Raw genomic sequence first — 72,089 nt, 5'->3', positions numbered from 1 at the left:
CAGTCGAGAAACGGTTGCAAAGCGTTCCATGCAGCTGGTCCCACAAGGTCTCGGAATTATTTGGGACCTCCAATACCTTGCATGAGCCTGGTTCTTCAGGCAATAAAGGAGAGACCAAAAAGGTCTTGTCCTATTTACCTCGTCTATGGAGGTTAATAAGGAAATGCCGTTTTTGTTTTTGCTAGTTACGCAACTTTGATTGAAGTCTCAAGGTGTAATGTTTTTGTGGTTGGCTTCCTGTCTGGCCCACTGAGCATAACACTTTTGGAAGCATCCGGAACGCTCTTCCTGGCTGCCTTGGTAGCTAGCTGCTTCCGTGGGGCTTTGCCACCAGACGAATTTCTGCGTAATGTGTAAAAAATAGACTCAAAGTGTAGTAAATTTCCCCAATGTGGGATCAAAAAAGTCTACTTGATTCAATTCTAGAATTAGCAGAGGGAATCATCCCAGAAACGTAGGGATGCTTCTTTCCTTTGAATCTTTGCTTCGAGTCTAATTTTCATGTCCAAAGCGCGGCCCCTTCGCTGTCAGTGAAAGCGCTCCCGCCCACTATAACGGCAGCTAATTGATGCTTACATGAAAGGCCGGGTCGGACTGAAGTGTTTTTCTTTGAAAGAAAGTCAGGAATCAAAAAAATCTTCTGGGGTTGCTGTTGCCAAGCAAGTTCATGTCACGTCGAGGGGATGGTTAGGACCCAAAATGCAGATTACCCAGACGACATGAGGCAGGAGTTGATATAAAGAAATAAAATCAAAAGAAAGAAAATAAAAGTCATTTTATTTACAGGAAGAACAAATAATAAATCCAAAGGAAGCAAGTAAAAAAAATCCAAAAATCCAAAAACAGGAGAACAAAAGCTCACTTAGAGCACAAAGCCTGGTGACTAGAACACAAGCTCACTTGGAGCACAAAGACCTGGAGAACGAGACACAAAGCTCACACGGAGCACCAAAACAACGCTGACCAACAACAATGGACCGACACAACACAGAGACAAGACGGGGCTTATATAGACTGGGAGGATGAGAGGGAGATGAATTGCAGGTGCGTGGGGAGAGACCAGGTGAACACAATTACTTAATCAGGGAGGAACTCACTTGACCCAAGAAAAAACCTAATACAAAAAGAGCAGTAAACATAACTACTAATCAACGGGAGGGGGAGAAAAATTATAACACTGGTGGGAAACACATACTAAATCATGAAAGGCTGTAACTAGAGGAAAATGACCTAAGAGAAAAACCCAAAAAAGCAGAGGGGCATGAACCATAACTAATTCTAAGAGGAAGCTGAAAACTAAAGGAAAACACTACAGAAAGAAAACTACAGGGGCGTGAGTAGGGGTGGGGGGTGGGGGGGCAAATGGGAAACACCAGGAGAACATGAGGAAGACGCATGAGGGTGCTAGAAGACACAAAAGGAGAACCTAAAGACGAATGGAGAACACAAGGAGACACATGAGGGAAGACGCAGACCATGACAGTTGAAGGCAATAAAAACACAAGACAAAGGCTGGAAATGTGGCCAAAAGACTCCCAGTTTCATCTGAAGCATTGTTTTCTTCTCTCAGGGTGCCAACCATTCTCCTCCAATCACATTTGCTTCTGTTATCACATCCTCATTCATCACAGAAAAATCTAATTATGTAGTAACTCATCGTACTACATACATTCTGAAACCTTCAGGTTTTAGGAGCCATTTTCTCACACAGTAGTCTGGCGATGGTATTTCCTTTTCAGTTTATTTTGTATTTTAAAATTTTTTATGTTATTCAAATCTGAATCACTCATTTGTATCAAGTTTTTTGAATTGATGAAACTTGGTTTGCCAGATGACTTGTAGGACACTGATTGGTTCAATAATCTGACTTATCTATTCTACAGTGAAGATACCAGTCGGTGCTGGACATGAACTTCAGAGTCTCCACACTAACAAGGAGGCAGGCTGCTTTACAGTTTTTTTTTAATGGGGAACCATAAACTCGCCTAGGGCGCCAGAAGGTTTAGTGCTGAAAAATGAAAAAGTAATGGACATGACCGCAATTTGAACAACAGAACTACTCCTTTACTATAAAAGTACTTGTCAGGGGGGCCAACGTGACAAGATAAACAGTCGGTGGCGTTCCTGCATGGCTGCTCCGTGTCTTCTCATTTGTCATCTCAAGCAGAAAGCGAGGTTCAATAGATGCTTCTAGGTAAAGATTGAGATAAAAGACTCTTCTCTCAACCTCATACTCTCTGTTCAAATCAGGGATTCAGCCGAAGATTCCCGGTTCTGCATCCGAAGATGGGAATAAACGAGGAAGATGATGCCAAAAGAATTTACAGGATTTAGTCTCACAGTGGCTCTTTGGTTTGTTCCCTCAAAAAATAAACCTAATTCAAATCTTCATGTCTGATCATTTGTAAAATAAATAAGAACTTAACAGTTGTTGATGAAGATGAAAATCACAATGATGGTTTTCATTGTGATGCTGATGACGATGATGATGTACTGCCAAAGTCACAATGATGACAAAGCACTGCTAAATGAAGAAAACGGGGGTGGGGTCCTGGAGGGTACGTGGGAGTTGGCCCATGTTACAACCCCGAAACGTGTTGTTAAAATGTGAAGGAAGGGGTAACATAAAAATATGACAGCGGATTTAAAATGGGTTTAATTGCCATAAAAGGTTTTAAAAACAAGCAAGCAAACAGATGGAGAGCATTTTTTTAAAATAATGACTAACAAAAATTCTCTAAAAGGTTAACGATTAAAACACAATTTAACAATGAAAACACATGGTTAAAACTTTGTTAAAAGTTTTACCAAAACTGAAGGTGTTTTAAAACACAATGAAGTTGATAAAAGTTTTAAAACCAAAACAGAGTTAACCTAGTTGACATTAACCAAAGATCCATATGGATCACTCATCAACTCACAGTTAAAACCATTAAAGTTTACTAAATAATTATGAAAATGTAAATTAAATCAATGATCATGATCGCACTGGAATTTAGAACAGGAATATGTGTGTCTGGCAAATGGTAATTATATATAAATTCATTATTTCTACTGGAAAAGGGGGCAGAAATTATAAGATGTTTTTCTTGATTCTGCTCCTTTTCATTCATATTTGATTTTTTGTTATGTATTCTCATTGTTTTATTTGTTTTTTATTTTGAATTAAATAAAGGAAGAAAAAAATTCAGTTAAAACTCATGAAAACGAAAGGGTTGAAACCTAAATCTGAGGCCTGGAGGACAGCAGGACCCCTGCACTGCTGCCTCCTAGACTTCGTTTTCAGTTGTAAGGCAGACTAAACACCTATCCGGCATGTATTGCTGCCACTGCAACCTACGGTTTACCCAACGGCATTCACACCCTCGCATACACACCAACCTGACACAAGAAAGCCATCAGCGCACCCACACACCGCCCATCCTCCGCCCTCAACAAGGTTCGCAAACTAAAAACCTCCACCCCCACAGAACCCAAAAACCCAAACAGGGCCCTCCTCTTGACAGAGTAATCGGGACATTCCAGCAAAACATGTTTTACTGTCTCCAGCACCCCACAGTGGCACAAAACATCAGCCCCCCCCCCCAAAAAAGACAGCTATGGCCCAACCTCAGCCTCGTCAACACCACAGAGTCTCTCCTCCCGCTAGGAGGGCCAACCCCAGAAACCCCCCACCCGACGTTGCAGTTCATAAAAAGTCCTCCCAGTATCCCCAACAACCCAAGTGGTCTGCCACAGGTCAAACGCCATCGGACCCACCGCCGAGCGACACTCACATGCACCCAACCCCACCTCCACATCCACCTCACACCTCGACAGCGCTCCCTTAGCCACAGTATCATCCCTCTCATTACCCTACACCCCCACATAAGCAGGAACCCACGCAAAACAAACGTCACACCCCAAAGCAACTACTTCGTGCAACATCAACCTGATCCTAACCAGTAAGTCAGGCCTAGACCTGGTCTGTTATGCGACAACCTAAACCAAATCCTAAAAGAGGGACACACAATCCCACTGCCACTCTACCACTCTCAGGATCCTTGGAGCCGTCAGTATAGAGGTGCAAGAACAAACCCCACTCCACCCTAATAAAATCCATAAAAGCCCCCACCCCCCTGCCGCCCAGTAGTCGAGACATAAAAGAAAGGTCAACTCCAGGGGCCGGCAGTAACCAGGGCGAAACGTCAGGCCACACCAAATGGGAGCGAACCGACCAGTCAAGGAAGCCCCGCCCCACCGCCTGATTCCTCAGCTGTTCAGGAAGGCAACCCCCCCCCCCCCCCCCCTTCTAACTCCCAGTGGCCGACCAACAGCTCCGAACATGGGCTATCCGCACCCATACCCTTAACCTTCATCAGATAGCGTAGCCCCAGTTTAATGCAACGGAACTCCAATGGCATTTCACCCACCTCTACAAGGAGGGCAGCCACAGGGGTAGACTGAAACGCCCCACTACACACCCGCAAGGCAGCTGCCTGCAGAACATCAAGCAGCTTCAGGGTAGTAGGCGCCGCAGATCCATACATTAGACAGCCATAGTCCAAAGACGATCTAATCATGCCCCTATAAACCTGCAGCAAGGTGTCCCTGGAAGCCCCCCAATCAGTGCCGGCCAGACAACGCAAGAAAATCAGCACACGACCACATGTGGCTACCAAAAAGCACACGTTTCCCCACGTGTGCTTGTCATCCAACCACTGACCTAAGTACCTATAGCAGGACACCCGCTCCAGCATTTCTCCGCCTAACATCAAACCCTCACAACGCACAGCCCTCTTAAAACCAAAAATCACAAATTTGGTCTTGGATGAGGACAACCGAAAGCCCCATCTCCGAGCCCAGGCTACCACTCCATCCAACCCCTCCTGGACCTTGTGAAAAACAAAACGAAGGTTCCGACCACGCTTCCAGAAAGCACCATAATCGGTAAACAGAGACTTACCAAATACATCACCCAAGGAGACGAACATCCCATTAACCAAGACATTAAACAGGACAGGGCTGATGACACTGCCTTGTGGCACCCCATTGTTCACCTCAACCGACTCCGAAAGAGTGGAACCCACCCTCACCTGGATCGTCCTACCCCTTAAAAAACCTCCTATCCAGCGCGACATCCTTCCTCATTCCCCCACTTTGTAAAGGGACATCAGGAGCCCATCCGCCCACAACATATCATATGCCTTCTCAATGTCTACAAACACTGCCAACACCACCTCCCTGTTCGCCAACACCCTCCGAACATCCAAATCCAGCGGGGCAACGGCATCTATCGTGGACCTCCCCTGACATAACTTGCTCTGACTCAGGGCAAGAACACCTGAGTTCTCCAAAAATAGACCAGTCGTGTGGAGACCATATGTTGCATTATCTTACAGACCACAGAAGTTAGAGCAATCTTATCTGATGGCACCATCTAGTGGCTGACAAGCATATCACACAAAAAGTCTATTCCTCTGTTTGTTTAAGATCGCAACTTCACATTTCTGTTTATAAATGTGCTTCTTAGCCAACAAACGGAGCTAAAACACGCTGTTTTACCAGTAATATTCTCATGTCATGTTGTGTTTTCATACATTTATATTTTAGAGACTTCACAAAATGTCGCCATTCTGCAGGTAACCGTCCAGACCCCCAAACTGCATTAAACAAGGACAAGAACTCTTCGAGGAAGAGATGTCCCTCATGTGAATAGCCCAGACCATCCCTCACCGGACTAGTGTCTTGTCCAAAACGGATCGCAGCTCATCCATTGAGAAAAAAAAGATTCAAGTCTTTCTGGCCATCCACATCTCCCCACAAATCACCTATAAAAACCACTCAGCAATCCCTGTCTAAGAACAAGGTCCTCATCCAGGATATTTGCCAAACTATGAACCCTCTGGAAATGTGCAACCAGCACATCAGCCTTCGCGTTATCCCCCACCACCGACCTGCCCCCCACATCTAGCAGTGGAAGTCCACGTTGTACCCCTGCCCCAGACATCCTGCGGACCATGCCTGCCTCCCATACTGCTGAAGGCACAGCCTTTTAATCCCAGGTGTTGGTTGTCAGAGAGATTCAGCCCAGCTCTGCTCCTCAGCAGCCTGGAGGAGAGGAGAAGGAGGGGCTGAGTGATCCTGGCTCCTACACCTGAAGAAGCCAGGCTGGTGGTCATAACAGCCCAACCAACCTACATGTGTTTTGTTGGTTTAGAGAAGATGTTTGACCACGTCCTTCAGGAGGCCCTGTGGGGGGTACTCCAGGAGTATGGGGTACCAGGTCCTCTGATATGGGCTGTTTTGTCCCTGCATGCCCGGTGTCAGAGCTTGGTCCGCATTACCGGCAGTAAGTTGGGCTTGTTTCCAGTGAGAGTTGGACTCCGCCAAAGCTGCCCTTTGTCACAGATTCTGTTCATAACTTTTATGGACTGTCATGACTCCCAATCCTTCACCCTCCTCAGCCTTCATGCAGCACACCTGGTCTCATCATTAAGCCCCAGCCAAGCCCTGTTTCCCTGACTACCACAATCAGCTTCATCCACTTCACCAGCTCCTGACTCCTCAGCTAATCTCACACACCTGCTTCCCCTACTATATATTCACCTGTAAACCACCAGTTCCCTGCCAGATTATTTACAGCCCTGCCAGTAAATTCTCCAGCGATTCACTCTGCCTGATTTCTGCCACCTGACCTTGTTTTTTCTCCTGACCCCTGCCTTGCATGCTGCCTGCCATTTCAACCTTCGCCTGTCCCCGACTCTGTCTCCAGCCTCGCCCTCCTGGTAACTCTGCTGCAAATAAAGACTTTTTTATATCTATTTTTACTGTGTTTGGCGTCTTCACGGGTCTTCCTAGTTCAGCTCATGACATGGACAGGATTTCTACGTGCAGCCAAGGTGTTGAGGGGATCCATTTTGGTGGCCTGAGGATCAGGCCTCTGCTTTTTTCAGATGATGTGGTCCTGTTGGCTTCATCGGAACATGATCTCTGGCTCTCACTGGAGCGGTTCGCAGGAGAAAGAGATCGACATGCAGATTGGTGCTGCGGGTGTTGTACCAATCTGTCGTGGTGAAGAGAGAGCTCAGCCGGAAGGCAAAGCTCTAGATTTACCGGTCGATCTACGTTCCCACCCTCACTTATCGTCACTAGCTTTGGGTAGTGACCAAAAAAATTAGATCGCGGGTACAAGCGGCCAAAATGAGTTTGCTCCACAGGGCGTCTGGGGTTTCCCTTAGAGATAGGATGAGAAGCTCGGTCATCCGAGAGGGGCTCGGAGTAGACCCCGCTGCTCGAGAAGAGCCAGTTGAGGTGGCTTGGGTATCTAGTTAGTATGCCTCCTGGATGCCTCCCTGGTGAGATTTTCTGGGCACGTCCACATCCCACTTATGCTGATTATGCACATCTCCTGACGACACACGGCCAATGGATGCACTTTTTAACTGCATTTTAGACATCAAATCCTGGTTGGCAGAAACCTTTCTCCAGCTCAACCAGGACAAAACTGAAGTTTATATGTCCTGAGGCTCAGAGAGAGAAACTTTTACCAAAATTAAATGGTAAAAAAATTATAGTCACTGTCTTTTAATCCTTCTCAACAAGTGAAGAACCTGGGTGTGATTTTTGACTCTGAGCTATGCTGGTGAAGGCTCTCAGTCATCCAGGTCATGGCAATCCAAAGGTAACACCACAGATTTCTTCACAACACATTAGCAGAGCACGCTCACATCTGCGTTCCTTAGAACGAGGTGCAAACAGAACATGGCCGCACGGGGGCGGGCTCTCCCCACCCGGCCCAGGTTGAGCTGATTAAAGTGTAAACAACACAAATGAGGTTTATGTTTATCAGCATTTCATTTTCCATCAAGTCAATACCAACTATCCTCAAACAGCAAAGCACACGTGTGTTCAGGTCTTACGCCAATTCTTCCCCTTCTAGACCTGCTGAATGGTAATGGCTAAAGCTGCTTGTTGCTGATGAAGAGGAGGATATCTGTGAGTACATGTAAATGATGTAATGGGAATATGATGACCCAATTAATGACTGCAGTGACATGAGATTGAAAGGCTGGCGAGCAGCACCGGCGGTGATAATGAAGCCAAACACAGGAGGGGAAGGAAGCAGTTTTACGCTAATCTGGGACATTTTGTGAGCAAGTAAGACAAGTGGGAAGTAACTTGTCTCCCTTTCAGAGCAACAGCCCTAAAGGTCTGTTAGCCCATCGTGAAACAAATGCAACAGAACAGAAAATCTGCCGTTTATCTCAATATAATATCACTCAATGCACAAAGGGTCCAAGTGAAGCTTCAGCCTTCCATTTTTCATTTCTGTTGAATTATCTCGCAAAACGCCCTCCCATATTTGTCTCATCTTGAATGATTCATGTGGGTTTGGGGAGCTGGTCTTATTCCTGATGGATACGTATCTCCAAGAAAACAGATGCTCCGTCGCTTCCCCCACTTGAAAATCCCCCCACGGATGAGCTGATTTCCCCAAGCAAGGCAAAACGACGCTCCTGTGTGGCAGACGTGGATATATTTCCTCCTAATGATAGAAAAATAAACAGCTATAGGCTAATCTGCAGTGGTCAGATCCTGTCTCATTTGGCGAGAATGTGTTTACGCGTGTCTAAGAGGGCGCCCTTATAACACTTACAAGCAACTGCCGTAATTAGGTTGCAATCAAAGGAAAACCAGTCCTTGTTAGGCGTTCCATGAAATAAAGTCTCCTGGGTGTTAATAAATGGGTGAAATGCCAGCAAAAAAGCAAAGAAACTCAAGTCACATTGAGGGAGCTTCATCTAAAGCATCTCACGCCACTGGTTGTGGATTCTCGATTGTCCTTTGGTGGTAATTATTTTAGCAAAGCTGCACCGAGAGCTGCTGACCACAACCTCACCCAGGGACGCGCTGCCAGAAGAATATTAATAAAGCACAAGAGGAAAACTGAGGCCAGTCCCTTCAGCTGTGGGTCTCATTGAGTCAGGCAGCAGAATTTGTTTGTGTCAGTCTGTGAAAGCTAAATTAAATCTAAGTAGATGAGAACCGAGGCCCCTTCGGTCCTCTGAGGACTCTGTTTCTTTGTGGAAGAAAAGGAGGTTTGTACGGCTGAAACTGGCATTGGTGTTGATTATTTTAATTTTATTTTGTGTAATCAGGGATTTTAAAAAAAGGAAGCCAGGCCAAACCAAACCAGTGGAACCAGCTCTGGGGAATAAGTTGAAGGATTAAGCAAAAAGAAGGGAAAAGAGGAAAAAGAAATGGAAGAGAGGATTAAAAAAAGACAGAGAGGTGGATGAGAGGGAAATAAAGACAAAGCGAGGCAGAGAGAGAAAAGAGAGATCCGTCTAGGAAGTGGTTGGACAGAAGATGAACGTTTGAGGCTATTGGATTTTTAAAAAAAAACTTCAATAAAACCAGTTGGCTCCTGGCTGTGGTGGAAAATGGAAAAACGAGGGGTGAGCCCAGAGGCCCAGAGGCCAGTGGAGCGAGACAGGGCCCCGGTGAGCCTCTCTTCGTGACCAAGACCCTCATTACAGTGGGTTAGGGGAAGAGAGCCCTGCTAAAGCCCCCAAAACCATAAAAAAGAACCTTTTCTCAACTTTTCCCAACCCTCAGACTTTGTTCATTATGTTCCAGTGACTCATCCTTACATTGCATGTCTAATACGTACGGCACAAAACTTAGTGTGGAAAACTGTGGGATGAGGCGGTAAAGGAAATTAGCCTGTTAGACCCAAGAAGCAGAAAACACAAATCCGTTCTGGACGGGGTGCAGTAATGACCGACGAACCCTGCTGCTTCCTCCCTGCTTCGTCTCCTTCCCCTTCAGCCTCAAGCTGCTTTTCCTGTTAAGGTAAAGACAGGAAACACATCCAGTCCCTTTTTTCAGATGTGATCAGAAGAAACAAAAACCTTAAAGGGATGGCTCACATCCTTTGATTTTTGCTATTTAACAGGTGCAAATAATTAGCCGAACAACCTCAATGTGGAGAAACAGAGATCCGTTTTTATCTGAACAGATATGCCTCTTTTTCATCCACAGGGTTCGGCACAGAGCGAGGTGGGTTATTGTGCACCAGCGTGTCCCGGTATGGGCCTGCAATTCCAGGAGAGCATTTCTATCGCAGCTTTAGCTCTCAAGTCAGCAGGCGGGGTTAAAAGAACCATTATGCGCAATTTTATAAATAAGTTGTGCAACTATTCAGTATTTCTGTGCTACAATAAGTGGTGTGCAGTGCTAAAGGCAAAAACAAAATGCTTACCACGGGCTTCACATGTGGTCACTGAGTCCAGTTCTGCCTTGCTGCCTCGGTCTGTGCCTATAAATAGCATCCAGCGCGTCGTAGCACCTCCGTGTATTTCTCCCATTTCCAATTCAAAAATAAAAAATCCAGCTCTTTCTGTCCATAACCCTTCTATATTGGGCTTTCTTTTCTTCAGCTTGACCCGACACCGTTCCGACGTCCGCTTGGATCCTTCAGCTGCCATCACCTGAGAGAGAAACGTCTGTTCCGATCCGTCTAGCTCCTCCTGAGTGTGAGGAATGCATGGAGCTCTGAAGATGACCAAACCTTGCTGCTACTTGCCGGCGTTTCTTCACATCCATGCAACTAATGAAAATACAAACAACGGAACTCTGTTTTGCTTGTTGCATGTGGTGACATATTTTTGTCCTCCAATCAGCAGACTGTATTGCTGCTCTGCCCTAATCATACTGCTCCAGAAGGTCCTGGACCTACACCAGAAGGAGGCCAAAGAAGCCCCGTGATTGGCTCGGGGAGGTTGTCTGGACCGGTTTTACAATGGGAACAGAAAAATTAGCGTTTGGATCCAAAACGGTCGATGGAAATGAGGCTGCAGGCTAATCTGACTTGTTCTGGTTTTGTGTCTTCTTTAAAAACTTTATTAAACCTTGTTTGAGTTTAACCTTTTAAAGCCCGATACAAGAAATAACAATAGGAAAGTATTCTTTAAAAGACTGAGCCGTTTGGGAGCGAATGCCAATAAAATCATTATCTAATTATCAAAAACTGTTTATTAGGTAAATATTTGGCAATTGAAAATGAACAACAAAATATAATTGGTGCTCACGTCCTGCAGTACGTAAATGTTCCACAAGATGGGAGAAGAATGTGCAGAATTCCCACAAAGAGAAAGGAAAGACATTCATGGTTGTTGTTTTTGAACTGGTGTCCAGTGTTCCCACTTTGTCCAGTTGGTAACACCCAAACAGAAGTAATCCAAAAAGTAAGTGAGGAATTCGTCATTTGTAATTTGGCCATGCCACAATGCATGTCACCACTCTGAAGCTTTAAATCATGAAACAAAAGTTCTTTATCTGCATTTATCACCAGAATATCCTTACGGATATAAAACGTGCTTCATGCAAGAACCTCTAACTCCCAAAAACTCATGGAACAGAAAACCGGATAAATGAGTGCAGCTTTGTGAAATTGTCATGCAACAGGTGTTTACTTGTCCTAACTGGCGAGATCTTCCAGATGTTGAGGCGGATTACACACAAGAGATATCTAATCAGGTGTTGTTTGCTTTTCGACATTTTCTTCTCCAGACTTTGTTTTTATTTGCTAACACCACTTGCCTCGCATTAAAACACCGACCAGTACATATTAGTGACCTCCCTCTTCTGGCTGCACAGATACAATGATTTATTCAGCACATTTAGCCACGAGACAAGGTCGCTTCATCACTTTGCATTTGCAGGCTTTGCACCAAAATGCTTGTGCCCAAAAAAAAAAAAAGAAAGAAGAAGAAACAGATTGGGAGACTGTGCTCCGTGACCCTTTGTGGTAGCTCCAAGAATATTTTGTAGTGTTGCCCAAAGGCGGTGCAGGCTGAAAAAGTAGTGTTCTTTTCTTTTAATTAGCTGGATTTGTGGTAAAGAGATGTTTTTGTTTATAGTTAATTTCTCCTCTTAGTTGTGCCAACATCCCTCCATCATTACTGGCTTCACAAAACATTTAAAATCTAGATTAAAAAACCCTATATAGATGTTTTCTTCTTGTGCCGGTAAACATGGATGTGTCAAAATAACGTTCTGTAAAGCAGTTCTGTTCTGTTTTTGATTTTTAGATCTGTCAGATCACTGGTTCGGTTCCGGAAGCACCCCCCGGCTACCTTTTGGGATTAGGAAAATCGCTTTCTGTCACAAATGTGTCAGGTACCTGCTCTTATAGTGCTTTCTCGAGATTAGAAGCAACCCTCCTAGGAGACCGAAGTCTTTATTTAAAATGCATGAACAAACACATGTGAGGAAAAACACATTTAGCAGTCGGCTACGTTTGTTTTCTGCTGTACTTATTGGACTTTTCTGTGACTTTTAGTCCCCCGGGAACAGAGGCAGGATATATTTCTCCACCATGGCTGTCCAAATATTTCTTCCACGGTTTTGTCACCTTGGCACCAGGACCAACGCGCTCTGAGTCTAAAATATAAAGCAGAGCAGAGCTCATCAGAAAACTGCCACGGCTGCCAGTGAAGTGCAGACAAGAGTGAAAAGGAGCTCCGACCACAGGGGCGGCGTTGTGGCTTGGTGGGCTTGGCTGGAATTAAGAGTGCTGTCTACAGAGAGACTGGGTTCACTTTACCATTACCCATAAATCCCAGCTTCTCATTATGAAGTGAGTCCCTTGTGTCAGATGCCAGGGCGTGGCTGAAGTTAGACTCCTGGTTACCTCCTATCTTTATTGAGCGGCCTTTGTTCTCCGTCAGATGAAGGAGATGTCCTTCCCAAGCTAGCCGGATGTCGTCCCTCATTGACATCTTTACAACTTCATCCTCTAATGACAACCTGCATGCTTATAACATCCTCTGACATTGTGCTGAGTCACCATTAGTTGTTGATAATGGATCTGTTATGATAAATCACATTTGTTTACTTTGGCATTTTGTGGCAGGCAATAACGTTTTTGTGTGTTTCTGTGTGTACACGCTTGTGTTTGTTAGCAAAACGTGTCTCAGACCACTGGGTTGATTGGATTTTGATAGACTCTCAAAGTAATCACCTAAGTTATGGCAGATAGTTTGATTAGAGAGGGTGTGACTGGTTGTAGGTCTCTTTTGTATCTACGTGTCTCTGTGATGGACTGGTGACATGTCCAGGGCGTCTCTCGTGTCCCACACGGTGACTGCTGGAGTTAGAGACAAATTCTTCACAACCCTCCGGGGTTAGCAGGTCAGAAGGTGAATGGATAAATTAGTTAGGTTTAGGAATACACTGGTTAGGGTTTGGGTTCGGCATGAATGCTGTTACTAGAATGAATGGAAGTCAATAAAAAGGCCTAATATGGATGGAAAAACAAGTGTGTGTGTGTGTGTGTGTGTGTGTGTGTGTGTGTGTGTGTGTGTGCGGATATGGTGTGCAAGCCCAATTTTTCAGATTACTCACCAGCATTATGAAACCAATATGTTTATGAGACCATTTTTGATGGTCTCATAAACCTTGAGTTTTAAAGTCTTGCTATTTTCTATGAAAGTAAAATCTAAATGTTGTTATTAGATAATACCGACCTTCTAACTTCTACTACCATAATATTTATTTATTTCAGCAACTTAACCTCTATTTTCGTTTTTATAACCTAAACTAATATTGGTTTCCTAAACCATGTCGTGTGTGTGGTTTACAACAAAAATGCCCCTAGTGGTAGAAAACCTGTTTTACAGGGTTGATACAACCCTGCGAAAATCAAGTGGTGCTCGCTGCAGAACCACAAAGGCGGAGCTGCACCAGAAGGTGGGGCTGCATCAGAGTCAGCCCCGCCCATTCCAGAGTCGGCCCAATTCCTTCCAGTTGTCAGACTTGATAGCATTCTGGAACCAAAGAGGGTGTTATAGCTAATATCATCCAAAATGCAAGATTGAGGACGGAGTTGAGAGGTTAACTGAGCAGTTTTTGTAAAGGTTTAATCTAATAAAAAATCTAACTTTTGGAACTTTTTACCATGTTATATTGTCATTTCCTCATAAGAAATACCCCAAAGCCATTTTTGGCCTCATTCGCGCATTTTCCTCCCATCTCAGCTTCAATTTGGTCTCCTTCCCCGAAGCGGGTCTGGACTTGGTTCTCAAATCTGGATATTCTGTGATTTTTCTGACAAGTTATTTCTAAAATGACTTCTACTGAGACACCACCGGAAAAACCGTACATCCCCATCTACAAAGACACACGAGATGGGACAATTACAAGTAACACCACTTGTTTGTAGACAGATGTAGTAGTGAAGTGGTTATGAAGTCAACTTGATATGTAGTTTTGCGCAGGTTCGCCTCCCGGTAGTGGCGCAAACTTTTTTCTTCTTTTCTAGCTACACTTGCCAGTACTATGTTTTTAACCATTTATCGGTATACCGTTTAAAATATAAAGACTAGTGTGTTTGTTTGTTTTTTATTTATTCGTTTATTTAGCCAGTGTGAGTCAATTTCTGAGCAGAGTTTCAACTAAAATGCTGTTTAAGAACGACCAAATTCAAAGAACTTATAGAGACATAAATATTTTGCAGAAAATAAACATTACAACTAAAATATAAACAAATTAAATTTTTCAGCAGGCTAAATAGATTGTTGCCGACCCCACCGAGAGTCGAACCAGCATCAGCTGAGGGGAAAGCAAAACTTAATTAAAAACTGACACACTTGCCACTGGACTACCAGAATACAGTAAAATGTGTCCTTAAATGCTTTTCTAGCCCGGTTCTGTTGGAGCGGCTATGGACAGATGTTCGCTAAAAGAAACCTTTACATTTCGGGATATATTCAGGATTTGTCAGGTAGCAAGTTATATTTATCTTGCTTAATTGGAGCATAGAACATAGCATTAACATTTGTAAACTAGTAACAGCTGTAATTCATGTGGATCAGGTTAGTTTGCGATAAAATAAAAAAACAGAAGAAGTCAGTGGGCTAGGCTGTTTGCGTGAATGGGCGGGGCTGACTCTGGTGCAGCTCCACCTTCTGGTGCAGCTCCACCTTTGTGGTTCTGCAGCGAGCACCCTCTCGCGAAAATCGATACAATTTCGCGCCTCCTGACACAAGCAGGCAGAAGTTCATCATCCAGCCTTTCTTTGAGTTCCAGCGTCCAGGGAGGAGGAAGGACGGAAAGACCTACAATTCAGAGGTAAGAATCTTTATTTAAAATGTGCTGATGTAGTTGTTATAAAACTGTATTCCTGGCAAAGAACCCAAAACATTAGGAAAAATAATGCTTTACATTTTGTCTGTTTATCAAAATGTATCTGAACACCGGTCCATTTGGCTAAATTCCTCAGCTACCTGATTCATATGGTGATCTGGTCCGAATCAAGACGCGGTTGATACCGTACAGACAGCAGTAATTAAAACTGGAACCTCCGCTCCTCCCTCCCACTCTGCTGGAGTTTCCCCGCCGTTGCTAGTTCTGGAGCTAGAAAGGTAACATATTTCAGTCTGGTTTGCTAGTGCTAGCATCGGCGCTACACTCCCGCCTTGCTAGTGCTAGCATCGGCGCTACACTCCCGCTCCACCATCCTCTCGGCTGGAAATTCTCGTCTGATTCCTGTTCTGTCAAGTTCGGGTGTAGAAGCAGCGGCGATTAGAACCGCATCCTCCTGCCCGGTCATCGGAAAATCTCCTTTTCCTGCTTGGCCCTGGTCCCAGAGGTAAGTTAATCATGGAGAATGGTTAGTTTGTATTTCATTAACTAGATGAATGCTTTTAAAGGTGTGGAAAACTGAAAAACAATTTCTAATGATTATTTCTGCTTTGGCCGATGGTTTATCCCTCTGGTTGTTCACTGCTCTCTCTGAGGCGTGCAGCAACTCATAACTATGGTTTTGATCCATCAGAAGTAGAATAATAAACATTTAAAGTTTCCTCTGTGTCAGAGCTGCATTAGTGTCCATATGTTTCTCTGGATTAAGCTAACAGGACTCCCTCAGCTGACTCCACTTGGTTTGGCAAAAAACAAAAACAAAAAAAGGTTTTCACAAAAATGACTCTAAAAGCCTAAATAATATATGTTCGTTTAAAAAAATGTTTAAATTAGTTTATATTATGTCTCTATAAACATGGGAGTCTCTATCCTGCAATTTGCTCTTTAAACTTGCAGACAGTGAGCTGCACAATTGTGGAGCAAGTGTGCAGTTTTATCACTGTGCACAAGTTTAGGCTCAATCCACCTAAAATAATAAGGGGGTTAGGAATATTTTAGAAGATCCGAAACCCTCTTAAAATGGACCTAACAACATGGTGGGCTTAATGTGAAAGTGAGAATGTTGTTGAAAAAAATTTAAACTGGGCATAAACATCCGCTCATGAGACAGAAAAGAGGATAATTCTGTGAACTGAAAAATAGATTTTACTGCAGCTCTGATTTTTAATGCATGAACTTTCACCTCTATCATCTATTTGTCTGTCTGTGTGTCAGTTCTTAACTGTCTTGTCTATTAATCTATCTGTCTGTCTGTCTCAGGATTATGGCAAGCTGGTCGGATCACTAATCACCCACTTTTGAACATGTTCAAGTATTTAACAGTGTCTAAATTGCCGTTCTTAAACTTAAAACGCAGAAAACAGCGGCGAAAATCCCTTCTGAACGCTGTATTTAATGCTGTCTTCATGGTGTTGTAAAAAATGTTTTTTTCTGGTCATTGAACGCCGCACTGAGGCACTTCTAACGCATCCTCAGAACCGTGCAACCGGCTGGCCGGTTGGTTTTGAAGTTAATGTCCACCCCTGGCGTGCCATACCGGATTAGATAATTCTACATTAGTAACAACAGAATCCATAAATACCAGGTGGTGATTTGTGAAACATTTAGTTAATGAGTGGAAGTTCAAAGATTACCACTTTTATAATTTTTATTGTGAGTTGGCATTACCATACTACTAACAATGGGTTACTAACAGTGCAATTATTTCTATAGTTCTGATTGGTCACCCATAAAATAAACATTTGTTATGGCAGATTAAAGATACTGGGAGTGGAAATGTGGAAATGAGTTGGAACTGATTTTTCTGATTTGCAAACTAAAGGCAAGGACCTTTAGTTTTGTGTAAAATATGCAACAATAAAAATAACTAAAATACATTTGAAAAAGTTAGCAATCAATGAGAAGAATCACATTTGAAATTTGTATTTCAAATAAGTTCAAGGTAATTCTAATGACATCAGGATAATGTACACTGGTAATATGTGTGTGAGAGACAATTTTACTGATCTTTAGGGAATACAACTTAGGTTTGTGATAAATTAGAAAATTTGCTTGTTTTTATTTTACCTAAAATGAGCTGCTAAATATCAGCAGTTTTCTTGCCCTGATCGTGTTTTGTTGTGTTGAAAAGCTAAAAAAAAAAAACCTTTTGTGCTGCAGCAAGGAAACAATTAAAACATGATGGATATGGAATATAGAAGACCAGGGTCAGAAAGCTGGTGTAAAAAAATTACTAGTGGTACAAAATGACAGGGCCAATTTTTGGTCCCAGTCCACCCCTGGTTGTGGTACAAATGAAGTTAAGGATAGTAAGATGATGTGATCTGTGAGGAGAATATTTGGATTACTGTGTGTACTTGTACAAAGTACTGGCTTTTGATTAGATTTTTGTTCATTTTTTTAGTGAATATCATGAAGAGTCTTCCAAGAAGACAAAACCAGCATCAAGAGGAAGAGAAGCACATCAGGCTGGAAACAGGCAAGGATTCAAGCCTAATTTTTACTTCTCTGTCTGCATTGGTTCGGATAGACGCAACGCTGTTATCTGTTGTTGCAAGGGCTCTTCTGCAGCCACGCAAGGACAGGCGGAGTTCAAACATCTGTCGAGACTGAGATCGCAAGCTTAGGATGAAAAGTGAGCCAAATTTTTATTTAATGTCAGACACAAACCATCTCACTGAGAAAGTCAAATGTTTTGTCACCCGTGACTGAAGAAGATACACAGCAAGCGTATTCATTCGTGGATGGACATGACAAAAAATGTGGGTTTTGAGGTGGTGACCATAGGAAGAGGTGGAGGAGAATGAGAGACAAATTATTCTGTATTAAAAAGTCCCTGAAATACATAAATACAATAGTGCGTCACAAAAAATAAACAACCTAAAAACCACAGAAACAACTCTTGGAGCTGATGTGTGCTTTGCTTTGAGTCGCTCAGTTGCATTTTTCTGGCTTAAAACTCCTGTTGGCTCCTAGCTCCGTGTTAACTCTGTTACGTTGGGGCTAGCTTGTGGCTACATTAGTTCAAAGTTTGATTGGTGTCAACCATTTGATGATCGTTTTTGGGATTTGCTGACATAACATGAGCTACCGCCATGATTGTGGTGGTGGGAACCGCCCATTTGGCTTACAATTTGTTTTACAGAAAGCTTTTGGTGGGGGTTGGCCATCTTTTTTGTAGAAATTGTATATGGAGTGGTTGGATTAAGGAGCACTTGTTGAGATAGGGTTGCGTTGTTCATATGGACTAGGGCTGCACAATATTAGGAAAACCTGCGATACTCGATAACAGTGCTTAATATTGCAATATCGATATTACTCGCGATAAATGAACAAATGCTAAAGTATGCAGTGTTGATGTCGTCTGGCGTGTGATGTCTGCTCTGGGTTTAAAGCAAACAAAAACTAATGCATGAATTCCATTACAACATAACATTTTTATTGAAAAATATGCAGCTGCACCTGCTACTGTATTAGCAGCAAAACAACAAACTGCATGCATGCAGTTTCTCAGTGACTTTAAAACATCACCTCCACCATAAAACTTTTTCTGATGCTCCAAATACAGAAAAACATCCCTTACCAGGGTTTTTTGAATAAATAGAAAAATCAGAAAATTACTTTAAATGTTAAATAATAGTTAACATCACTTAAATGCAACAACAAATTCTCTCATCGCTACTGAGCATTTTCTCCACTTACGTGGTTATGATATAAGGCTGTTGCTGTAACTGGGAAGTGAACTGTGCTGTGCCAAGCTAGGAGAAAATTTAGATTTTTTGAGGGAAAGAGAAAACAATTGTCTACCTTTCAGAAGAGGAGCTGGCAAAAAACTACATGGAAAATATGTGAAAACATTTGGTTTTAACCCCAAATTGAACAAGTTTACCTAGATCTTAAAAAGCAGCTCAGATGATGAAACTGCAACTATGATTCTGATAACAAGCTAACAAATTGAACTAAAATAATCGGATAGCAGAGCTTCTGACTGACAGTTTATGTGCAGCAGCAAATCAACTATCCTGATTAACAAGGTTATAAAAGCTCATAAATGAAAAATCACTTTGATGTGTGGGGGAACTTTTCCAGGCCCTCTTTAGCAGGGTGGGACTGGGAGGAGAGTGCTGTAGCCTTTTAGCTGGAAGCTAACCGGAGCCTGGGGCTAACACTAGCGACACGAAGTTGGGTTGGTTCACCGGCAAATGTCGGAGTCAGCCCGGTAAAAATGATTAACGACACCGAGTAGAGTCACGTTCACGTTTGAAAGCAGCGCTGAATCCAGAAACCTCAGCACAAAGTGCGTTCATTTCTCTGAACCAGCATGACGAACAAGGGAACAGCGCCGCAAACTCTGTTTGGGTGTTGCTTTCCAAAAGGGTCTATGTATGGGGCGGGTGTATTACGTGAACGGAACCATCTGATTGGCCGCATATCAGAAGGACTACATTTGATTGGTCAAATAATACTTCCGAGTAAAAAACAGAGCTGGTTTACAAAACGCTGATATATGACACGGATGGAAATGTTTGAACCAAACATTCATCGCTGTTTTTGCCGTGTTTTGCGATGGGCCTATCGCATGTCCTGTTATCGCGATGACGATAATTTTTCTATATATTAATATGGACAGAAAAGCATCCTCTGTAAAATATTCTGACCAACAGTAAAATGTCTATAAATGTATTTTTTTTCTCAAATTACAATTAAAACACAGGCCTCCAAACAGTTTTGGACATCTGAAGTGATTAAGTTTGCTTCTTGAGCCCTTTTCTGTGGGGGAACTACTCTGGTTCTCCTGTTTCAATAAGCCAAAGCAGAGAGCAGCAGGATTTGAGGTCTTCTAGAGGGGCTAGAGCCTAATTTATACTTCTCCAATTATTCTAGTGAATTTCATTAGGTAATACAGTGTTGGTTTTCTGTGATGGTATTGGATGGATATCGATCGATATCAAACCAGATATCAGTATTGGTAGTAAAAAAAAGTGGATCAGTGCATCCACAGTTGAGATGTTTTCTGCCCTCTCCTGGACATTAAATCAACACAGGCTTTACAAGCAAGAGCCAGGATAGTGAGCCCTAATAACTATTTTTTTGTGTAATTTCTGCTGCTTGGTGTAGTATATTGATTTGCTGGTTGTGATTGTTCTTTTGAAATTGAAATTGTAGTACTAATTTCCCTCTCTCTGTCAGTTCTCCAGTCTGATGTTTCTGAACCTGTCTCCACTGCTACAGAGGTTGGTAAACTTTCCACTTTTTGACTCTTTACTTTTGTTAAAAGTGAAATGTCATAAAATTCCTTATTAGTTTATACATTTTTCTACTTAAACATGTAAGAATATTACAGGGAAATATTCACAAGCAATATCTCAGTCATGTTGGATGGAATTATATAGGCCGCTTAAATTTTTATTGTTTTAATCTGGGTAATAATGCACTCAACACAGGTAAAAAGAGCCCCTGCAGCTGCTATCAGGACCTGTGAATCCTTGATTTAAGCCAGGGGTCGGCAACCCGCGGCTCTGGAGCCATATGCGGCTCTTCCATCCATCTGATGCAGCTCTCTGGGCTTGTAAAATAATGAATGGATATTTAAATAAAATGTGTTCTGAATGTTTGCACTGATTGCCGATCACCCTTCAACTGAGTCGTCCTCGGTCAGAAGGGTTGGCACTCTACAGTGATGTAGTCCAAGTAGCTTTATTAAGGAGGTGGCAGATGACATCAACAGGATGTACAACGTTAGCGGTGAGGCAATTGCATTCCCATCTATGAATGCAGGTAAAGGGAGTTTGAGTGTGTAGGAGTATGTGGGTGTGGTAATCTGTTAACAGAAAGAACAAACATTCGTATGAATAGTAGAGCTGAGGAAAGTAATCAAATAATCGATGCATCGGGATGCGGACATAAACGATTCTGCATCGTAGAAGAGTACGCCATAATCGATTATAGTGGAATGTAGTTTTGTTTTTTAACGGCGGCACCAGTGCAGTATCCAAATCTGTCAGAGTGAGCGTCCTCCACATTTACCAAGTGGTTCCGCCTTAATGTGGTACTGCAGGGCTGAACGCTTGATTTGTAACCTGAGACCGAACCGGAACCGAATCAGCCTGACCGGTTCTGTTGGATTTGGGCCGTGAATTATGTTAATTGAGCGGGTTGTCATGCGGCGCGCTCAGCTCGCTCGATCAGCGACTGAGAGAGAGAGAGAGACTGTCTGCTCACACGAGAGGATCAGAGGACGCCCCTCCAAACCGATGCTCCAAACATGCATTATTATTTTCATAATTTAATTATTATTTCTCCTGAAAGCGCTCAGTCAGACCAAGTGTTGTAATGCTGGGAGATCCGGTCTCGGGGGAGGGGGCGGGGTCAATGACGGCGGCTGCAGCGTGATTGTCTGTCTTTTATTTAGGGACACGGAGAAGTTAAAAGGAGGGAGAAATAGAAGAAAGAAGTTCTTGTTCCACTTTATTTTTTTGTTTCATGCAGATAAACTGATGTTAAATTCAGCTTAAAGAGAAACTGGGAGGAAGCTTTGGTTCATTTTAAGTTACAGGAGGTCTTGTCTCCTATCTGCTCCTCCAGAGACAGCATGGACATGAGGGTCACACAGGACAGGTTAGTGGAAAGGTTTGTAGTTAGCTGGTTAGTGAAGGAGATCCATCAGCTGGGTAATTTAATCCTAATCCAGCCCACAATCTTCTGCTGGTGTTATTATAAGGAAGAATAAAACACACATCTTAAATATTATTGGAAGTGTAGAATTTGTTTTATGTTTTATTATTTTCTGCATCAAACAGAACTTGATTCATTCTCCAACACTTCAGAAATGAACCACTGGGTTCAAATAAAATAAACTAAGTCAAACATTTCATTTGGTGTTATTTCTGACACCTTTCAACTGTGGCATAAATATTTGACTCTAGAGCTGCTCAGAGACATTAAAGACTCATATATGAACCCATTATGGATTTTATTATTACATTATGTGTCCTGTAGGTTTTCAGTACCTTTTTTAGATTTTGTGAGATTTTGTAAAGCATGTTTTCTCAGCCTGAGGTGTGGTGTTGAACGAGGAAACAGATTGTTTTACTTTGTTAAATCTTCTTAAATGTTTAAATGTTTTGTCCTAACCTGTTGTGAATGGAGAGCTTTTGAGGCATGGCAGGTTGAATCAATCACGTTTTTGATTAAAAAAAAAGCAATTATCTGACATCTTCTATTTATCGATGAAAACAAACCAATATGAAATAATCGTGATGCATCGTGATGCATCGGGATATCGAATTGAATTGAATCATTGACCCAATAATTGTAATCGAATCGAATCGGGAGACAAGTGAAGATTCACACCTCTAATGAATAGCAGTGTACCGCTTATACAGCACTGTGGGTTTCCAACATGAAGTTATACGATCTGCTATAAACTCATGGCCACTAGATGCCACCCTAAGACCATACATGAATTTCTAGTTGGTATATGCATTAGCAAACAGGATCTCTACAGGTCAGATAATAAACACAGTAAATAGTTCCATCCACCTCCAACCACCATACTTGACAGTGAGTCGTATATGGAATGCCATATAAGCTGCAACCAAGGCTGCCTGAAGTAGGCCAACAAAACCTGCAGCTTAGCGATAGCAACAGGACTAGCTTCTTACTTAGTGAATTACACAGAGCAACTCACAGATAAAGTCAAATAAGCATGACTCTCGTCTTATAATACTAACATGATGAACACGCACACCGAGGGTATCTCACACAGGAACGCACGAGAAAAACGCTGATCATCCAACACCTTTCAGCTGTGCTGAACTGCGCTAAACACGTTCCCAACCGGAAGTACAGATACCGAGGTGCATCATGGGTAACGTAGTCTAAACGGTTAAGGTGACCAAGCAGACTTTTAACATACAGTTTGTGTTCACAAACATTATTCCTCTGGAAAGCAGACTTTTAACAGCCGCCCCTGTATTTGTATGGATACAAATACACACATGCTAAAGTCATTCTATTTCGGAACAGTATCATCTAAGTCCTCAGGGACTTTGGGGAGTCCCACTAGCTTAGTCACCGGGCGAACATAGAGACTGTCTTTGACCTTGACTTCGGCAGCTCGAACAACACCATCAGTCCCTGGAAAAACTTGGGAAATGGTACCCACAGGCCAGAGGCCTCTAGGCAGATTAGAGTCTACAATCATAACAGCTTGTCCCACGGTCATGTTGTCAGTGGACTTCCTCCATTTCTGTCGGAGTTGCAGTCCTGGGAGGTAGTTCTGTATGAACCGCTTCCAGAAGTGGTCACTGATGATCTGGCTGTGTATCCATCTTCTGGTCGAAAGAGTGCCTGAGGGGCCGTAGACTGCCTGGGGTAGTGCCGAATCACGCCGCCCCATCAAGAGAAGATTTGGTGTGATGGGATCTGGGTCGGCTATGTCAGCCGATGCATAGCCAAGCGGTTTTGAGTTCAAAATGCCCTCAACCTCTATGAGAGCTGTGAGTAGGACTTCTTCTGCCACAACTTGGTCCTTCAGGACTACTTGCAGAGCTGACTTCACTGCTCTGATTTCCCTTTCCCAGGCTCCTCCGAAATGAGGAGAGTGTGGGGGATTGAAGCAAAAGTTGATAGCCTGCGTGGCTAGTTGCTGCTTGAGGTCAGGCTCCATGTTTTAAAACACTGCTTGGAGTTCTCTATGACCACCTCTGAAATTGGTCCCTCGAACAGACCACATCTCGTATGGCTTTCCTCTGCGTGTGATAAATCTGCGTAATGACATAAGGAAGGAATCGGTATCAAGACTAGGGAGATCGAGATGCACACATCTGGTTGTAAGACACTTGTAGATAATTCCCCAGCGTTGCTCTCTTCTACGACCTATCTTTATCGTGTATGGTCGAAACAGTCTACGCCCGTTGACCAGAACGGGGGTTTATAGAGTCTCATCCGCGAGGAAGGTAAATCAGCCATCTTGGGTGTAGAAGGTGTGGCGCGCCTTCTCCTACAGTCCACACACTGGTGTTGGTGTTTCTTAATGGCTTGACGTCCTCTGAGAATCCAATAGGTGCGCTGTATCTCCGCAAATAGCCTCTCTGCACCTGGGTGAAGGAGCTGGTCATCATAAGTCTTTATGATGAGCTTGGTCAGGGGATGTTCAGCTGCTAATACGATGGGATGAATACTGTCCGGATCTAAGTCTGCGGCTTGACGAAGGCAGCCTCCGACTCTGATGAGACCAGTAAGATTGTCATATTCAGGGGACAGCACGCTAAGACGGCTGTTTGAGCGGACTGGGTGACTGGTCTGGAGGGCTTTGGTCTCCTCTGCGAAGCTGTCGGTCTGAGCTGAGCGGAGCAGCATGGTCTTGGTTTCTAGTCGCTCTGTGGCTGTAATAGGAGTGTCTGCTGCCCTGTGTAGGGTCCGGTACGTAGCAGCAATCAGCTCATCTAGTGAGGCATACTGCGTTGGATCCGGCAAGGTTGGGGATACAGAAGCGTGCCCACAGAATGCAGTCCTCCTGAGCTCTGCTTCATTGCATGCTGGAAACTCTGTTGGTAGCTTAAGCCAAGTGTCAGCAGCTTGTAATAGGAAAGGTGGACCATGTGACCAACGATTGGGGGCTGTTAGGTCAGCGAGATGTTTCCCTCTGGTGATGTCATCAGGAGGATTGAGCTCAGAGGTCACTTATCACCACTGTTCAGGAGATGTCAGCTCCTGTATATCACAGATTTGAGTCCCCACAAATACCTTATAGCGACAGGAACTAGATTGGATCCACTGCAGCACCGTGGTGGAGTCTGTCCACAGGTAAATCGACTGTATGGTAGGGCTGTCACGGTAACCGCAAAAATGAAATATTGCAATATGAAGAAACCCACCGCGCTGCATCATGGGCCACCGCGATTACTGAACTTGATTCAACTCAATGATGCATGTTGAGAAGGATGGCTGCACTGGTATCAAAACGAAACGTTACTTCGCTCCTTTGGGAGCACGTTGGTTTTCAGTACGTCAGCTGCTGTGCAGCCAGTGTCCTTGGCCGAGACAGAGCTGCCACCAGCGGCAAAAATAAAAAATAAAATAAACGCTCGGAGACCTCCTGAAGTCCCGGACAAGCACTGCTTCTGCAACCGTCCCGAAGAGAGTTTGAGCCGAGCTGGAGCTCACTCGCTACCTGCAGGAGGAATGCGTCCACCCTAAAGAAACCCCCCTGACATGGTGGAGCAACAACCGGGAGAGATTCCCTTTGCTCGCCAGTCGCACGTAAGTATGTGTGCATTAGTGCAACGAGCGCACCATCCGAGAGGGTTTTCAGTGTTGCTGGAAATGTTGCCACCCCTCTCAGATCCTCTGTCAAACCGTATATGGTTAACATGCTGGTTTTCCTTGTGGGTAACAAGGACGTGACCGAGCTATAAATCACCATCATTTGTGTGTGTGAAAGTGAAAGGGAAATGATAGTGCCCCGCGCCCGGTATATGTAAGTTTTATGCTTGATTTTAAACAACTAAACAAAATGGGGACTTGTTTCTTATTTGTTAGATGCTGCAGCCAAATTTGCATTTAAAAGTTTATCCTTCTCCTGAATTTTGTTGTTTTTAAGTTCAGTCGGACTCCGACTGTCGGAGAAACAAACGTCACTGCGATCTGTGTTGTTACTGCCCTTTGATCTGCATTCAGTAAAGTGTTATAAAAGAAGGCACGGCAATTTTTAACCTTTTTTAAATGTGTAAACATTATGTTTAGATAGTACTGCAATAAAAATAAAGTGCTGCAATAATATCGCACACCACAATATTAAGCCACCCTGAATCACCGCAGGGGGAATTCCTCAACCGCGACAGCCCTACTTTATGGGAACGGTAAGCTCTGTCTGGAGTAATCTGGCCATTTGGGCTCCTGTGAATGCTGCGCAAAGCTTCAACCGGGGCATTGACACCTGCTTGCGTGGGGCCACTCTAGAGCGAGCCATCAGGAATGATGTGATGATGGGCCGTTGCTGCTCGATTACCCTGAGATAAGCCACAGCCCCATAAGCCTTTTCCGATGCGTCACAGAATACGTGAGCTTCGTATGTCACATTACTGGAGTTATGAGGAGGAGCGTAGCAGCGGGGAATGGTGACATGCTGAAGGTGTGACAGTTCGCCTTCCCACTCAAGCCAGGACTGAAGTAGATTCCCTTCGATGGGCTCATCCCACCCTCTTTCTGTGCTCCACAGGGCCTGTACAATCAGCTTGGCCCTTGTAGTGTAGGGACAAATATACCCTAGTGGGTCATCATGGGTAGCTAGTACCTTGTACACATTGCGCAGCGTGACTGTGAAGTAGGTGATAGGGCGGTGCTTATATCCCAGGACATCTGTCGGACAGTGCCAGCTAAGTCCTAACGTTGACTCTTGTGAGTCTTTGAAGTTCAGCCAAAGTTCACAGCTCTCTGATACAGCTGAAGCGGGCAGGTGAGCAACTACTTCAGGCACGTTGCTCGCCCACTGTCGTATATCGAATCCTCCCTGAATGAGTAAATCTCTCATCCGGTCGATGAGCTGTTTTGCCTCTTCTGGGTTGAACAGGGACTGTAAACAATTATCCACGTAGAAGGCTGTGTGGACCGAGTCACCAATGTCTTTGTGGGTGTCTCTGTGCTCCCTTGCATGTCTCTGTAGGGTGAACGTAGCACAGCAGGGGCTACATGTCGTTCCGAAGGGCAAAACTCTCCACTCATATATGTCTGGGGGCCGATCCGTTTCACAATCCCTCCACAGAAACCGTAGCAGGGGACAATCCTCTGGGAGCAGCCGAATCTGATGAAACATGGCTTTGATATCTCCACTCACGGCTACAGGGTGTTGGCGGAAGCGGAGTAATACCCCCAGCAGAGTGGGCCCCATGGGAGGTCCTGGTAAGAGGCAGCGGTTCAGGACGGACCCCTGAAACTCAAACAAACAGTTGAAGACCACTCTAGCCTTATTGTTGTGATGTACTATGTGGTGTGGTACATACCATGACTCAGAAGAGCTATGTGTCTCATCTGGGCTCAGCTTAGCAACATAGCCAGAATCTACTAACCTGTGGATCTCCTGGTTGTATGTAAGAGTCAGATCAGGGTTCTTGGCCAGCTTACGTTCAGTAGATCTGAGGAGGCCTTTTACTGCTTCAGGGGAGACACACATACGTGGAAAGTCTCTTCTTCTCAGCAGAGGAGTGGCATATCTCTCGACACCATCTACTGGGACTCTTGAGGGTCTTTGTTTCCAACGTAGCCACTGCCTCTCTGTCCTCCTTTAACCGTGTGACCTCCTTCTCTGTCCTATAGGGGGGAACATCTAGTTGCCACAAACGCTTCACATTTTGATGCAGGGCCTCTGCAGGAGAAAGACACATGTTCAGGCACTGCAGCTCCCCCTCAGATGTAGGCATACTACTGGCCGGCCCCTGGATGGCCAATCCGAGCTTGGTGAAACCTGAAATGAGACAAAGCCTCCCTTCATCTGGATTACATCTCGACGGATAGTTAGCAGTGCGAGTGTTGCTTCCTCCTGCTCCAAACCTAGAGATTCAACTGCCGCAGGAAGCACAACAGTCTTTTCTGAGCCGTCATCAAGCACAGCAAATGTGTCCAGAGATTTGCCACCATGATGTAGTTGAATTGGTACTACTTTAAGCATGACTCTACCTGAGTGACTTGAATAGTCTAGGTTAACCATACTAGTACTCACAGTTAGTATGTTAGGGTCCCTCTTCTTGGCCTCAACCAGGTCATGGAGCACCGACAAATGCTGTTCTCCACAGGTGCTGCACGGCTTCTTTGGAGTACACTGCTCTGGAGAATGTTTACGGCCACAGCGCCAGCATTTGACCTTCTCTGTAATCCAGGTAGCCATAGCTTTGAGGTCTAGCCCTTTCAATCCATCACAGCCATTCAGATAATGCTCTGTTCCTTCACAGTATGGACAATAAGGTTTGAATTTCTGTCTCTTCTTAGGTTGGACTGTCGGGTCTGGAGCTGTAGATTCTCCCCCTGGTCTTAGCTTGGCTTGGGCTGGATTTGGGCTGTAGTAGATGGAAGCAGATTTGCTGTGTGACTTGGGCCCTGCTAAGGCTTTGAGTAGGTTCTTCTCTGGGCGTGGCCTGTCAGGGGGCATGTGAGAGGCTTGTCTGGATAGCTGAAGGACTTGGGATTTCCGTTCGAGCCATTGTGAGAAGTCGTACATATTGTATGTTCGGCTGCTGCCAGTGCCGATGATCCCCCGGGTAATACAGTACTCGATGAAGCTGTCTCTGTAGTTCAGGGGGAGTTTGGTAAGCAGTCTGTCCACATGTGAACCACAATGAAGCTCACTGGCTGCTACTTCATCCATGGTACTGAGAAGCCTGACCAGGCTGGACATGGACAGGGACAGGTCCTCAATAGCTTGAGAGTCTCCTGTTCTAATAGGGGGGCAGTTCAATATAGTGCTAAGCTCACTTTGGACTAACTGCCTTGGCTGTCCATACCTCTGCTCTAGCGCCCTCATTGCACTAGTATAGGGAGTGCGGTTGTGGATGTAGAGCTTGGCTACCTGTAGGGCGCTGGGATACTCTAGATCAGGGGTGCCCAATCCTGGTCCTGGAGGGCCAGTGTCCAGCAGGTTTTGTGGTTTTTCTGCTCCAACAGACTTGATTCAGTGGTCAAAACACCTGTGCAGCAGCTCATCAGGCTCTGCAGAAGCCTGTTAATTAGCTGCTAATTGAAATCAGGAGTGTTGAAACAGAGTTCAAACTAAAACATGCAGGATACCGGCCCTCCAGGACCAGGATTGGGCATCCCTGCTCTAGATGATCTAATATAACCTGAAACTTGTAATCTTCTCCCAGATGAGAATGTGGCCCTAAGGTGCTGTCCAGCCCTTTCTTTAATAAGGCGAAGTCACTCTCTCTGCCCGACCTGAAGACCACCAGCCTAGGCTTTGGAATACCGTATGAAGACGCCACCATCATCTCCATCAGGTTTGGTAGAGGTGCTCTGGCTGATTCAGATGTGGCAACCCGTGGATTATGCTGTTCAGCAGAGGAAGATGATGAATAGTCACTTCCTGACGGATCGGGAACGTGGTGGTTGCCAGCCGGATCAGGCAAAGCTTCAGGATGCAATATGTTGGATACAGGGTGATGAGCGTCTGCCCACTGTGATGGCTGGGTCACAGGTTCTGGTGGACGTGGAAGTTGGTAGGTCGGATCAGCAGGACGCGGTGGTTGCTGCAAGTACACAGGATTAGCTGGAGGTCTGGCTTCGAAGACGGGAGCAGCTGGATGTAACGTCTGCTGCAGACTCACTGGATCCCCAGCCTGTGATAGCTGGTGTACTGCATGATAAGCACGTTGTCTTGGCTGATTAGCTGAGGCTGCGTGGTGTGATATCTGCACCTGGCTGGGCCGGTTTATACGGAGATGATGTTCCGATCGCTGATACACGAAGGGCGTAGCGGTGCATCGGCCAAGTCTCCTGAGTGGCGTTGATGCAGCTACATAAGTGGCAGGGTGCAGCACTGGCTGAGTGTGAAAACTCACTTCACGAGGAGGTGATGGAGCAGATGCCTTCACTGGCGTCAGCATGTTCGCAGGTGTTGTGGTGTCCTGCTCTGGCACAGGTAGTTGCTCTATGGTGCGATGTCACTGCTAGGTTGTGAAGCTTGCTCCAAACGCTCCACCCGCTTCAGTAATGTTCCATGAGTGTCCTCCATAGACGCTTGAAGGTGATTCATGGTTTGGAGGACACTGTTCCATGCTGAGTCCATCCTCTGCTATCTCCCTTCCTCTTCATTGTCAGAGCTGCTGGAACTACTTGGAGCTCTAGATGGGTTGGGTGGCTCAGTTAGGTTGTGCTCATAGTCCACCAGATATCCCGGGAGTTTCCTCTCCTGTTTTGGATGGGGGCTACTAGATGCACCTCCATCCTGAGGGTTTGTCATCTCATGAACTCAGCCAAGGCAAATCCGGCTCGAAGGACCACTTGTACTGAATGTTTGCACTGATTGCCGATCACGCTTCAACTGAGTCGTCCTCGGTCAGAAGGATTGGCACTCCACAGTGATGTAGTCCAAGTAGCTTTATTAAGGAGGTGGCAGATGACATGTACATGTACATGTACATCAACAGGATGTACAACATTAGTTGTGAGGCAATTGCATTCCCATCTATGAATGCAGGTAAAGGGAGTGTGAGTGTGTAGGAGTATGTGGGTGTGGTAATCTGTTAACAGAAAGAACAAACATTCGTATGAATAGCAGTGTACCGCTTATACAGCACTGTGGGTTTCCAACATGAAGTTATACGATCTGCTATAAACCTCATGGCCACTAGGTGCCACCCTAAGACCATACATGAATTTCTAGTTGGTATATGCATTAGCAAACAGGATCTCTACAGGTCAGATAATAAACACAGTAAATAGTTCCATCCACCTCCAACCACCATACTTGACAGTGAGTCGTATATGGAATGCCATATAAGCTGCAACCAAGGCTGCCTGAAGTAGGCCAACAAAACCTGCAGCTTAGCGATAGCAACAGGACTAGCTTCTTACTTAGTGAATTACACAGAGGAACTCACAGATAAAGTCAAATAAGCATGACTCTCGTCTTATAATACTCACATGATAAACACGCACACAGAGGGTAACTCACACAGGAACGCACGAGAAAAACGCTGATCATCCAACACCTTTCAGCTGTGCTGAACTGCGCTAAACACGTTCCCAACCGAAAGTACAGATACTGAGGTGCATCATGGGTAACGTGGTCCAAACGGTTAAGGTGACCAAGTAGACTTTTAACATACAGCTTGTGTTCACAAACATTATTCCTCTGGAAAGCGGACTTTTAACATAATGCTTTATATTTTACTGCATAAATTTTACATCTGTATGCCAATTCTAAATGTAAAGATTGTCTGCGTAAACCTGAACAGTTCCAACCCGGTCTTACTGTGAGCCCGGGTTGACGGGTCACGCTTGTGCGAAATCATATTGGCGCGTTCTGAGCTGAAGAGGATGTGAGAGTAGCTGGGGAGAGAAAAGTCTGGGCTTCACTTCTTTGGCTGCTGCCCCCGCGACCCGACCTTGGATAAGTAAGCAATAACAGATGGATATTTAACATACCTGATGAGCTCAACAAACAAAACAAACGACATTAAAGGCTGCCCGTTTCAGTTTCAGTTTCTTACACTTTATGTTTAATTGTAGAAAAAAACTGTTAACGATTGCTTTTTGGAATATTGCATTAACTGGAAACATAAACTATCTGATGGCTTCTCTATCTGCGTGAGTTCAGATAAATGCAACGCCATCTCAGTGGCCTAGTGGTAGCGTGTCCACCCTGAGACTGGGAGATCAGGGTTCAATTCCTGGTCGGGTCATACCAAAGACTTAGGAAAATGGGACCCAATGCCTCGCTGCTTGACACTCAGCATTAAGGGGTTGGATTGGGGGTTAAACCACCAAATGGTTACCGAGCGCGGCTGTGTCTGCAGCTCACCGCTTCTCCAGGGGATGGGTCAAATGCGGAGAACAAGTTTCGCACACACATCAGTGTGTGTAACAACTAATGGAACTTTAATTTTAAGTTGCTGTGAGGGTTTCCCGATGGCTATGCAAGGACAGGGACAGGGTTGAGCAAACTTTTCTAAACATCCGTCAAGACAGAGCACGAGTTTGTGATTGGTCAGGACGCCGCAACCTTTAAATTCATCAAGAGCACCGCCATTGCTCTCTCAAAAATAAAGAGAGCCAAAGTTATTTAACAGCAGAAGACCAAATTTACGAACACCCTGGAGTCTGAAACAATATTTAGAATATAGTGCTTATCAGTCACTAAACTAACTTGAACATTTCTACTAATTATGTATAAATGTAATTCTAATAATGTCCAATTCTTGAAGTTTTGTATAAAATCAAAAAAGGTGTCATTGTAAAACTCCGTCCTTCATTAATTCTGCTGTTCTTTTCTGCTTCAGCTTTTTGCCTCATCAGACCTTCAGTCTGATGTTCCTGAACCTGTCTCTACTGATGAGGTCGGCACATAATTCATGTATTTTTTTGACAGTTTTGTCATTATTATGTGTCAGGTTTTTGGTAGTTTTTACAGTCACTAATAATTGCAAATCTGTTTTATATACACAGAGAATTCCAGTTTCTGGGAAAATCTGGGAAATCCCTCAACCTTTGACGCTAACAGTAATGGTAAAAAAAAATTGATGTAAAATGCAGTAGCAAAAGTATATATTAATGCTCAGACATGTTGTGCACAGTAGGTCAAATTTATTTGTAACTCAGATGAAACCTCGGGCAGAACAAACCTACGTTTTTGTACCAAAATTACAATTTCAAACAACATGATCATGGAATTGTCAAAGCTGCAATTGTTTTGCAGTACTCCTGAAAATCCCAGGATCTGTTGTGTCAAGTATTTTAGACATCTGGTATTTTCCTCTGTGTTTCATTATAGCTGCAAATGCAGGCTGTCTGTGGTTGTATTTTAGATATCCAAACATACATTTGTAAGAATTGTATTGAGGATATTCTTAATTTATATTTTAAATTGTAAAAACACTTTGAGATATCAGTAATTACATTTATGACTAGCAACACTGTATTTTAACATATCCAAAAAGATTTTCATGATATCTGGTTAAAGACAGCAGGAATATATTTCTAATATAAACAACTGAATTATAGCTATTTCACATGATAGTTTCTCCTATTGACAATGTTCATTCTAGACAGGAAGAATGTCATTAGGAAGCACTAAATACCCATACACATGAATGGGAAATGTGACGTAATTTGTCCTAGGAAGAATTATATTTCAGACAGGGTTTGACATTAACACTCGCCAAATGCTAGTAAATTCTCCATTTGGCGAGGAAAATTGGGAGTGCCATCTTCATCTAAGGTTACTAAATGTTTGCGCCAAATTAGTTCTGTTTATCTTATGTCTTTTTGACAGACTTCTGACGCTCCTCTCCCGTCTGCATGTTACGTACACAAGCATACGTGAAATGTTACCATTGCTCCCTACATAATTTCCTCCTGCCTCATACACATCATACGTATCGATGTATTGGTTAGCTAGCATCATTCCGTTTTTGGTTCTTTTTAAAACGGACGAAAGGTTTTTCTTTACCTTGCTGATGTACGTTTCGTTTGCTGCCTGAGGATGTTTTGCAGTCGGCAAACGAAACGTACATCAGCAAGGTAAAGAAAAACCTTTCCTGTGTTTTACAAAGAACCAAAAATGGAATTAGAAACTAAATACAGTAAGAACACACCAAAGATAGCTAGCATCATGTTAAAACTAGGGAGGAAATGTGGCAATTTTAAACTGGATCCAGCCATCCTTCAAAAAGAAAACTGTTTGAAATGGCCAGTATGCTAGAAAGAAGAACCGTAGCAACTCACTTGTCATTGGTAAAAGACACAAAGCTCAAGAATGTTCGAGAACATGAAAACCAACCAGGTTCAAACTGAGTCTCCACTCGTCACACCCACAGTGTTGGCACTAATGACCATGTCAGAGCAAACAATTAAAACAATGTTTCGTACCATACATGCTAATGGAAAGCAGGCAAGGCAATTTTCTGACTCTTGAGTTGAGGTTCCTGTAAAACTTTGCTTCTTTGAAATGTCCCTGTTCTTAAAAGGAACCCAGGTTACAAAAACATGTGGTTCTTTAAAGACAAATGTTAGTATTAGTTATATTAAAATGGTGTAAAAAACCTTCTTAATATCTTAGTTTTTATAAAAATTGTAAAAATAGTTTAACTTGTAGGTCACCATCGTTTGTGTCGCAATGCACTCTGGGCAGTGACGTCATTTGGTTGTACTTTGGTTGCAGCTTTGGGATCCTGTAGGGACTGTTCAGCGACATCAACATGTCATCTGTTCAGCCTTTTCAATTTGAACCAGAGTGAAACATTAATGAGGACATCACTGACCATGTTTCACAAAACGAGCAGCAAAATGAAGAGCGAGAAGGGCAGGATGAAGCGAGTGCAGGACAAAACCGGTGGTGCGTGTGCGGCAAATGCTTCTCCATGGTTACCGAGAGGGAGAGTGTTTGTTGTCAAGAGCTCACATTTTTGTCAGCAGAAGTTAAAGGTAAGCTATCTTGTGGCCAAACTGATCCAACTCACTTTTCTCTGTGTGTGTTCCACGGTAACAACTTGCCGCACATCAGCTGGCCACTGTGCCGCTGCATCTGACATGTCTGAATCTGTCTGACTGGCAGCATCGTAAAATTTTGGAGAGCACTGTATTGATACACTTACTGCTTGTTTTACTGACGGTAGAGGTGAATTATCAGCTTCATCTGTGGCAAGTGGTGTGTCCAATGGTTCGCTCAAAGTGACAGTAGTGGTGCTACGTCGATATGTGTTCCCCCCTCAAGATCAATTTCTTTTCCACCTGGCTGCGAGTGGTAATGATCCACTTACAAAAAATAACCCTCACCCGTACCCTAACCATAACCATCCTGTCACCAAAAATTTATGTTTTGCATAATTATAATTTATGAAGGTACTCTGTGTAGCTTGTTTTAGTTTGTTTTAGGGTTATGGTTAGGGTACGGGTTGGGGTAAAGGTTAGGACACGTATTTGTTGTGAGTGGATGGTTCGAACTTGCAGCTGAGTGGAAAAGAAACAGATCTCAAGTTGGGAACACATATCGACATAACACCTGCAGCTGCAGGAGTGGGTCGTCTGCTCAGGAGAGCTTCCAGCGTCTCTTGTCTATGGCGCTTTTTACTGCATGTTTCACTTTCTCTCCGAGGGCGTTTAGGCTCCTTGTGTGGAAAAATGGTCAGTAAAACATTTAGTTTCGGCCTTCACTTATTCCCAGCCACTCGGGTGAAATATTTAAGTAGTTATGGCTAAGTATAAGCCTCATAAGCATCAGGAGAAAAATGTCGGATCTTTTGTCTTCTTGTCAGTAGGAAAGCTGTGTCAGCTCATATCACTCCCCATGCTGCCTTTTGACTGGAAATTGCATTCAAAAGCAGCACAATGCGGCATTTTTACCAACTAATTATTACGGTAAGCACGTAAACAAACACTAGCATCAATAGCTAATCTTCCGAGTTTAACCAATATACATCATCGCCCCAGAGTGCATTGTGTGCGGAAAAAATCACGTCCTAGGTATGTTAAAATATGTACTAAATATTGTAGATTTCTAAATAAATGGCAATATTTTTTGTGTTTCTTACAACATATTTTGGTGCAACAAGAAATTGTGGCTTATTAGGGCATACATGTCCTTTTAAAATCATTGGTGAAATATTGCTAATTAATCATAATAATACCAAATGTTAACAAAAAACGCAAGTTATATAGATTAACATTGATACATATTTATGATATGAAAATCTACAAATTTAATTGTATTTTGAATTTATTCAAAAAAATAATTTTTTACTCTCTGGCCCAAATTTAATACTGTGGCACAAAGACGGTGTCAGAAGTAGATTTTATGGACAAAAAGTCTGACTTGATTTCAGAAAAAGTTAATTTTCAAATATTTCTACAAAAAAAAAATCAGAAAAGATAAAAAATTTGTGTTTTTTATATTTATGTTTTAATTATGTTGTCACTGCTCTGTTTGGATTCAACACAATTTACACTGCCTTAAGGATTTTTAGGAACACCTGTTCAACTTCTCCTTAATGCAATTATCTAATCAACCAATCACATGACAGTTGCTTCAATGCATTTAGGGGCGTGGTCCTGGTGAAGACAATCTCCTGAACTCCAAACCGAATGTCAGAATGTGAAAGAAAGGTGATTTAAGCCATTCTGAGCATGGCATGGTTGTTGCTGCCAGACGGGCCGGTCTGAGTATTTCACAATCTACTCAGTTACTGGGATTTTCACCCACAACCATTTCTAGGGTTTACAAAGAATGGTGTGAACAGGAAAAAACATCCAGTATGCGGCAGTCCTGTGGGTGAAAATGCCTTGTTGGTGCTAGAGGTCAGACGAGAATGGGCCGACTGATTCAAGCTGATAGAAGAGCAACTTTGACTTAAATAACCACTCGTTACAACCGAGGAATGCAGCAAAGCATTTGTGAAGCAACAACACGCACAACCTTGAGGCGGATGGGCTACAACAGCAGAAGACCCCACCGGGTACCACTCATCTCCACTACAAATAGGAAAAAGAGGCTACAATTTGCACGAGCTCACCAAAATTGGTCAGTTGAAGACTGAAAAAATGTTGCCTGGTCTGATGAGTCTCGATTTCTGTTGGGACATTCAAATGGTAGAGTCAGAATATGGCATAAACAGAATGAGAACATGGATCCATCATGCCTTGTTACCACTGTGCAGGCTGGTGGTGGTGGTGTCATGGTGTGGGGGGTGTTTTCTTGGCACACTTTAGGCCCCTTAGTGTCAATTGGGCATCGTTCAAATGCCACGGGCTACCTGAGCATTGTTTCTGACCATGTCCATCCCTTCATGACCACCATGTACCCTTCCTCTGATGGCTACTCCCAGAAGGATAATGCACCATGTCATAAAACTCCAGTCATTTCAAATTGGTTTCTTGAACATGACAATGAGTTCACTACTACAACGGCCCCCACAGTCATCAGATCTCAACCCGATTGAGCATCTTTGGGATGTGAAGGAACGGGAGCTTCGTACCCTGTATGTGCATCCCACACATCTCCATCAACTGCAAGATGCTATCCTATCTGGATGGGCCAATATTTCTAAAGATGCTTTCAGCACCTTGTTGAATCAATGCCACGTAGAATTAAGGCAGTTCTGAAGGCAAAAGGGGGTCAAACACTGTATGAGTGTGGTGTTCCTAACAATCCTTTAGGTGAGTGTATAACATGCTTTCGGCATAGCTGTGTAAGAACGTTTTGGCTGGTAAAATATGTTTGGCCGGTAGATATTTTTTCGCATCCTGGTTTCAGGTATCTGAAAGTTAATTCTGTACGAATATTATTGTGGATCTCTAATGTTCATTTCTGCCAGGAACAATAGAATTATAGATTTCTGGAATTACATACAATGATGGAAATAATTAATTAACCCCTCGCTGATTTTGTAAGTCTTTCCAATGTCAAAGAAATTAAAAGTCTCAGAACAAGAAAATTTTAATGGTAGGTTTATTTTAACAGTGACAGTTAGTACATGAGAAGGAAAATTCAATAAAAAACTTTGAACAAATTTTAGAAACTGATTTGCATTTCATTAAGTGAAATAAGTGTTTGAACTAAAGACTCATTACTTGGTGGCAAAGTCCTTGTTTGCAAGCACAAGTACATTAATTAAAAAGATTAAAAATTAAAATAATGGGAGGAAATTGTATAGCTTTTAATCTTTTTATAGTATTGGTATGGTATACTAAATCAAAAATGTTTTGAACCTTGATTTGGAAAAAAAACGGTCCAATTACTTTATCAAAGCATCGTATTAGAACTATAAAATTTTCCTAGTAAATGTTTTGGTAATAAGACTTCAAGTGTCACTAACTATGGCAATATGGTAGGTAATTTTAGTCTTAGGTTTATTTGCTTAAACAAAATTATAACTTGTGTTTTAAGAGCGTAACGTGTTGTTTTAAATTAACTTATTTATCATCAGTTTCATTCATTTTAATAATGTAATAAGCAGGAAACAGAACAACCGGTTTACAGTTATTGATAAAGTTACAATTGTAATTAACACACTAACATATTTTTTCCTGTAGATTTCATTACACAACTTCAGAGTCCTCCACAGACAGCTGGTCTGTCCCGGAGGGGCATCCGAGAGCCCCTTCTCTCGTTCTCATCGTTGAAAAAATTTCATCAACCTCGTTGAGTGACCAACTGACGAGATCCATTTAAGTGAATTTCAGTTTCCAGAAAAAATGCAGAAGCAGCCATGCACCCAGCAAACACAGACAGACAAAGGCCTTGAGGATAAGACATGGAGGAGAAGAGAAGGCAAGCGTCTGCACCCTCCAAAAGCCGGAAGAAGAGAATTTCAGGTCATTCTAAACATTATACTATAGTATGTGCATTTTAATACTATATCTGGTCATTCTAAACATTATACTATGGTATGTGTATTTTAATGCTATTTCAGATTATTGTAAACAATATACTATAGTGTGTATTTTAATACTATGTGAGGTCATTCTGAACATTATACTATAGTACGTGTATTTTAATACTAAATCTGGTCATTCTAAACATACTATAGTATGTGTATTTTAATGCTATTTCAGGTAATTCTAAACTTTATAGTATAGAATGTGTAGGCGTTTCCTATTCAGCTTTCATTAATTTTTAACAAATTAAATGACCTGTTACTTCTATAAATGGCTTTAGAGCTAAATAATCATTTGACTTCTCTCATTCTACAGATAAAAAATGAATTTCAACTTCAAATGCAAATGCTATTTTGCCAGTGGAAATATGAAATGCAGACCCAGCTATATGCAGCTTGCTTAAATGAAAAACATGCAGATGCAACTTTTCAATCTGCAACAGGAAGTCACAAAAGTCCAAGCCATTGGAGATGACTCCCAGGTGGGAGGGTCTCAAACCCTGTGCTCCGCTGATTTTCCTCCAGATAAGATGGAAACGCTGCAACCGGATGTACTGATTGGCTCTGAACTACAGGAAACACACATGTCCCATATCGCTCCATCCACAATGATGATAAGTGCAACCTCCACGGATAGTGGCCCGGCGCCCCCTGGTGTCGAGCCTGACGAACTACTGTTTGGACCTCTCCTGCCACAGGATGGTAAGCCCACAGTATCTGTCATATTGCAACAGGGGCATCCCTGCAATGCACTTTTAGATACGGGTTCAGAATTTAAATCATGAGCAAGTCTCTTTTCGACTATGTCTGCTTGGATGTAGGGGGAGGCGTACGTCCTCCAGAACTGATTCCCTGTGCATTAACTATCCGTGTTTTCTCTGATTCTACAGTGCTCTTCTAAGACTCTGCTCCAATTCACGATCGGTCCCATGAGCTTGACACACCCCGTGTACATCTCTGAGAGTGGAACCATGCCTTTGCTCATTGGCATCGATGTTTTGAAGCGCTTTTATGCTTTTATCAATATTGGAGAAGGGGAACTGAAGGCAGGTGTTAGAAAACCTCTGCCGTTCACTCCACCTTCTTTCCCCGACTCACGCTGCCTTGCGGTAGGTGATTCTGAGCATGGGGGAACCGCATGCTCACTGCCGAGCTCAAAGCCATCAGAGACTCCCTCTGATGTTTTCTCTCAGATTGAACAGGTCGTGGACCAAGCAGATGCTCTTACCAACGATGTCGAGCAAGACAAACTATGACAACTTTTGTTAAAATACAAAGATTCTCTTTCACTCGACTCCTTGGACTGTGGTCTAACCACTATCCATGAGGTCAGGATTCCTACACTGCCACATGCTGCACCGACTTTTGTGCGTCCATACAAGATTCCCCTGGCATCCAACGGGCCAGTCCAGGAAATCATTGAAAGCCTCTTGGCTAAAGGGATCATCTGACCCTAAAACAGCACCTACTCTGCTCCATTGTGGCCAGTAAAGAAGCCTAATGGTAAGTGACAACTAACCATTGACTACAGGAAACTCAACAAACAGGTTCCCTTGTCTAGGTAGCCGGTGGCGTGCCTGGAATAAGAACTCTCAAAAGTGAAATACGCTAAATACTTCTCCACCCTTGACATTGCGTCTGGATTCTGGACAATTCCTGTCCATAAATCGGACCAACACAAACTAGCCTTCTCCTTTGCCAACTGCCAGTACACCTTAACTCGGTGTCCTTTTGGTTATTCCAACTCACCAGCTGAGTTCATCATCTTCTTGGACAAAGCCTGCCCTGATGCACGAGAGTGAGGTACCCTCATCTATGTCGACGACAATCTTGTTCGTAATCGTACCTTGGATGATAAACATACTGTAATATGTGTATTTTAAAACTATTTCAGGTCAGTCTAAACATTATATTATAGTATGTGTATTTTAATGCTTTTTCTGGTCATTCTAAACATTATACCAGAGTATGTGTATTTTAAAACTATTTCAGGTCATTCTAAACATTATACTATAGTATATGTATTATAATACTATGTGAGGTCATTCTAAACATTATACTTTAGTATGTGTATTTTATAACTTTTTCTGGTCATTCTAAACGTTTTACTATAGTATGTGTATTATAAAACCATTACAGGTCATTCTAAACATTATACTATAGTATATGTATTATAATACTATGTGAGGTCATTCTAAACATTATACTTTAGTATGTGTATTTTATAACTTTTTCTGGTCATTCTAAACGTTTTACTATAGTATGTGTATTATAAAACCATTACAGGTCATTCTAAACATTATACTATAGTATGTGTATTTTAAAACTTTCTGGTCATTCTAAACGTTTTACTATAGTATGTGTATTTTAAAACCATTTCAGGTCATTCTAAACATCATACTATAGTATGTGTATTGTAATGCTTTTTCTGGTCATTCTAAATGTTATACTATAGTATGTAAATATTAAAACTATTTGTGGTCATTCTAAACATTATACTATCGTATGTGTATTTGAATACTTTTTCAGGTCATCCTAAACATAATAAAGTATACTGGGATAGGAGACTAAAAGTTGAGTTGCCATAGCGACGGCACATTCCACATATCTTGTGAGGGGGGAGTTCTTGTTGTAGCCTTGCAGAATCAAGGGCGCCAGATTCCAATTAGAAATTGTTTTGGGGCCAGACAGAGATCATTTGCTCTCTGTCTTACAGTTTGTTGGTCCTCAACCTCTCAAAATCCCAATAATGGACATTAAACTATCCCAATCCATGCTGATTCATCCACTCTATCCTTCATGGCCTCCATCTTCTGTGCCAATGAATGAATCTCGGCCAAAGTTCCAAGCTTATGATTCATCTCGACAATTATGTGAGTCTGTGAATGCACAGCGCGGTGCAAGCCATCTCTGAGTTCGGGGATCAGGCCAATATTCCTCTACAGCTCGTTAATTTTCCGGGAAGACAGGAAGCCTCCAAGGCCAATCGGCAGGACACCCGACACCAACACCATGAATATCCACACATCTTCAGAGTCCTCCACAGACAGCTGGTCTGTCCCGGAGGGCCATCCGAGAGCCCCTTCTCCCGTTCTCATCGTTGAAAAAATTTCATCAACCGCATTGAGTGACCAACTGAGGAGATCCATTTAAGTGAATTTCATTTTCCAGAAAAAATGCAGAAGCAGCCCGTGCACCCAGCACACACAGACAGACAAAGGCCTTGAGGATAAGACATGGAGGAGAGGAGAAGACAAGCGTCTGCACCCTCCAAAAGCCGGAAGAAGAGAATTTCAGGTCGTTCTGAACATTATACTTTAGTATGTGTATTTTAATACTATATCTGGTCATTCTAAACATTATACTATGGTATGTGTATTTTTAATGCTATTTCAGATAATTCTAAATAATATACTATAGTGTGTTTATTTTAATACTTTTTCAGGTCATTCTAAACATTATACTATAGTATGTGTATTTTAATACTATTTCAGGTCATTCTAAACATTATACTATAGTATGTGTATTTTAATGCTATTTCAGGTAATTCTAAACAATATACTATAGTGTGTGTATTTTAATACTATGTGAGGTCATTCTGAACATTATACTATAGTATGTGTATTTTAATACTAAATCTGGTCATTCTAAACATACTATACTATGTGTATTTTAATGCTATTTCAGGTAATTCTAAACTTTATAGTATAGAATGTGTAGGCGTTTCCTATTCAGCTTCCATTAATTTTTAACAAATTAAAGGACCTGTTACTTCTATAAATGGCTTTCGAGCTAAATAATCATTTGATTTCTCTCATTCTACAGATGAAAAATGATTTTCAACTTCAAATGCAAATGCTATTTTGCCAGTGGAAATATGAAATGCAGACCCAGCTATATGCAGCTTGCTTAAATGAAAAACATGCAGATGCAACTTTTCAATCTGCAACAGGAAGTCACAAAAGTCCAAGCCATTGGAGATGACTCCCAGGTGGGAGGGTCTCAAACCCTGTGCTCCGCTGATTTTCCTCCAGATAAGATGGAAACGCTGCAACCGGATGTACTGATTGGCTTTGAACTACAGGAAACACACAACATGTCCCATATCGCTCCATTCACATTGATGATAAGTGCAACCTCCACAGATAGTGGCCCGGGGCCCCCTGGTGTCGAGCCTGACAAACTACTGTTTGGACATCTCCTGCCACAGGATGGTAAGCCCACAGTATCTGTCATTTTGCAAATGGGGCATCCCTGCAACTCACTTTTAGATACGGGTTCAGGTTTTACAATCATGAGCAATTCTCTTTTCGACTGCGTCTGCTTGGATGTAGGGGTAGGCGTACGTCCCCCAGAACTGATTCCCTGTGCATTAACTATCCATGTTTTCTCTGATTCTACAGTGCTATTCTAAGACTCTGCTCCAATTCACGATCGGTCCCATGAGCTTGACACACCCCGTGTACATCTGTGAGAGTGGAACCATGCCTTTGCTCATTGGCATTGATGTTTTGAAGCGCTTTGATGCTTTTATCGATATTGGAGAAGGGGAACTGAAGGCAGGTGTTAGAAAACCTCTGCCGTTCACTCCACCTTCTTTCCCCGACTCACGCTGCCTTGCGGTAGGTGATTCTGAGCATGGGGGAACCGCATGCTCACTGCTGAGCTCAAAGCCATCAGAGACTCCCTCTGATGTTTTCTCTCAGATTGAACAGGTCGTGGAACAAGCAGATGCTCTTACCAACAATGTCGAGCGGGACAAACTATTACAACTTTTGTTAAAATACATAGATTCTCTTTCACTCGACTCCTTGGACTGTGGTCTAACCACTATCCATGAGGTCAGGATTCCTACACTGCCACATGCTGCGACGACTTTTGTGCGTCCATACAAGATTCCCCTGGCATCCAACGGGCCAGTCCAGGAAATCATTGAAAGCCTCTTGGCTAAAGGGATCATCCGACCCTGCAACAGCACCTACTCTGCTCCATTGTGGCCAGTAAAGAAGCCTAATGGTAAGTGGCGACTAACCATTGACTAAAGGCAACTCAACAAACAGGTTCCCTTGTATAGGTAGCCGGTGGCGTGCCTACAACAAGAACTCCCCAAAAGTGAAATACGCTAAATACTTCTCCACCCTTGACATTGCGTCTGGATTCTGGACAATTCCTGTCCATAAATCGGACCAACACAAACTAGCCTTCTCCTTTGCCAACTGCCAGTACACCTTTACTCGGTGTCCTTTTGGTTATTCCTACCTCCCAGCTGAGTACAAAATCTTCTTGGACAAAGCCTGCCCTGATGCACGAGAGTGAGGTACCCTTATCTATGTCGACGACAATCTTGTTCGTAATCATACCTTGGACGATAAACATACTATAATATGTGTATTTTAAAACTTTCAGGTCAGTCTAAACATTATATTATAGTATGTGTATTTTAATGCTTTTTCTGGTCATTCTAAACGTTATACTATTGTATGTGTATTATAATACTATTTTTGGTCATTCTAAAGATTATACTATAGTATGTATATTATAATACTATGTGAGGTCATTCTAAACATTATACTATAGTATGTGTATTTTAAAACCATTTCAGGTCATTCTAAACAGTAAACCATAGTATGTGTATTTTAAAACTTTTTCTGGTCATTCTAAATGTTTAACTATAGTATGTGTATTTTAAAACCATTTCAGGTCATTCTAAACATCATACTATAGTATGTGTATTGTAATGCTTTTTTTGGTCATTCTAAACGTTATACTATAGTATGTGTATTTTAAAACTATTTGTGGTCATTCTAAACATTATACTGTAGTACGTGTATTTGAATACTTTTTCAGGTCATTCTAAACATAATAAAGTATACTGGGATAGGAGACAGAGTTGAGTTGCCATAGCGACGGCACATTCCACATATCTTGTGAGGGGGGAGTTTTCCTTGTAGCCTTGCAGACTCAAGGGCGCCAGATTCCAATTAGAAATTGTTTTGGGGCCAGACAGAGATAATTTGCTCTCTGTCTTACAGTTTGTTGGTCCTCAACCTCTCAAAATCCCAATAATGGACATTAAACTATCCCAATCTGTGCTGATTCGTCCACTCTATGCTTCATGGCCTCCATCTTCTGTGCCAATGAATGAATCTCGGCCAAAGTTCCAACCTTATGATTCATCTCGACAATTATGTGAGTCTGTGAATGCACAGCGCGGTGCAAGCCATCTCTGAGTTCGGGGATCAGGCCAATATTCCTCTACAGCTCGTTAATTTTCCGGGAAGACAGGAAGCCTCCAAGGCCAATCGGCAGGACACCCGACACCAACACCATGAATATCCACACATCTTCAGAGTCCTCCACAGACAGCTGGTCTGTCCCGGAGGGGCATCCGAGAGCCCCTTCTCCCGTTCTCATCGTTGAAAAAATTTCATCAACCGCGTTGAGTGACCAACTGAGGAGATCCATTTAAGTGAATTTCATTTTCCAGAAAAAAATGCAGAAGCAGCCCGTGCATCCAGCAGACACAGACAGACAAAGGCCTTGAGGATAAGACATGGAGGAGAAAAGGAGACAAGCGTCTGCACCCTCCAAAAGCCAGAAGAAGAGAATTTCAGGTCGTTCTAAACATTATACTATAGTATGTGTATTTTAATACTATATCTGGTCATTCTAAACATTATACTATGGTATGTGTATTTTGATGCTATTTCAGATAATTCTAAACAATATACTATAGTGTGTTTATTTTAATACTTTTTCAGGTCATTCTAAAAATATACTATAGTATGTGTATTTCAATACTATTTGAGGTCATTCTAAACATTATACTATAGTATGTGTATTTTAATGTTATTTCAGGTAATTCTAAACAATATACTATAGTGTGTGTATTTTAATACTATGTGAGGTCATTCTGAACATTATACTATAGTATGTGTATTTTAATACTAAATCTGGTCATTCTAAACATACTATACTATGTGTATTTTAATGCTATTTCAGGTAATTCTAAACGGTATAGTATAGAATGTGTAGGCGTTTCCTATTCAGCTTCCATTAATTTTTAACAAATTAAAGGACCTGTTACTTCTATAAATGGCTTTCGAGCTAAATAATCATTTGACTTCTCTCATTCTACAGATGAAGAATGTATTAAAACTTCAAATGCAAATGTTTTTTTGCCAGTGGAAATATGAAATGCAGACCCAGCTATATGCAGCTTGCTTAAATGAAAAACATGCAGATGCAACTTTTCAATCTGCAACAGGAAGTCACAAAAGTCCAAGCCATTGGAGATGACTCCCAGGTGGGAGGGTCTCAAACCCTGTGCTCCGCTGATTTTCCTCCAGATAAGATGGAAACGCTGCAACCGGATGTACTGATTGGCTCTGAACTACAGGAAACACACAACATGTCCCATATCGCTCCATTCACATTGATCATAAGTGCAACCTCCACGGATAGTGGCCCGGCGCCCCCTGGTGTCGAGCCTGACGAACTACTGTTTGGACCTCTCCTGCCACAGGATGGTAAGCCCACAGTATCTGTCATTTTGCAAATGGGGCATCCCTGCAACGCACTTTTAGATACGGGTTCAGATTTTACAATCATGAGCAATTCTCTTTTCGACTGCGTCTGCTTGGATGTAGGGGGAGGCGTACGTCCCCCAGAACTGATTCCCTGTGCATTAACTATCCATGTTTTCTCTGATTCTACAGTGCTCTTCTAAGACTCTGCTCCAATTCACGATCGGTCCCATGAGCTTGACACACCCCGTGTACATCTGTGAGAGTGGAACCATGCCTTTGCTCATTGGCATCAATGTTTTGAAGCGCTTTGATGCTTTTATCGATATTGGAGAAGGGGAACTGAAGCCAGGTGTTAGAAAACCTCTGCCGTTCACTCCACCTTCTTTCCCTGACTCACGCCGCCTTGCGGTAGGTGATTCTGAGCATGGGGGAACCGCATGCTCACTGCCGAGCTCAAAGCCATCAGAGACTCCCTCTGATGTTTTCTCTCAGATTGAACAGGTCGTGGAACAAGCAGATGCTCTTACCAACGATGTCGAGCGGGACAAACTATGACAACTTTTGTTAAAATACAAAGATTCTCTTTCACTCGACTCCTTGGACTGTGGTCTAACCACTATCCATGAGGTCAGGATTCCTACACTGCCACATGCTGCACCAACTTTTGTGCGTCCATACAAGATTCCCCTGGCATCCAACGGGCCAGTCCAGGAAAGCCTCTTGGCTAAAGGGATCATCCGACCCTGCAACACCACCTACTCTGCTCCATTGTGGCCAGTAAAGAAGCCTAATGGTAAGTGTCGACTAACCATTGACCAAAGGCAACTCAACAAACAGGTTCCCTTGTATAGGTAGCCGGTGGCGTGCCTGGAACAAGAACTCCCCAAAAGTGAAATACGCTAAATACTTCTCCACCCTTGACATTGCGTCTGGATTCTGGACAATTCCTGTCCATAAATCGGACCAACACAAACTAGCCTTCTCCTTTGCCAACTACCAGTACACCTTAATTCGGTGTCCTTTTGGTTATTCCTACCTCCCAGCTGAGTACAAAATCTTCTTGGACAAAGCCTGCCCTGATGCACGAGAGTGAGGTACCCTCATCTATGTCGACGACAATCTTGTTCGTAATCGTACCTTGGATGATAAACATACTATAATATGTGTATTTTAAAACTTTCAGGTCAGTCTAAACATTTTATTATAGTATGTGTATTTTAATGCTTTTTCTGGTCATTCTAAACGTTATACTTCAGTATGTGTATTATAATACTATTTTTGGTCATTCTAAACATTATACTATAGTATGTATATTATAATACTATGTGAGGTCATTCTAAACATTATACTATAGTATGTGTATTTTAAAACAATTTCAGGTCATTCTAAACATTATACTATAGTATGTGTATTTTAAAACTTTTTCTGGTCATTCTAAATGTTTAACTATAGTATGTGTATTTTAAAACCATTTCAGGTCATTCTAAACATCATACTATAGTATGTGTATTGTAATGCTTTTTCTGGTCATTCTAAACGTTATACTATAGTATGTGTATTTTAAAACTATTTGTGGTCATTCTAAACATTATACTGTAGTACGTGTATTTGAATACTTTTTCAGGTCATTCTAAACATAATAAAGTATACTGGGATAGGAGACAGAGTTGAGTTGCCATAGCGACGGCAAATTCCACATGTCTTGTGAGGGGGGAGTTTTCCTTGTAGCCTTGCAGACTCAAGGGCGCCAGATTCCAATTAGAAATTGTTTTGGGGCCAGACAGAGATAATTTGCTCTCTGTCTTACAGTTTGTTGGTCCTCAATCTCTCAAAATCCCATTAATGGACATTAAACTATCCCAATCTGTGCTGATTCGTCCACTCTTTCCTTCATGGCCTCCATCTTCTGTGCCAATGAATGAATCTTGGCCAAAGTTCCAACCTTATGGTTCACCTCGACAATTATATGAGTCTGTGAATTCACAGTGCAGTGCAAGCCATCTCTGAGTTCGGGGATCAGGCCAATATTCCTCTACAGCTTGTTAATTTTCCGGGAAGACAGGAAGCCTCCAAGGCCGATTGGCAGGAAAACGTACACCAACACCACGAATATCCACACATCTTCAGAGTCCTCCACAGACAGCTGGTCTGTCCCGGAGGGGCATCCGAGAGCCCCTTCTCCCATTCTCATCGTTGAAAAAATTTCATCAACCGCGTTGAGTGACCAACTGAGGAGATCCATTTAAGTGAATTTCATTTTCCAGAAAAAATGCAGAAGCAGCCCGTGCACCCAGCACACACAGACAGACAAAGGCCTTGAGGATAAGACATGGAGGAGAGGAGAAGACAAGCGTCTGCACCCTCCAAAAGCCGGAAGAAGAGAATTTCAGGTCGTTCTAAACAATATACTATAGTATGTGTATTTTAATACTATATCTGGTCATTCTAAACATTATAGTATGGTATGTGTATTTTAATGCTATTTCAGATAATTCTAAACAATATACTATAGTGTGTTTATTTTAATACTTTATCAGGTCATTCTAAACATATACTATAGTATGTGTATTTCAATACTATTTCAGGTCATTCTAAACATTATACTATAATATGTGTATTTTAATGCTATTTCAGGTAATTCTAAACAATATACTATAGTGTGTGTATTTTAATACTATGTGAGGTCATTCTGAACATTATACTATAGTATGTGTATTTTAATACTAAATCTGGTCATTCTAAACATACTATACTATGTGTATTTTAATGCTATTTCAGGTAATTCTAAACGTTATATTATAGAATGTGTAGGCGTTTCCTATTCAGTTTCCATTAATTTTTAACAAATTAAAGGCCCTGTTACTTCTATAAATGGCTTTCGAGCTAAATAATCATTTGACTTCTCTCATTCTACAGATGAAAAATGTATTAAAACTTCAAATGCAATTGCTTTTTTGCCAGTGGAAATATGAAATGCAGACCCAGCTAAATGCAGCTTGCTTAAATGAAAAACATGCAGATGCAACTTTTCAATCTGCAACAGGAAGTCACAAAAGTCCAAGCCATTGGAGATGACTCCCAGGTGGGAGGGTCTCAAACCCTGTGCTCCGCTGATTTTCCTCCAGATAAGATGGAAACGCTGCAACCGGATGTACTGATTGGCTCTGAACTACAGGAAACACACAACATGTCCCATATCGCTCCATTCACATTGATCATAAGTGCAACCTCCACGGATAGTGGCCCGGCGCCCCCTGGTGTCGAGCCTGACGAACTACTGTTTGGACCTCTCCTGCCACAGGATGGTAAGCCCACAGTATCTGTCATTTTGCAAATGGGGCATCCCTGCAACACACTTTTAGATACGGGTTCAGATTTTACAATCATGAGCAATTCTCTTTTCGACTGCGTCTGCTTGGATGTAGGGGTAGGCGTACGTCCCCCAGAACTGATTCCCTGTGCATTAACTATCCATGTTTTCTCTGATTCTACAGTGCTCTTCTAAGACTCTGCTCCAATTCACGATCGGTCCCATGAGCTTGACACACCCCGTGTACATCTGTGAGAGTGGAACCATGCCTTTGCTCATTGGCATCAATGTTTTGAAGCGCTTTGATGCTTTTATCGATATTGGAGAAGGGGAACTGAAGCCAGGTGTTAGAAAACCTCTGCCGTTCACTCCACCTTCTTTCCCTGACTCACGCCGCCTTGCGGTAGGTGATTCTGAGCATGGGGGAACCGCATGCTCACTGCCGAGCTCAAAGCCATCAGAGACTCCCTCTGATGTTTTCTCTCAGATTGAACAGGTCGTGGAACAAGCAGATGCTCTTACCAACGATGTCGAGCGGGACAAACTATGACAACTTTTGTTAAAATACAAAGATTCTCTTTCACTCGACTCCTTGGACTGTGGTCTAACCACTATCCATGAGGTCAGGATTCCTACACTGCCACATGCTGCACCAACTTTTGTGCGTCCATACAAGATTCCCCTGGCATCCAACGGGCCAGTCCAGGAAATCATTGAAAGCCTCTTGGCTAAAGGGATCATCCGACCCTGCAACACCACCTACTCTGCTCCATTGTGGCCAGTAAAGAAGCCTAATGGTAAGTGTCGACTAACCATTGACCAAAGGCAACTCAACAAACAGGTTCCCTTGTATAGGTAGCCGGTGGCGTGCCTGGAACAAGAACTCCCCAAAAGTGAAATACATTAAATACTTCTCCACCCTTGACATTGCGTCTGGATTCTGGACAATTCCTGTCCATAAATCGGACCAACACAAACTAGCCTTCTCCTTTGCCAACTGCCAGTACACCTTAATTCGGTGTCCTTTTTGTTATTCCTACCTCCCAGCTGAGTACAAAATCTTCTTGGACAAAGCCTGCCCTGATGCACGAGAGTGAGGTACCCTCATCTATGTCGACGACAATCTTGTTCGTAATCGTACCTTGGATGATAAACATACTATAATATGTGTATTTTAAAACTTTCAGGTCAGTCTAAACATTTTATTATAGTATGTGTATTTTAATGCTTTTTCTGGTCATTCTAAACATTATAATATAGTATGTGTATTATAATACTATTTTTGGTCATTCTAAACATTATACTATAGTATGTATATTATAATACTATGTGAGGTCATTCTAAACATTATACTATAGTATGTGTATTTTAAAACCATTTCAGGTCATTCTAAACATTATACTATAGTATGTGTATTTTAAAACTTTTTCTGGTCATTCTAAATGTTTAACTATAGTATGTGTATTTTAAAACCATTTCAGGTCATTCTAAACATCATACTATAGTATGTGTATTGTAATGCTTTTTCTGGTCTTTCTAAACGTTATACTATAGTATGTGTATTTTAAAACTATTTGTGGTCATTCTAAACATTATACTGTAATACGTGTATTTGAATACTTTTTCAGGTCATTCTAAACATAATAAAGTATACTGGGATAGGAGACAGAGTTGAGTTGCCATAGTGACGGCAAATTCCACATATCTTGTGAGGGGGAGTTTTCCTTGTAGCCTTGCAGACTCAAGGGCGCCAGATTCCAATTAAAAATTGTTTTGGGGCCAGACAGAGATAATTTGCTCTCTGTCTTACAGTTTGTTGGTCCTCAACCTCTCAAAATCCCACTAATGGACATTAAACTATCCCAATCCGTGCTGATTCTTCCACTCTATCCTTCATGGCCTCCATCTTCTGTGCCAATGAATGAATCTCGGCCGAAGTTCCAACCTTATGATTCATCTCGACAATTATGTGAGTCTGTGAATTCACAGTGCGGTGCAAGCCATCTCTGAGTTCGGGGATCAGGCCAATATTCCTCTACAGCTCGTTAATTTTCCGGGAAGACAGGAAGCCTCCAAGGCCGATCGGCAGGAAACCCGACACCAACACCACGAATATCCACACATATTCAGAGTCCTCCACAGACAGCTGGTCTGTCCCGGAGGGGCATCCGAGAGCCCCTTCTCCCGTTCTCCTCATTGAAAAAATTTCATCAACCGCGTTGAGTGACCAACTGAGGAGATCCATTTAAGTGAATTTCATTTTCCAGAAAAAATGCAGAAGCAGCCGTGCACCCAGCACACACAGACAGACAGAGGCTTTGAGGATAAGACATGGAGGAGAGGAGAAGGCAAGCGTCTGCACCCTCCAAGAGTCAGAAGAAAAGAAGTTCAGGTCGTTCTAAACATTATACTATAGTATGTGTATTTTAATGCTATTTCTAATAATTCTAAACAATATACTATAGTGTGTTTATTTTAATACTTTTCAGGTCATTCTAAACATTATACTATAGTATGTGTATTACAATACTACAGGTGCTGGCCAGTAAATTAGAATATCATCAAAAGGTTGAAAATATTTCAGTAATTCCATTCAAAACGTGAAACTTGTACATTATATTCATGCAATGCACACAGACCAATGTATTTCCAATGTTCATTACATTTAAATTTGATATTCATAAGTGACAACTAATGAAAACTCCAAATTTGGTATCTCAAAAAATTAGAATATTCTGAAAAGGCTGAATATAGAAGACACCTGCTGCCACTCTAATCAGCTGATTTACTCAAAACACCTGCAAAGGCCTTTAAAAGGTCCCTCAGTCTTGTTTTGAAGGCACCACAATCATGGGGAAGACTTCTGACTTAACAGCTGTCCAAAAGACAATCATTGACACCTTGCACAAGGAGGGCAAGACACAAAAGGTGATTGCTAAAGAAGCTGGCTGTTCGCAGAGCTCTGTGTCCAAGCACATTAACAGACAGGCGAAGGGACGGAAAAAATGTGGTAGAAAAAAGTGTACAAGCTCTAGGGATAACCGCACCCTGCAGAGAATTGTGACGACAAACCCATTCAAAAATGTGGGGGAGATCCACAAAGAGTGGACTGCAGCTGGAGTCAGCGCTTCAAGAACCACCACGAGGAGACTCATGAAAGACATGGGATTCAGGTGTCGCATTCCGTGTGTCAAGCCACTCTTGAACATGAAACAGCGCAAGAAGCGTCTCGCCTGGGCCAAGGACAAAAAGGACTGGACTGATGCTGAGTGGTCCAAAGTTATGTTTTCTGATGAAAGCAAGTTCTGCATTTCCTTTGGAAAACAAGGACCCAGAGTCTGGAGGAAGAGCGGAGAAGCACAGAATCCACGTTGCATGAGGTCCAGTGTAAAGTTTCCACCGTCAGTGATGGTGTGGGGTGCCATGTCATCTGCCGGTGTTGGCCCACTCTGTTTCCTGAGGTCCAGGGTCAATGCAGCCGTCTACCAGGAAGTTTTAGAGCACTTCATGCTTCCTGCTGCTGACCAACTTTATGGGGATGCAGACTTCACCTTTCAACAGGACTTGGCACCTGCACACAGTGCCAAAACCACCAGCACCTGGTTCAAGGACCATGGTATCCCTGTCCTTGATTGGCCAGCAAACTCGCCTGACCTTAACCCCATAGAAAATCTATGGGGTATTGTGAAGCGGAGGATGCAATACGCTAGACCCAACAATGCAGAGGAGCTGAAGACGACTATCAGAGCAACCTGGGCTCTCATAACACCTGAGCAGTGCCACAGACTGATCGAGTCCATGCCACGCTGCATTACTGCAGTTATTGAGGCAAAAGGAGCCCCGACTAAGTATTGAGTGCTATACATGCACATTCTTTTCATGTTCATTCTTTTCAGTTGGCCAACATTAGAGAAACAAACATTTTTTCATTGGCCTTTAGAATATTCTAATTTTCTGAGATACCAGATTTGATGTTTTCATTGGTTGTCACCTATAAATATCAAAATTAAACGTAATAAACATCGGAAATACATTGGTCTGTGTGCATTGCATGAATATAATGTACAAGTTTCACGTTTTGAATGGAATTACTGAAATATTTTCAACCTTTTGATGATATTCTAATTTACTGGCCAGCACCTGTATTTCAGTTCATTCTAAACATTATACTAAAGTATGTGTATTTTAATGCTATTTCAGATAATTCTAAACAATATACTATCGTGTGTGTATTTTAATACTAAATCTGGTCAATCTAAACATTATTCTATAGTCTGTGTATTTTAATGCTTTTTTAGGTCATGCTAAACATACTATAGTATGTGTAGGCGTTTCCTATTCAGCTTCCATTAATTTTTTAACAAATTAAAGGGCCTGTTACTTCTATACAATAGCTTTAGAGCTAAATAATCATTTGACTTCTCTCATTCTACAGATGAAAAATGAATTTCAACTTCAAATGCAAATGCTATTTTGCCAGTGGAAATATGAAAGGCAGACCCAGCTATATGCAGCTTGCTTGAATGAAAAACATGCAGATGCAACTTTTTAATCTTAAACAGGAAGTCACAAAAGTCCAAGCCATTGGAGATGACTCCCAGGTGGGAGGGTCTCAAACCCTGTGCTCTGCTGATTTTCCTCCAGATAAGATGGAAATGCTGCAACCGGATGTACTGATTGGCTCTGAACTACAGGAAACACACAACATGTCCCATATCGCTCCATCCACATTGATGATAAGTGCAACCTCCACGGATAGTGGTCGGGGGGCCCCCTGGTGTCGAGCCTGACGAACTACTGTTTGGACCTCTCCTGCCACAGGGTGGTAAGCCCACATTTTGCAAACGGGGCATCCCTGCAATGCACTTTTAGATACAGGTTCAGATTTTACGATCGTGAGCAAGTCTCTTTTCGACTGTGTCTGCTTGGATGTAGGGGGAGGCGTACGTCCTCCAGAACTGATTCCCTGTGCATTAACTATCCGTCTTTTCTCTGATTCAACAGTGCTCTTCTAAGACCCTGCTCCAATTCACGATCGGTCCCATGAGCTTGACACACCCCGTGTACATCTGTGAGAATGGAACCATGCCTTTGCTCATTGGCATCAATGTTTTGAAGCGCTTTGATGCTTTATTCGATATTGGAGAAGGGGAACTGAAGGCAGGTTTTAGAAAACCTCTGCCGTTCACTCCACCTTCTTTCCCTGACTCACGCTGCCTTGCGGTAGGTGATTCTGAGCATGGGGGAACCGCATGCTCACTGTCGAGCTCAAAGCCATCAGAGACTCCCTCTGATGTCTTCTCTCAGATTGAACAGGTCGTGGACCAAGCAGATGCTCTTACCAATGATGTCGAGTGAGACAAACTATGACAACTTTTGTTCAAATACAAATATTTTCTTTCCCTTTACTCCTTGGACTGTGGTCTAACCACTATCCATGAGGTCAGGATTCCTACACTGCCACACGCTGCGCCGACTTTTGTGCGTTAATACAAGAGTCCTCTGGCGTCCAACGGACCAGTCCAGGAAATCTTTGAAAGCCTGTTGGCTAAAGGGATCATCCGACCCTGCAACAGCACCTACTCAGCTCCATTGTGGCCAGTAAAGAAGCCTAATGGTAAGTGGCGTCTAACCATTGACTACAGGCAAACGTTATACTATAGTATGTGTATTTCAATACTTTTTCAGGTGATTCTAAACACAGGGTTTCCCTTACATAGCCGTAGCCGTGGCGGCCCGCCACGGCTGAAATCCCACCTCCACGCCTACAAGATCCCAAGTTTTTTTCTTCTTTTTTTTTTGCCGTTTCCCGAAGAAGCAGCGGGAACTACTATGTTGCCGCTTGTGATCACAGCCGTCAGGCAGAAAGGAGGAGTGGGCAGGGCAAGGTGAAGTTACAGCCATAGGCGGAGATCCCAGGGGGGACACAAATTTATCGCCCCCCACAAAAGTTATTGTAATCACATTAATTCTATCAGTAAACCTGTATTGTCTTCTAAAACCACAATGTAAAAGTTAGTCTTCATATAAAAAACAATGTGTGTTTAATTGTTGAGAAATTATAGTCCACCCCCCGCCCCCACTACACCCCCCCCCCCCACCCCCCCCACCCCGCTGATGACACAGTCCCATGTGTGACCCAATGTAAAGACCCCGTCGTCTCGTTTCATGGTTGTTTGTCCTTGTCTCCTTATTTTTATGTCTTCTTTGATCCATCTTTTGTATTTTTTGTTCAGTGTTTATGATCCTTGTTCTGTCCCATGTGGTCTTCCTTTGTCCCGTGGTCTGTTATGGCTCATTTCTTTATTGTACTTTCTGCATCTTGTCTTGCTGTTCTTGTGTGTTTTCAGCTCGTTTCTTTCTCATACTCCTTTCTATGTTCTATTGTTTGTGTGTTGCGTTGGTGTCCCGTTTCCCCTATGTTTGTTTTGTGTTTTATTGCTGAGTTTACATGGTTTACCATAAATGACTCCACACTTGTGTCCTGCGGATATCTAGCCCTTTGGGTGTACTAGTCTTTTTAACTGTTGTGTCTGGTTTTGTTGGTGTTTTTGTTGTGTTTTTTCATTGTTGCTGTTATTTTTTCTGTTATGCCTTTGATGTGTGGAAGAGTTATCACTGGTTTTGTTTCTTGTCTTTCTGCCTTTCTGGTTCTTAGTTTTGGTAGTTATTTTCTTTCTGTTGTTGTTTGCTTTTTTCCTTTGTTTATTGCATATGCTGGGTATGCTATGTAGTGTTCGGCATTGTTTGATTTTGAACAATTGCGATTCCAATTCCTCGTTTCGATTCCAGTTCCTATCGATTCCCGATTCCGATTCTTTGAAGACATTACATGCTTTACATGAGCCAGCTAACCACAGGTCCTACTTGATGAAATAATCTTAACTTCAACATGAATTTTAATTCTATGAACAATAACATCACCTTCATTTAGACAAAAACATGTTTTGGAGTAAAAAAGAAGCCTCTGGGATGAGAGGCTAAATTTCTCCAACATATCCAGAAACATCCAGCTGTTTTCAGCTAAAACTCTCAGGACGATCATGTCCAGAATGACTGAGAACTACACCTCCATGCTGCAGCAGCATTCAGTAAGAACAGAAAGTGAAATTTAAACATAGCTGCTGTCAGTAACAATCTAACAGATTTTAAACATTTAAACTCAACAAAAATAGTTCAGAAAGGAAATTAAAATGTTCACAACTTTGTGTGTGAATTATTATTATTATTATTATTATTATTATTATTATTATTATTATTATTATTATTTATTGTGGCAGAAGCTGGTGTGGTCCACCACAGAGAAGCTGCTCTAACATGATAACTTTCATTATTCTACAGGTTATTGTTCAGCCTTCTGGCGCTCACGTGTCTGACTGCTGACACTCCGTGTGTGTTTTCATTTCTGCACTGAGACAAACCCACCTCACACCATCCAGAGTTTGTTCTTTAAAGCTTCTATTAAATCCACCATGTTGACGTATTTTAACAAGTTTCCTCTACGCTGCAGGAGTTAAAGTTTACATCACGGAGTAAAAGTTCAGCAGATACGTTTGTTTAGATTTGGCCGCTGCATGCGGGTTGGGGGAGGGGGGACTCGGTGCTGCACACAGACAGCTGGTGTGATCAGCTCTGAAAAGCGTTGATCATAATTTGCAGATCACGTTTATTTTTCACGGAGATCGGCCGCGGAGTCCTCTTCCGTCGGCATTCTAGGAATCGAAATAAAAAACGTTGAGCGATTCTGGGAAAAAATGAACAGTTGGAACCGGTTCCAATCGATGCTCGATGCCCAACCCTAACTATGGCTTTTTGTTCTGGGTCATCCATGAAAAACTCGCAAATGGTGGCTGATAGCGGGTTACCCATATCGAAGCCTTCCAGTTGTTTGTATACTATTCCGTCGTATGTGAGGTATGTAGATGAAATCAGTTGTATCAGTTGTGTTATGTTGTCTGTTGTGGGGTTCGTTCTTTTGTGTCAAGTTTTGTCCTGCCTGATTCTGTTGACGACTCTGTCGATGGGTTTTCTGGTTGGTCTTATGAACACAACGTGGTGGCATGATGATGCGGGCATTTTGCCGCATTTGTTCCATCAAGCTTGTTAGTAATATTGCTGCAACACCGAACTTGTGAAAGTATATTATGCCTTGGCGCAACAGAGGGAGGTGTCATGATTATGTGGGAAGTTGCTGCTAAGCTCCGACCGGTAACTATATAAAAAATGAAAGTAAAAACAGGTGATAAGTTTAGCTTTTTGAACAGAATCAGCTGAGATGATAAACTGGAGCAATGCAGAGCTCCAGGAGCTTCTCTCCATTAGATCTGGAGCTCATATCAGCTGACAGTTCACGAAGGCTGCAAGTGACAGTCACGTTTAGGTGTGGCTCGTCAAAAAAACTTAAACTAGCGCGTCTTCGATCACAATAAAAAACAAGTTATGTCCAAGTTAAACAGAAGTCCGCGGCAGAGCAGAGACCGCCCCATACCACCTTTAAACCACCATCACGTAATCTGTTATAACAAGGACATGGTTGCACCACATTATTCATTATTCCCACTCAGTTCATCCAGTTAAAATCCTTTACCTCAGAACCCTCCCCAGTCAAGTTAGGTGTGCCCCAGGGCTCTGTCCTGGGGCCCCTCCTCTTCATAGTCTATCTCCTCCCTATCGGCAAAATCTTCCGCAACTTCAATATCCAGTTTCACTGCTTTGCGGATGACACCCAGCTTTACATTTCCAGTAAGCCCAACTCAACTCTCCCACCATCCTCCCTTACACTCTGCCTCTCTGAAATCAAATCATGGTTCACCTCTAATTTCCTCAAACTCAACGGCAATAAAACTGAACTTCTTCTAGTTGGCACTAAATCCACCCTCTCAACATCTGACAGCTTTTCTTTAACTATTGACAGCGCCATAGTCTCCCCCTCCCCTCACGTCAAGAGTCTGGGTGTCATTCTCGACAGCTCACTTTCTTTTCAAGCTCACATTAATAACATAATTCGGTCAGCATACTTTCATCGACGTTCCATAAACCGTCTCCGCCCCTCACTGACCCCGCACACTGCCGCCATTCTCGTCCACAGCCTCGTCACCTCCCGTATCGACTATTGCAATTCACTTCTTTATGGTCTCCCCAACAAACTCCTTCATAAACTGCAACTGGTCCAGAATTCAGCAGCCCGTATTATCACTAGAACCCCTTCCTTTCACCACATCACCCCGGTTCTCCAGCAGCTTCACTGGCTCCCAGTTAAATTCAGGTCCATCTTCAAAATTCTCCTCCATACCTTCAAAGCAATCCACAACCTCTCTCCTCCATATATCTCAGACCTTATAAGTATTCACACCCCATCCCGTTCACTCAGATCTTCTTCTTCCATCCTTCTTGCGGTTCCCTCTGCCCGTCTCGCTACCATAGGGAGCAGAGCTTTCAGCCGCTCTGCTCCTCGTCTCTGGAACTCACTTCCCCCAGACATCAGGAACATCGACAGTTTTACCCTTTTCAGAACAAAACTCAAAACACATATTTTTAAATCTGCCTACAACCTCTGATTTCATTGAACTGTTTCTCTCTGTTTTTTTTCTTCTTGTTTGGGTTTTATTATTGTTTTATTGTATTTTATTACGTGTTTTCTGTCAAGTGACCTTGGGTGTTCTGAAAGGCGCTTTTAAATAAAATGTATTATTATTGTTATTATTATTATTATTATTATTATTATTATTATTATTATCACCATGGTCTGACCACTTAAAAATTACCTAAGGCTCCCTGGTGCTGGCTCAGCATTGCGGATAGATGGCAGCATTGTTTTGTAAAAGAGGCTTTAGCGTCAAGAGCAGATAGAAAAAGAATGTGTTCGTTGGTGTTTCTCTATGTCAAGGCGCCTGGCCTCGCAAGGCCAAGGCTAGGCTACAAGACACCTCCCATGTATCCTTGCTTAGCTAGCTAAATGGCTAACAAATGGAGAACACACGCCTCTGTAGAACATGAACATTGGAACACGCTTTGGTGGTTATTGACATATCTCCTAGGCAACTGGGGCAGGACCAAGACATTAAGGCATTGAGAAATACCCAGAGTCTTCTTCGACGGTTTATGGCGGTCTGTAACAATGTGTTTCATCTATGTCTGTCACGTAATTTGAGATTTATTACATTGTTAAAGTTTGTAATTAAAAGGACTACCAATCAGACGTCACATATGTGATATCACCACAGAATCTCATTCTGTTTATTGCTCCTTCTGTCATCCTGGAAGAAGGATTCAAAGCTCTCTAAATTAATCTCAATTTTTCCGTGTCTGGCTTAATGACATCAGTTTGGTGAGATGAACAGTTGTGGTCCGTAACGTCTTTTCGCACAAAACTTAAAATAACTTTCTTATGTTTTATTGGCATCAAAATATGTCTTTAAGATTCCCGGACATTACGTGTGAAATCCATGGTGCCTATCAAACAGGATCAGAAAATAGTTTTTTTTATAGCCCCATTCACTTCCATTTATTTTTTCTTATTTCCAGGGACCCATGGTGCGGAAGTAGAGGGGCGTGAATTAGGCTCCCTATATGGGGATGGCCTGCCAGGCTACAGGCAGATGCCACTCAGACAAAGTAAGAGACCAAACCATTCACTGCTGCTACCTCTCCCATTTACAGCAACAGATCCCCGAGATAACCCACTATCTCACAAATTAGAATAGTCACTCAGCCAGGCCATCCTCGGCACATTCCTGAACGGCAGCAGATTTGTGACAGCCTCAACTGCCACCATTCAGTTTAAATCTCCACTTGACATGCTGAGCGTGAGCTGCTGCTTTAGAGCCGTCTTCCTGTAGAGGTGAGAAGTATTTTCCAGAAAGTCAATCCTGACTGCTGACGGCGGTGAAAACACCTCCTTTATGTAGATCCTGACCTTGAGTGTTTGTTTTAAATGCAAATGTGTGGCTTTTTCACTCCGAGTGTAGCTATCTGAGGCTTTTGTAGTCTCAAATTTAGTTGCTTATTAAGTCAAAATGCCACGCACAGTTACAAATGGAGGAGCTGGAGTCATTTAACCTCGCTTGTGACAATAAACACGGGTGCTGTAATCAACCACGAAGCGACGCAGGTATATTCAGGAGCAGATGTCGGCTTCACCAAGCAGAATTCATAAAATAATCTTGTTAAGCAGCTTGAAATTTCTCAGCATATTTTTTGCAAGAATGCTGACAGCTTTTACCCTACAGTGCAAAAAAGTGACTCAGCTGCAGAGAAATGAAGGTATGAATCACACAAAATAAATGAAAATGGTAAGAAGTGTGCATTTAGAATCAACAACTGCTGGAAGCATGACACCAGAGAGGAGAGTTTTTGTCCCCTGGGATGGATTGATAAAGCGTCTGGCACTAAACACAGGAAGTAGATAGATCGGAGAACATTTTGACTTCTTCTAAATAAGGACAGAGCTTTCGGTGGGTTTGCAGTACATTTTCTAGCCACAACTTTCTATTTTTTATATGATAAACGGGAAAAATGTTTCAGGTATTTTACCCCGAGTCCAAGGTATTAAATGTCACTTATTTGTCTGATGAATTCAGTACAAAGGTGAAGAAAGCAAAAGGAAAACTTATGAAAACCTTTAAGTTTAATTTTTGAAAAGCTTAAAGTATCAGTGTGTATTTTTCCTGGCAATAGGGGGCAGTAGATACCTAAATCGTTGCAAGCAAGCAGTATTTTTGTGTTGGAGTAAGACCTTACCAACGGATGCCCATTAGGGTCAAAAAGCCCTGGGGAGTGCAAACTTTAGCAATATAACGATCACATCAGACTCCCTTTCATCACTGGCAACTATGAAGAGGTAAATGTGTAAAACAGCAACATTTATGAATGACGAAAGTTTTGTAACCGTTTGTTACAAATCAGTAAATGAAATTTGTCCTCATGGGCTCCTGTAGAAGGAAACACGGCATTTAATATGGTGTTGCCCAGAGACTTTGACCCGCTCCCATGTATTTCTGATTTTTATGGTTCTATTTACGAAGCCGCCAATATTTTTCAAGAACTGGGCATCATTTCATTCATTTTAAACAACATTTTGATGGATGTTCCCGGAAATGAATGGTAAAAACTACACATTGTCTCTTTAAATGTTGGTTTTGATGATTTTAATGATGCATTTATAATAATTAGCAGAGGTGCGACCAAGTCACTGCTTTGAAGTCACAAGTAAGTCACAAGTCTTTCCAGTAGTCTCGAGTCAAGTCCTAGTCAAAGACAACCAAATCCAAGTCGAGTCCACAGTCATTGATGTGGAAGTTCAAGTCAAGTCCAAGTCCTAATCAAGTCATCTGTCCAACTTCAATTTAATGACAATGGTAATACATAAATTCCAGAAATGAAGCTTCTTAAAGCTTCATTTATTTGCTCAAACAAGCAGGAAGTGCAACTGAAACTGATTATAAACAAAGTGCTGCTGCATTTAGCAGTAAATCAAACTCAGAATGAAGAATGATTTATGATTTTTGTCCATGTCGGGCCACTTTGTGCTAAAATATCAAATGTGCTCAAGTCATCATCAAGTCAACAGATGCAAGTTGATTCAAGTCACAAGTAATTGGCGCTCTAGTCCGAGTCGAGTCGTAAATCTTTATAGATTTTATCAAGTCAAGTCAGAAGTCATTAAAATGACTCGAGTCTGACTCTAGTCCAAGTAATGTGACTCGAGCCCATACCTCTGATAATTAGTGTAGGTAGGAATCCTCTCATTAATCATCCTGTTTAGTTTGCGATCAGGGGCGAACCCAGTCCATTTAGTGCCCTGGTCAAAATCCCCCCCCCCCCCCCACCCCCACCCCCCAATACACACACGCAAACGCATGCACACACTAATCCATCGTACACCACCACAACTGCAAGATGGGATCATGGGCATGAGGAAATTCCCCCACAACAATTTAATTCTCGGGTCTTTGTTGTTTCACAGAGCGCTGTAAAAAAACAAAGCTTTTTCTGATCATTGAATGCCACATTTTACATCACACATCAGCTCTCGTACTCAGAATGGATTAAATTAAGATATAATTTGACAGAATAAATGCTTGTAATGTTATTAGTGTTACTGTGGATGCTTTTCGGACACCGATTAGTGGCATCACTCACTGCCGAAGAATTCTCAATATGCAGACGATTGTGCAAAGTTCTGAAAGGGCTCAATTTGAATGCAGACACAACAGCTGAGAGGACCGGGACATCGCATCTCCTGGTCACTTTCCCCCTCCCAGAATTTACCCTGAAGTTCCAGTAATGGAAACACACCTAGGGTGAGGGTGTGAGGCCACAGACGGCTGTGTCACGTTATGAGGATGGTTTGGACCCAAAAAAGCAGATACCCAGGATGACACGAGGCAGGAGTTGATATGTAAAGTAAAAATCCTTTTATTGTAGGGAGAACAAAATTAAATCCAAATGGCAGCGAGCCAAAAATCCAAAAGTCCAGAAGAAACAAAAGCTCACCTAGAGCTTTTACCTAAAAAGGGTAACAACATAAGACACTTAACTGAGACGCAGACAAAAGACACATGAGGGCGCTATGAGACAGAAAGGAATCTAGACAGGGATGGAGAAACATCAGGAGACACATGAAGGAAGACACAGACGCAGACACAGACCATGACAGGCTGGGCCTCCACAATCACCTGACCTTAACCCAGCTGAGATGGCTTTAGGTGAGATGGACCTCAGGGTGAAGGCACAAGTGCCAACAAGTGTTTGCCCTCCATGGGTACGCCTTCAGGACTGATAGAAAAGCTTATCCAGAAAACGCCAAGTACGTAAAGAGCAGCCATCAAAGCGAAGGGTGACTACTCTGAAGAATCCAAAATCTGAAACACAATTAGTCATTTCACACTTTACCACACACTTCCTTGTGTTTTCATTTGTAGCTTTTGTTAAAAATCCACAGTGTGAGTGGTCATGAAATCAAAGAAAAACCATTAATGTAGTTCTGTGACTGCACCTAAACCCAGAAATCCTGTCATCTTTGTTCTGTATGCAGGTGCTCCCATCATATGGCTCTCACATAAAAAAGGATGATGGTGATAAGATCACGGACAGAACAGCAGGATGGAGGATGCAGTAGGACCTGTTCTCTCAGTGACTCCTGCGTTTGCACCGACAACCTTGAGAGGACCTCCTGTAATCGCAGTTTTCATCTAAAGTCACCCAATGGGAAGCTGCCACATTCATTTCTGAGTGAGTTCAATCACCTGCCGTATTTCCATATCCCAGCAGTTAGCCTGGAGGTGAGAGGATGTGCGAGGCTTTAAACGGAAATATAAATAAGGACTGCTGAATGAACAATGCTGACTTCACACACAGGATTAGCTGTAACACCAGAATTAGAAAGGAACTGTTCTAGATGCTGCTGTGGGCTGGTGCACGAAAACCACCAGCAGAGTGATGTCACACTGCCATCTAGTGTTCACAGAGAGAATTTCAGGCCAAGGAGGCGTCAGAATCATATTACTGCCGTATGTCAATGTCAAACGTATCTATAAAGCACTTTAAAAAACAGCAGAGCTGCACCAAAGTGCTGTACAGCAAAATGAAGCCAAAACAAACAGTCACAACAGAGCAATAAAATAGCAATAAAACATGATCGTAAAAACAAGGATAAAAAGTAAAAAGATGATAAAAATCCTAAGATAAATACGTTTGTCTGTATGAAAAAAAATACTCGTACAAAATATAACAACATATACCTATAAAATATATAACTGGATTTCTTTTGTCTTTGTGTTTTTGCCATTTTAATTTGAAATGTTTTATGATTTGTATCTTGAAAGAAAGAAAGAAAGAAAGAAAGAAAGAAAGAAAGAAAGAGAAAGAAAGAAAGAAAGGAAGGAAGGAAGGAAGGAAGGAAGGAAGGAACTAGTTTTGCTTTATTTTGCAAATTTTTGGAGAAGCAGGAGATTTGTTTTTATTTCTTTCCACTTTTGGAGCAAAGTGTAACATGTATTTATTTTTGGTTAATATATCAGAACACAGCGATGCTTGTCAGTAAAGGTTCACCTCCTCTTTGTGCAGTCCTTTCCAGTGCATAAAGCGTCTGGTTATTTATTCTTGTTATGTGTGCAGATTTTAGTTCTGGCACCATTTTTTGTTTCAGATGTCTTTTTTATTAAGATGTCTTTTTTACACTGTTCTATTTAGCTCACCTTCATGATGATCACTTGTGGGAATTGCAACAATAACTCCAATGCACACGTGCATCACTGCATTAATGAAAACGATGATGAACCAAATTGTTTCTTAAATTCTGAATTTTGAATGAGAATCTCTTTCTAAAGACTTTTTTGTAAAACCCAACAAAGATAAATGAAAAAAATGGAGAACACCTGAATTCCCCACAGAAATTCGCTAGATCTGCAGGTTTAATCCACTCAGATCATCGACAACGATCCGTCACAAGCAGAATGTAAATGAAAACAAGAGCCAACATTCAAATATACCTATTACAACACCATCTTTATTTTCAGTGTAGAGAATATTAATATTGTTGGAATCAAATTTTTTACCACTTGAGAAAATCTTTTTGACCTCAAAAACAAGAACCTAGTTCTACTGCTACTGAGAGCAATCCAAGTGCTTGCATAATTTATTAGCTAATCAAAAGCTCAAATGGCAGATTTCTGCACTTGGGTGTGCTGATTTAAAATCATCAGTTACTCAAAAGAATATTTAAATCGTGATAAAATATTCCTCCCAAAGTTAATCAGCTGTTTTGTTGTTACAAAGATGAAGCTCTTGGCTTGGAAAAAATCTGAATATCAACATCAGCTGCAAGGAAACACACACACACACACACACACACACACACACACACACACACACACACACACACACACACACACACACACACACACACAACAGGCACCTGATTCTGAGTCTTATTTAGAATATTTTAATCAAATCCAAGCTAAGAGGGCCCATGATATCCTCTTAACCCTTTAATCAGCAGGTCAGTTGTCTGGTAGAACGTGTTTTAGTCCCTTTAAATTGTTAAAGAAAGCCCTGAATGTAACTGAAAGAAAAGGATATGAATATTTCAATAAAAAGTTCACCATCAGCATGCATCATTAACATACTAATGTGCACATTTTTTATGGCCTCGTGTTGTACTGTAACTCCTAATGCACAAATCCAACAATAACAGTTTTCCAGGCATTCTTCACTTAAAGAAATGTTTGATTCACACGTGTTCTTTAAAAAAATGGAAATTGCTTGTATCATCGGCTGCATGATGACAGTTAAGTTGCACTGTTGCTTTGCAGCGAGAAGATCATGGGTTTGATCCCAGCTGCAGCTGTTTTACATGGAGTTAAAACGTTCTCATGCATGCATGAGTTTTCTGCAGGTACCCCAGCTTCCTCCCACTGACCAAAAACATGCATGTAGGTTAAGTGGAGACTCATGACTCTGTCCATTTGATGGACTGGAGACCTGTCCATGATATCCCCTGCCTGTCGCCCAATGACTGCTGGAGATAGACACCAGCCTCTCGTGGCCGTTTAGAAGAAATTGCAGTTCAGATAATGGATGCTTTTTTTTTATTAATATATATATATATATATATATATATATATATATATATATATATATATATATAAGCTTCGTTTATTTTTTAATTTTTGCAAAATAAGTAAACTCATTAACTAAATATAATTATAGTTTTCACTGAGTTGATGCCCCTTTGTCTCTTTAAGATTAAATACCGTAAATCCTCTATTACAGGCCGGTATTCAATTAAAAGCCGGGTCTCCAATTGTGGCCGGTGTCGGAGTCGGCGGAGGTGAATAGTGGCCGGTCTCTTATTGTGGCCGGGTGGAATGTGGTAACAGGCAAGTACCACAGGGGGGCGGTAGTGCCATTCGTCTCACTTTTGATTTGCCAGTGATAGACCACGAGGGTAACTACGGTGAACATGGCTGGTGCAGAGTGTGCAGAGCCGAAGAGGAGGCGAAATTTCGATTTAAAGTTCAAAGAGAACGTGCTGATTTATGCTGCAGAACACTCTGGGGAGCAAGTGTCAGGTTCGTTGGCAGATCTGAAGCGTGACTGAGAGTTCTGTTGCCCAGACGCGGAGAGATGGAGATAGCCGGCGTGGTTATCTCCTGAAGGTGTAGTTTGAGGGTTTAGAGGGCTGGTAAGCCTGGAGACTCGATACAAAGTCTGGTGAGAAACGATGACTGAGCAATGAATGAAACGCCGGCACTTCCTTAAGTAGTGTCGGCGTGATGACGTCAGTCGCCACGTTAGTGGCAGGAATGAATGGAATGCAGTCAGCTGGAGGAGTTCGTGACAGGACCCCCCCCTCTAGGGACGGCACCCGAAGTCCCAGGACGGCGGGCCCAGAAGTCTGTTAGCAGGGCAGGATCGACAAACGAGCTCGTAGGCTCCCAAGAGCGTTCCTCAGGCCCGTACCCCTCCCAGTCCACGAGGTACTGCCAACCTCGTCCCCGGCGGCGGGCGTCCAGTATCCTGCGGACCGTGTAGGTGCGATCCGCCTCAACACCGCGGGGCGGAGGCACCCGGACCGGTGGAGGGTGGAGAGGAGAGGAGATCACCGGCTTAAGCTGGGAGACGTGAAAGACCGGGTGGATCCGGAGAGTAGCCGGGAGGCGTAGACGGCAGGTGACTGGATTGATGACCTTGAGGACAGGGAACGGACCCAGGAAGCGAGGAGTGAGCTTCCGGGAGCCAGCCGGCATCCTCAGGTTAGCGGAGGAGAGACACACCTGGTCGCCAGACCGGAAGACGGGGCCAGGCCGGTGGCGGCGGCGATGCTGACGGGCATACTCCGTGTTGGCCCGGGTGATGGCCGCACGGGCCCGGATCCAGGCGAGCCGACAGCGGCGGACCAGCGTCTGGGCAGCAGGGACCTCCACCTCCGGCACCTGATGATCAAACAGAGGAGGCTGATAACCGTAACAGGTCTCGAAGGGAGACAGACTCGTGGCAGAGGAGGTCTGGAGGTTGTGTGACAGCTCCGCCCACAGGAGGAAGCGGGGCCAGGTGGTCGGCTGGGACGAAGCGAAGCAGCGCAGGTAGCGTCCAAGCTGCTGGTTAGCTCTCTCTGTCTGACCGTTTGTCTGCGGGTGGTATCCAGAGGACAGACTGGTGGAAGCACCGACCAGGCGACAGAACGCCTTCCAGAAGCGTGAGGCGAACTGGGGTCCTCGGTCGGAAACCACGTCCTGAGGGAAACCATGGAGCCGCACCACCTGTTCCAGGAGCAGTTCGGCCGTTCTCTTGGCAGTGGGGAGGCCGGCCAGGGCCACTAAGTGCACGGCCTTGGAGAAACGGTCCGTGATAGTCATTATAGTGTCCAGGTGGTCGACCACCGGCAGTCCCGTGACAAAGTCCAGCCCGATGTGTGACCACGGCCGTTTGGGCACAGGGAGAGGCTGCAACTCTCCAGCGCCGGGTCGGTTGGAGGACTTTGAGCGAGCACACACATCACATGCAGCTGTAAACTCGCGGACGTCCTTCCTCATGGACGGCCACCAGAGAGCCCGACGGAGGAACTGGAGGGTACGGGCTTGTCCTTGATGTCCCGCGAGCCGCGAACAATGCCCCCACGTGAGCGCCTCTTGCCGGCAGGAAGCGGGAACGTAGAGACGGTTCGGTGGGGTCTCCGGCGGCGCTGGATCGCCAGGAAGTGCCGCCTGTATGGACTGCTCCAACGGCCATTGGAGGGAGGCCAGGAAGCGTTGAGTCGGCAGAATGGTCCGAGGCTCCGGGGGGGCGGCATCTGGTGCGAAACGCCGAGAGAGAGTGTCCGCCTTGAGGTTCTTGGAGCCGGGCCGGTAGGCGATATGGAAGTGGTACGGCTCGAAAAAGAGGGCCCACCGAGCCTGACGTGGGTTGAGCTGGCGGGCAGTCTGTAGATGAATGAGATTCTGGTGGTCGGTCCAGATCAGAAAGGGATCGGTGGTCCCCAGGAGCCACTGCCTCCATTCCTCCAGCGCCCATTTTATTGCCAGCAGCTCTCTGTCGCCGACCCCGTAGTTCTGCTGTGTGGGGGAAAACTTCCGGGAGAAGTAGGCACATGGGTGGATCTTAGAGTCTGGACCCCGTTGCGAGAGAACGGCCCCCGCTCCCACATCTGAGGCGTCCACCTCCACGACGAAGGGCCGGGTCTGGTCCGGGTGGAGGAGGATGGGTTCCTTAGTGAAACGTCCGACCAGCTCATGGAAAGCACGGACAGCCTCTGGAGTAAGGCGAAACGGGCGAGGCTGATTGGTGGTTTTGGTGAGTGAGGTCAGTGGTGCTGCGAGGGAACTGAAGTTGCGTATAAACCTCCGGTAAAAGTTCGAGAAACCCAGGAAGCTTTGCAGCTGCTTCAGGGTCGTGGGTAGAGGCCACTGAGCTACGGCCTGAACCTTCTGGGGGTCCATCTTCAGGCCCTGGGAGGAGATGGTAAAACCCAGGAAGGAGGTGGACTCCTGGTGAAACGCACACTTCTCCAGTTTGCAGTAAAGTCCATGGTCCAGGAGGCGGGACAGAACAGCTCGAACATGACGGATGTGCTCTTCGGCCGTGCGGGAGTAGATGAGGATGTCATCTAGATAAACAAAGACCCAGCGACCCAACATGTCTCTCAGCACATCTGTGATGAACCGCTGGAAGACGGCGGGGCTGTTGCAGAGTCCAAAAGGCATCACCAAATATTCATAGTGGCCAGTGGGCGTGATAAAAGCGGTCTTCCACTCCTCGCCTTCCTTAATACGGATGAGGTTATAGGCGCTGCGCAGGTCCAGTTTAGTAAACACTGCGGCTTGTGTGATGGCGTCCAGAGCGGTGCCCATGAGAGGGAGAGGGTGACGGTCCCGGATCGTTATTTTATTTAACCCTCGATAGTCTATGCAGGGCCGGAGATCCCCCTCCTTCTTTTTAACAAAGAAAAACCCCGCGGCCCCGGGGGAAGTTGAGGGACGGATGAATCCCTTCTGCAGGGCATCAGTTATATAATTGTCCATAGCCCGGGTTTCCGCCGGAGAGAGGGAGAACAAGCGACCCCGAGGGGGGGTGGTGCCGGGCTGGAGCCTGATCTCCAGGTCGTAGGGTCGGTGAGGAGGTAACCTGGTAGTGGGTTCTTTAGCGAAGACCTGAGCGAGGTCGTGGTATTGAGGAGGGATGAGCGTCAGGTCTACGTCTGTGGGAGGGGCTGCTCCAGTCCGAGGTGCAGGGGAGTCCCGGTGGTTATGGCAACCTGTGCCCCAGGCCAGGACTTTACTGGTGGACCAGGAGATGTGAGGCTCATGGCGGCAGAACCAGGAATGACCCAGGATGAGAGGCGTAGCCGGAGCCTGGATGACCAGGAAGTGGAGGGTCTCCCGGTGTTGGTCAATAGTCATGTGGAGACCCTGGGTTCGGTGGGTGAGAGGGTACGGCATGATGGGCCGGCCGTCCACAGAGGTCACGGGAATGGGTCGGTCGAGGGCGGTGAGGGGTATATTGAGCCGAGTAACCAGTCCGTGGTCGATAAAACACTCCGCAGCCCCAGTGTCTAAAAGTGCCTCCAGTCTGGTCGGGCCTTGGTCCAGGTGGAGGGAGACCGGGAGAGTGGTTCGGTGTGGAGCCGGAAAAGTGGAGACTCCGGGCGGGACAGCTCCTACTCCGACCCGGAGGGACCTTTTCCCGGTCGTTTTGGGCACGTGCCACGGTGGTGACCCAAATCCCCACAGTAAGCGCATCTTCCCTCCTGGTAGCGCCGTGCCCGTTCCTCAGGGGGAAGATGTCCCAGCTGCATCGGCTCCTCCGTCGGTTGGTGAGCCGGCCGGCGGGGTGACATCCTGGTGTGTACGGGGACTGACATGGTGCTCGGCCGGTTCAGGATGCAGCGGTCCAGTTGGAGAGCCAGATCCACTGCCAGGTCCAGGGAGGTTGGGACCTCGTGCCCGATCATGCCCTCCCGGATTCTCAGTGACAGTCCCTCCAGGTAAACGGCCTTTAGGGCGGCGTCATCCCACCTCAACCGAGCTGCTGTCGTCCGGAAGCGAGAGGTGTACTGAGCCGCCGTCTGGGAGCCCTGGCGAAGCTGAAGCAGCCGCGTGTCGTCCGAGACCTCGCTGCTGGGGTGCACAAAAGTCTTTTTCATCTCCTTTACAAAAGTCTCATAGTCATTGCAGGCAGGAGATTTCTGATTGTAAAGAGCCGCCGCCCATTCACCGGCTCGACCTGTCAGCAGTGAGGTCAGCAGGGCGACGCGAGAGCAGGATGTGGGGTAACGTGCCGGCTGGCACTCGAAAGTCATGGCCAGGGTCGCCAACATGCCCTCCGGGGATCCCCTGGTTCCGTCCCACTTCTCTGGAAGGCTGAGGCGTGGTTCCATCCTGTCAGGAACAGCTGCGGTCTGACGTTGCAGAGCGGTGGTCAGCTGGAGTACTAGCTCGGTGAGTGACTCAATCTTGGTGGCTTGGCGATCAGCTATGGCACGGAGCTGGTTCATGTCTGCCGCATGCTGATCCAAGATTGCGCGCTGTTGAGCCACTTCGGCACGCAGACGCGCGAACTCCGCTGGGTCAACTTGGGGCTCAGTCATCCTGTCAGGTTCGTTGGCAGATCTGAAGCGTGACTGAGAGTTCTGTTGCCCAGACGCGAAGAGATGGAGATAGCCGGCGTGGTTATCTCCTGAAGGTGTAGTTTGAGGGTTTAGAGGGCTGGTAAGCCTGGAGACTCGATACAAAGTCTGGTGAGAAACGATGACTGAGCAATGAATGAAACGCCGGCACTTCCTTAAGTAGTGTCGGCGTGATGACGTCAGTCGCCACGTTAGTGGCAGGAATGAATGGAATGCAGTCAGCTGGAGGAGTTCGTGACAGCAAGCTGCTAAACATTTTAACATCGACCCAAGAAGAATCAGGTACTGGAAAAAGCAGAAGATGGATCTAGCCGCAGCTAGCAAGAAGCGAGCGAGGCTCCCAGGAGGAGGGAGAAAAAAGATTAGCGAAGAATTGGACAAGGAGCTTTGTAACTGGATCCATTTAATGAGTGTCGAGAAAAATGATCCGAAACAAGGCTTTGGAAATATATCCAACCATGAGTGATGCAGGTGCGCGATTCCTGGCAAGCAGGGGTTGGCTGGAAAAGTTTTTGAACCAAAATGGCTTCGCTTTGCGATGTCGCACCACAATGGCACAGAAGGATCCCGATCTTCTCACACAGAAACTTGTCTCATTCGTCGACTATGTGAGCAAGACTGTCGTCTCGAAAAGAATTTCAGAGAAGGACATAATTGCCATGGATGAGACTGCTGTTTGGTTCGATATGGTGTCTCCCAGCACCATTGATGTAAGAGGGACAAAAAGTGTCGCGCTCAAAACAACCGGCCATGAGAAAAGCCATCTCACTGTTGTTCTAGCTGCTAAGGCTGATGGCTCTAAACTGAAGCCTTTTATTGTTTTCCGTGGGGCCGTCCGTGAAGTGAAGGCAATGCAGCAAGAAATCACCAGAGCAGTCATTGCTACATCTGCTAACGGCTGGATGAATGACGACTTGACCTCAGCCTGGCTCAAAACAGTGGTGGGAAAATTCAGTTTCCACCCGCGCCTGCTGGTGTGGGATGCGTACCGCTGTCACATCAGCGCCTCCACCAAGCAGGAACTGAAGCCCTACAACATCACCACCGCAGTGATCCCAGGAGGCTGCACCAAGTACATACAAGCCCCCGATGTTGTGTGGAACCAGCCCTTCAAAGCAAGCCTGCATGCGTCTTATGAAGAATGGATGTCTGGCGACACAAACAAGCAATACACAAGTGGAGGGAACCTGAAAGCACCATTTCGCCGTCTGCTTGTGGACTGGGTTCTTGCTGCTTGGGACAAGCTGGACACGGAGCTGGTCATCAAGTCCTTCAAAGTGTGTGGCCAGTCTGTGAAACCCGACGGGAGTGAGGACCACCTCATACTGTGCTTCAGAGACGGACAGGTACGT

The 72,089-nt window shown here is 43.6% G+C and overlaps 1 long non-coding RNA gene across 1 annotated transcript; it reads left to right on the top strand.

Annotated features, from left to right (window-relative positions):
• The first annotated feature begins 20,358 nt into the window (after positions 1-20,358).
• On the top strand, positions 20,359-32,960 carry LOC139066323 (uncharacterized). The gene is made up of 3 exons (XR_011519237.1): positions 20,359-20,423; positions 32,184-32,240; positions 32,350-32,960. It is a non-coding gene; the product is annotated as an uncharacterized lncRNA (long non-coding RNA).
• The last annotated feature ends 39,129 nt before the right edge of the window (positions 32,961-72,089 follow it).

The sequence above is a fragment of the Nothobranchius furzeri genome, chromosome 2 (genome assembly GCF_043380555.1).
Source record: "Nothobranchius furzeri strain GRZ-AD chromosome 2, NfurGRZ-RIMD1, whole genome shotgun sequence".
Taxonomy (NCBI): domain Eukaryota; kingdom Metazoa; phylum Chordata; class Actinopteri; order Cyprinodontiformes; family Nothobranchiidae; genus Nothobranchius; species Nothobranchius furzeri.
Note: the sequence above shows the minus strand (reverse complement) of the source record. Positions and strands in the feature narration are given on the sequence as shown.